The sequence below is a fragment of the Mchenga conophoros genome, linkage group LG11 (genome assembly GCF_057382185.1).
Source record: "Mchenga conophoros isolate Kocher_MC1m ecotype Shallow Benthic linkage group LG11, M_conophoros_male_GT1.1, whole genome shotgun sequence".
Lineage (NCBI taxonomy): Eukaryota > Metazoa > Chordata > Actinopteri > Cichliformes > Cichlidae > Mchenga > Mchenga conophoros.
The window spans coordinates 28,439,128-28,504,027 of record NC_140536.1 but is presented as its reverse complement, the minus strand read 5'-3'; the positions used below and the strand labels follow the sequence as shown (position 1 = coordinate 28,504,027).

At 39.6% G+C, this 64,900-nt stretch overlaps 1 pseudogene across 1 annotated transcript; it reads left to right on the top strand.

Annotated features, from left to right (window-relative positions):
• Positions 1-6,191: 6,191 nt before the first annotated feature.
• On the top strand, positions 6,192-10,833 carry LOC146564428 (uncharacterized; annotated as a pseudogene). The gene is made up of 7 exons (XR_014894430.1): positions 6,192-6,393; positions 6,637-7,226; positions 7,521-7,700; positions 8,069-8,210; positions 8,478-8,532; positions 8,692-8,845; positions 9,917-10,833. The product of XR_014894430.1 is annotated as an uncharacterized LOC146564428 (transcript).
• Positions 10,834-64,900: the final 54,067 nt, after the last annotated feature.

The window sequence follows — 64,900 nt, the reverse complement described above, 5'->3', positions numbered from 1 at the left end:
GCGTAGTGGGTTGTTACTGTGGCTCTAACTGCATTTATTCATTATAGTAACAAACTCTACCTCAAAAAAAATGTCTGCCTACTAAAATTTAATGATTAGTTAATCCCCAGATTGTGTGGTTGTTTAATTTACCCTTAAATTTCTCAAATAACTGTACCAAATGTTTATTTAGTTGTTTTTCTTTTTTGCTGAATTGTTTGTATTTAGATTAGATGAAACTTTATTAATCCTGCAGGGTTCCTGCAGGATTAATAAAGTATGGGGATACTTAATAAAGTATGGGGATTTAGAGAAGAGTAAAAAGGGACATCTGTGACTGATCATCATTGAACAGAAGTCTGAAAATGACATGAAGATGTTTCATCTGAGGACCACGTCTAGGGAGGCATCCACACTAGGACTTCAATATTTGGACTTTCTATCTGCTGTTTTAGAACTGAAGAAGTTTTTTGGATGAAATATCTTTATGAAACAAAAAGAAGTGCACTCAAGAAGTGCATAACACACGCTATCAGCTCCCCAACCAATCGGGGCAGATGGCCACCCCCGCCTGAGCCTGGTTCTGCGGCAGGTTTCTTCCTGTTAAAAGGGAGTTTTTCCTTTCCACTGTCACCAAAATGAGCTACATAAACAAAAGTCAACTGTATTAAAACTGAACATTGTCCAAACAGCTCCAATAAACACAAACTCTATTTATGTGTTGTGTTAATAGGGAAAATTCTCATTGCAATAAAAATAATTTAAACAGTCAAGCAATTATCAGACCAGACTTAAACTGGTTCAAAGTTATTATTAGCAATTTTTTCAATAGAATCATTCTAATAAAAAGGCAAAATAGTTCAAATCTTTTCACTGTTGCATATTTTATTTTAATTAATTGTATGTTTTTAAACTTGTTTACAGTTTTACTAAACCGATTCATATTCCACAAATTCAAATCAGCAAATGTCTGGCAACCACATTAAGCTAGTAGCCATATACTACTAACAAGTGAGACAGTGCAAAAAAAGTCAATGTGTACACACAGGAATTGTATATCATATTATATGATATAATACTAATTGTCTACACTATTAACAGCGTGCCATGTAGTTCCATACTTCTCCATATCAGGAACAACAAATGCATCCAGTTTAAGCATGTGATGATTCTGCTGTGTTTGTGTTAATGAAGGCAGAAGATGGTGTTTATTTGGAGCTGCTTAATTAGCAGCAACCGTAATGAAGCCACATGGGACACAGTGTTGGTATCTGGACAGCCAGGATATGATGATTATTTAGACTGGATTTGTCCAAGAAGCCGTTCTTTTGAGTCTCCATACAAGCAAATACACAATACAGAGAAGCACACGGCCTCACACACACACACACAGATACACAAGCTTTCTTCTGCTGCCAGAAAAGGTGCGTGCATGAAATCTTCTATGTGTGTTTTATGTGCGTGTTTGTTTATCCCTTTATATTCAAATGTATGTCTGTATTGTGTATGTATTTATCTGCACTGTATGTGTGTGTGCACGTGTGCGTGCATGTGTTTTTCAGCTATTTGAAGAAGAGCTACCAGGGACATTGCAGGGATTAGCCTGATTAAGACGGGTTAGTTGATTGTAGTGACAGTATAGCTAACTGTTTTATATCTGCAGGAATTTAATTTCTTTCTGACTTTCATTAGCTTGTGTGGCATTAAATATAACCCAGTTACAAAAGGAAATATAAACCGAATAAAGTAATTATGGTAATATACATTAGATTTTTTTTTTAAATAATAGCCATTGAAAAATTTATGTAAGACCTCAGTCATTTAAATTTGTCCTGGGAGGTGCAGGAAATTAATATGTAAATGGAAGAATCACACTTTATGTCAATGTGGGTGTTCAGAATAATGAGGACTCAAACTGGCATAGGTGCATGTATTATTGCAGAAGAAAAGGAAAGGAGACGAGCAACAGTGAAAATGCAGCTGTATGTTTGCAAGCCCTGTTTTATAGAGAGAAAACATGGAGATTTTCAGTGTGCATTCATGGCTTTCTTTTCTTCTTTGTGTGCTTTTGTGTTTGTAAGCCCAAATAGTTTTGTATATGCGTGCGTTGTCCCAGGGACAATGCTAGTTGTTTGTGTTTTAACGATGCTGGGCAGTAGTTGAGCAGAAACAGCAATAAGACTGACAAAAGTCATGTATTCCTCATCACTCCAGTCATTTCCTCTTTTACTCAGTTCTCTTCCCGTCTCCTCTTCATCCTCCCACTGTCCCCTTCCATTATTGCTTCTCATTTCTCTTATCTCTAACACCTCCCTTCTAAGCCTCACCGATAGAAGCGACAACAATGCTACATGCCCAGTTGTCTACAGGTCTACATCGATGCCTTATTTATAGGTTTGAAAGCATTTTCTTACCTTTTCATTTGTCTCTGTGATTTTTTTTAACCTCTAAGTCATTTACGTTGCAACCACTAATATGTAAGTATATATTAAACCGACAGTTATCCTCTTTAAGGCTCCACTTTCTTTTTCATGTCTGTTTCATTATAGTCTTAAACTACCTGCAGGATAAAACTGCATCGCATTCAAGCTCTATATTGAAAATAATAGCTTGAGTAACATGTTTTAAAGTTCCCTTCAAAGTGTTCAGGTGAACAACGGGGACTCATGAAAACAGCACCCCATCGCTATACATCTCTGTCTGCATAGGGATGATGATTCTCTGCCAGAGTTTATGAGGACAATTTCTTAAAGTGATTTACAGCCCTCTAAAGCACTGCTGTAAAAATCCACAAATCATCAGGGTTTGATTTTATTACAGTCAACGCAGTGCAAACAAAAGTTCACTTCATCACCTGAGGGTGGAGGTATTGAGCTCTACAATGCCTTCTCTCCATCTGTCTCTGCAACCTGAAGAAACTGCGCTACAAGGTTAACATCTGTAGGAGTCAGGAAGAGAGGGAAGGCGGCAGAGGAAAAGTGCAATGAGGAAAAGAGGATGGAGGATAAAAAAATTGGGGAGAATATCAGAAAAGAGCAGAGAAATAGAAAAGAAGGCGAAGATACAATGATATCGGTAGAAAATATCAGGAAAAAAAGCTGAGTAAATGCTAATTATATAGAAGAAATAAAATACATAAAAAGTATACATATGCGTTTAAAAAATATGCTGACAATGAAATGGTTGGAAAGAGCTAGAGAGTGAAAAAAGGAAGGACCAGGAAGACTGATGATGGGGATAGAAAAGAGAGCCACAGAAATAAGAGATCAATACTTTACTGCTGGGTGCTGAAACGGTGGTGGCAACTGTCTCCCTGAGTTTCCTTCTTTGCTAGACACACACACTCACACATACATTCACAGACACACACACACTGAGTTGTGTATCCATGAATTGAGAGTACCTTCCACTGGCTGACATCAGTTTCCTGGGGATTTATCCTCACCTTTACCATAACATCTTCTAATTGTAACCTTAACCTAACCTTGTAACACGTGTCTAATGATTTGCTTTCTCTCCCTGTAAGGAAGCCATCATCCCATAATGCGATTGTGTCCCCACAATATGAGTAATACCTGGACCACACACACAGATGCAGACTCAGACTCAGCTCCCACAACCCATTCCCAATAGACGTATGCTGAAGCCAACATACGCAGGCACACAGAAGCTAACTTCAAGCCTGAGTGGCAGAGTGTCTCTAACAGTTAGAATGATAGAAATGCAGGGCGTCTCCTGAATTGTAAGGAATATCTGTTAAGAGTGCTGTTTTAACTGTAGTGAACGAGCATGAAACAGTGTCCTTTACATGCAGCATATGCCAGGACTGGTCAAACGTTATTATATTATACATATATAATATACATTATACATATATTTCTTGAAAAGTGAGCAAAGTCCATGTGGTGAGGTGAAATGAGATGGGAATTTTTTTTCATAAGATAGGCCTTAAAGGAGTAAGTATACATATATATGTAAGTATACATATTCCCTCTGAATGTTCTGATTGAGAATTCAATCCTCATCCTCATCACTTCTCTCCTCTGTCAGTCTCTTTACCAGGAAATATGCTGGTGCACTGTTAAAAAAATCCGTAAATTTAGGGGTCCCTTTACCGTGGATTTGCTACGGATTCGCTCCGTTTTGCGAAATACGGAAAGTTTGCTGTTGCGCAAGGCAGAATTTTCTCCCCCAGCCAGAATATTCCGACGCCATTACTTTCAGTGCGGTCAGTGCCTACCTAAATTTCTGCAAGTCACAAGGAAAGTTGGAAACAGGTTGGTTGTGTGGAATGAGAATGAGAATGGAGTGCCACCTTGTTCCCCCTCGTACATTAAATTGGTCTCGATAGGCAGTTGGTAGTGGTGTGTATGTGAGTGGACGTTTGCTGCTAGCTGCGTTAGCATTAGCCAGCCGCCTGCGCTTCGTAAGTACGTCAAAAACCATTTTTTCCCTCCCTCTTACATGAAATTTGGTCTCGATAGTCAGTTGGTAGCCGTGTGTGTTTCATGGTAACATTTGAATGTGTGGGTTTTGCGTTATTTTGAAGCGTGGTTTGCCCAACTAAAGTTAACGTTAGCCCATAAGTTGGATGCGCGCGCTTGTGTGTGTGGGTGTGTGTATGTGTGTAAATTAGCCACATGTGTGTATTGTTATAGCTCGCTGTGTTATGTTAGCATGCAACTGAACATGGTAATAATTAAAAGGGGTGATAGTTAAGTAGAATCAGATTTCATTGCAGAAAACATTGCAGCCCAAAGAGAGTGGCCCATGCAGCCCAACGCAGATTACTTATTTGAAGGTACCTGAAAAGTGAATATGCTTCACTGTGCTGATATAAATTTATTGTTTTCATATTGATTCTGTTCTGATTCTGGCTATCCGTCAATTGGCAAATTCAATCTCTTAAAAATGTTGACTTGTAACATTTGTGGCTTTAACGCTCGGTCTTCGACTGATTACTTGAAACACTGCCGAACACACAGAAATAATAATAATGTATCTTTTTTATGTGGCCATAGGGATTGCAGAAGGAAGTTTAACACATACAGTAGCCTTGCTGTGCATATGTCACGAGCTCATGTAGACAGAAGGAGCACACAAACATGGAACCGTAATGTGTCTGTACAGTTAAGGTGCTTGTTTAATTTTTGCAGCAGTGAATATGATGATCTTAAAACTTTAAAGTGTCATTTGAGTGGTCACATAGATGAGGGTTTGACTGTAACGTGTCCCTTTGATGGATGTTCTAAGACATTCAATGTAAAGTCATCCTTTTTAACGCATATTTCCAGATACCATAAAGGGTGGGATGTTACCAAGATAGCCCCAGTTCATATATGTGAACCAACAGAACGGTCTTTCCAAGGTGAAGGATCACATGTAGAACCTGAAGAACCTGAAAGTTTTAACATTGATGCAGAACAAATTGATAATTTCTGCAGTGATCAAGTGAAAGACAACTTCACAGAGAGTCTTGCTCAGTTTTACTTGGGTTTACAGGCAAAATATTTGGTTCCAGCCTCCACAATAACAGAAATAGCAAATGAAATGAGAACTATAAGTGATATTCAACAGGAATATACTGTGGATGCACTAGCCTGTGAACTGGGGCAGTATGGTGTTCCAAGGGAGACTGTAACATCTCTTGGGAATAGTATATACGAGCAGAGCCCTGTGCACAAGGCATTACATTCTTATTTTAAAAGGTGCATTAGGGCAAGTAAGAACTTCATAAATGTAACCAAGTCTCTGGCTGAACGGCACCAGTTGCTTCAGGCTTATCAGTCTTGTGGTACCTTGTTTCGTTCCCAGGTTCATGTCTCAGACTCAACACGGTTCTATCCAGAGCTCTATGACCAGATCATAAAGACAGTGGTTGGAGAATTTGATTTGAACTCAAGTAACTCAGTTGTCACAGAGAGTGTGCAGGTTAAAGGCACTACATATGCAAATGGAATGCTGAGCTACGCAAAAGGACTACTGCAGTTAGGACAAATAGCAAGCATTTTTGTAAAAAATGAAACTACTGTCCTACTTTTGCTTCGAGGGAAAACTGCCAGCTGGATACCTGATCTTGGACTCTATGAACTTGATGAAAATGCTTCTGACCTGTTCAGTTGCCATGATTTGAACAAACTTGATGATTATCATCCACTTTATTCTTACCAGAGAGGTACTCGGTGGCTCATTCCTCTTAAACACACACCAACATGGAACTTGTGAAAAACTATGTCAAGAAAGCAATGCCATCGCTCAGTAGCGATCAGATGGATACACTCATGGCTAAACTGGAGGAATTAGGAGTTCTCTCTGTAGATGACCTGAGCCTTGTGGACCCGGAGGACATTAAAGACACTCTGCCATTCATTCAGTGCAAAAGATTCGTCAGAGCTGTCAAAGCATTGGAAGCAGGTGAGTTTTTGCCCCTCTGTTTTAATGCAAGTTTTCTGAAACTACAAAGGTTTATTCCAAAAATGTAAAAAAAAGTTGCCATCAGCTGTACATGGCAATAATTACTCTATAATTGGTTTTCATAATTAGGTCCATTTGTATTCCTGGTTGACCCAAACTGGACATTGAGGACCAATGTATTAATTGATTTGCAACAATTGTGATGTGTTTAATTTATGGAGATGTTTGTCATGTCATCCATAGATTCACAAACTCCACCGCAGTTCACCCGGCCTGGCCCCTCATCAACACCTGAACCACAGAGGTTTCAGCTGCCCTCAACACCACCTGAGACAGCCGACTCCCCATCCCAAGACACATATTCTGTACCATGTCACAAATTTCCCTCAAAAGTCATGGATGAGTTGCGTGAAAAAAAGTACATAATGGGGAAAGACAGACGAGAGATGGTTCGGATCGTCGCTGAAGATTACCTCCATAAACACCCAGGAAGACCTGGTAGACAAAAGCTGAGGGAACTCACCAGTATGATTGTAGGACAATATCCTGCCTCCTTCAAGCTGACAGAGCCGTTTGGAAACAAACCTTTTGCAAAAGATGGTTCTGAAACTCTCTTTCGTCAGCTGGAACACAGAATTGAAAATATGAAGAGGCCACAAAGCTCACTGAAGAGGCAAGCAGGGGGTGAAAATTCAACAAAGAAAAGGCCCAGGAATTCAGATCTGTATGGATGTGTGGCGTGGGATCCAATCATTGAGGGGGCCGTGTGTAGAGAAGACCTGCTGTCTAAACGAGATGAGTTGAAACGTGCCTTTCAAACCCAGGATCTTCAGGTGGGTCTGCAATCATCCATTACAGATACAGAAAGCTTTATTAATCCTCGAAGGGCAATTCGGTTCCTACAGTCCACCATCTAGACATACAACCATTCACACAGCAATAGTATATAGCAGGAGTAATGCGATAAGGTCTGGGTCCAAGTACAATTTAGGACACATTGTGAAATTGTAGATCGTCTGTAGATCACTATGCCCATAGTCAATTGAAATTGATACCCCGTTTTATTATTTTAATTGGTTAGTTTGACTAACTGTTTGACTGTTTGTCTAACTGCCTCATATCTTTAGGAGTCATCTGTTCGAAAATTGATGACTGAAACATATCCCATTCAGCGTGAAATCCTCAACGATGATGATACCACTATTGCCGTTGTAAAGGACGAGTGGCCGTTCCTGTTTGAAGTTCCTCACCTGTTTGATCATGCATCTAAACTCCTTGGCTTCTCTGTACAAAACAAGCTGGCACAGGTGTGTTGTTATTGTTATTATTATGATTGTGCTGTGCTGCTCCATATGGAGAGAATTTTGTCTTTATTAATCAATCAGAAAAAGATTTGCAACCAAAAAGAGAGTTGAGACCAAAAAAGATAAACTGGCAACCAATCAAATAGAATAACTTGGATGAACAATCAAATGGAATAGATTTGAGACCAAAAATCAGGAAGTGACAACCAAAAAAGCAGGACATTTGAGATCAAAACAGAACAGGTTGCAAATGAAAATGAAATAATTCATTTTTATTTTTATTTTTTTCAAAATTCTCTCCATAGCTCCAAACGAAAATGAGTGTTAGTCTTATGTACTTGTACAAAATTAACACCTTGAACCTTGAACAGGAACTTTCCAAAAAAGAAAAGGGGATCAATGACTTCCTTGACTCCAAAGGGATGAAGATGGGCGAAGGTCCAATACAGCTCATCTGTGGCATTTCAAAAATACTTCAAGGAAGACTCTTATAAACTCTTCCACAAAAAAGAGGTAGATGTTGTAGATTTTAAACTGTGTGCAAGATAATTATTTGCATCCAGTGGTGAACCAAGTAACCAACCACAGTAGGAAGTATAGATTCCCCTAATTGTGCTGCTGATATTCTCTATAAATTCTCTATCTATAAACTATTTACATTAATGTTTGTGCATAATGGCTACCTCTGTCTGATGAAGACACTAGCAGATAGTCAATTTGCCAGCAGGTTTGTGTGCACTGGAAACATTAATTCATGTATCATGTCTGTCACCAAAACAGATCTCTGCAGATCCTGAAGTCGAACTCCCAGTGACCCCATGCATCCTAATCAGAGGTTTGTAGTTAAATCTTTTTTTGTATCCCAGCAAGCTGTTGTTAGCTGTTGTTATAAGCTGTTGTTGTGTCATATTTATTAAAGAAATGTTTTGCTTGCCTTAAAATATAGGATTTTTTTTTTTTTGTAAATGGTACATGGTTTTTATCTGTGTTTAAGGTGACCAGCAATTCAAGATTGCTGTTGATGGGTTACTTGTCAATGACCACATCACCTCTCCCATTGTGGCCTTGAGCTACGTCTTCTCCATGTTTTATGTCTGCAACGTCCAATACCCACCGGAGATGGCTTTTACTCTCGAATTCATGCAAAGGTAAGCACTCATTGTTTGGAAATACTTTGTAAATGTGACTTTGCCGTGCCTTTCTGCACCTGACCTGCTTTTTGTCAATCTACACTAAACCCGTTTGTCTGAGATGTACAAGCTCAAAATGTGTCGTCACATGCTGTGAGCTTTTAGATCAGCTGTTATTGGCTTATGATCCCCCTGAATATGGATTTGTTCAGAGATTTTGTAGCTCCCTGTTGAAGACTATTGTTGGAATAAATGTGTCATATCTTTTTAAAGGGCAGGTAACAGGCTTTTTGCTTTAAATAGTGTCCTAAGTCAATCAATAACAAAACAAACATAACATGATTCTAGTTGGGAAATGGAGCAAAAACATATTTTTCTCAGAATGGATTGTTGACACAAAATTCGTTTGAGCTATCTCTTTAAAACCATTAGCACCTGAGACCAGGTTATGTCAGTGGTGGTCAAACCTTTTCATGTCAAAGACACACAAACTGAAATTTATTTGGCTGCAGACCTCAAACTCAAAATATGTTGTTCCAGGGACCCCCCCCCCCCCCCCCCCCCCCCCGAAGGAAAGACTAAACATATTAATTTAAAAAATACTACATAGTGGATTCATGCCCAAATGTTAATACTTGTACTGATGTGTAACGTGCACTGAATGTCACAGTTTCTCCACTCCATGTTTGAATAACCCCCAGGACAGTCCGTGTTCAAATGTGCTGTTACACCTTTTGATAGGACAATGTCAACTGTGTTTTCTATCCCCTTCTGTGTTCTGTGCATTTATAATATCCCTGCATACACATTGAGGATGCATGCTGTCATGTGTTGGTGATAAGCAGACTTCTCACCCTTGCAAACATTTCTGTATATGCGCAGTGTGAATGCATGTGTCTTGAAAAGACAAAGGAAGAGATAAGCTTAGCCACTGGCACCAGCACCACAACAACATTGGGTTCTAGACAGATGGTCAACTAGAATGATAGAGAGGTTCACACATAGGGGCATATTGAAGAAAACAAATGTAGGATTTTATTGAACTGCTCCACTCCTGTCAAGCCACACTACATGTGCAAACTTTGTCAGAGTTTTCTTTGGGGTCAATCCTGAGCGAGGCTCCAAGGCAGAGAAGAAGGGGAAGAAACGGCACTTCATTCCTCCACAGGTGTGCAAGCTGGTTTCTCAGCTGAAGGAATTTGAATGCAAGCAGAAGGAATCTGAATGGGCCATTTGAGTTGTTCTCAGAGCTCAGAAAATACCTTTTTGGACTGAATGTACACACACACACACACACACACACACACACACACACAAAGGCGAATCCAAAAACATGGGGCTTGGGAGTAGAAATACAGATTTTTACAGTATTAGGTGAGTTCAGATGTTTTAACTAGATGCCCACAACACACATGCTGCAGTTTCAAATCCCCCATGTTAAGGGGGAGGGAAGGTGGGCGATATTTGTCATTCCAGTTAAGCTTTTCCTGTCATTGTGGAGTTGGAGGTGTAAGTTTTAATTTTTTTTTAGTTTTAAGTTGTTTTAAGAGTTTTAAAAATCTCTTTATGGCATGTTGCACAGTCATCCTTCTAAGGTCATGGTTGTTATTGCTGCACTGATGTTTTATAGAAAAGTTGTATAATGTAATACTTCTAATGTTCTATTTGTTTTTTGTAGAAAGGTCAGCCACTGGTTGCAGAGCTCTGCCTGTCGGTGTGATATGTGGAGTTGGAGGTGTAGGTTTCTGCATCCTCCTGGAGGGGGCTCCTCATTTTGCACTGACAGGTGAGACAGCAACAGCAATGCTGGCAGTTTTATTGTCTTATTTTGTCATTGTATTTAACAAATTAATTTGTTATTAATGCCTGTCAGCCTGTGGATGCTAAAAAGTTGCTAGATTTGGCATCTCCCTGTTAAAGGACATGGCTGTACTTCTTTGAGAGAACAGCTGGTTTATGTATGTAAAATTTATCTGAATGTGAAGGTGATGTTCTGAATGTTTTAATGGTTGTAATGTAAATATTGCAAATCATTCACCACAAAAAGTGAAATCACTTTAAAGCACTGGCAGCTGTTAAAGGAAATAAATAATTGCTGTGATTCTACATTTGTGCTTTATTGATGGTAAACGGTATAGAGAATGGTACAGAATTAAACATTTTAGGATGACTGAAGTGTCCGTAAATGGTATGGATTGAATACTTAAATAATACGGAATATTCCATTTTAGGTTTGATGGAACTGTCCGTAAATGGTAAAGAAAAAGTCAGGTAAATCTACGGAAATATCTGTTATAGGGTTTACGGAATTGTCTGTGCAATAACGCCGAAATTTATGGAAAATACGGAATTTTCCATTTTAGGTTTGACGGAAATGTCCGTCAATGGTACAGAAAAACTCGGGTAAATCTACAGAAATATCCGTTTTAAGGTTTACGGAAGTGCCCGTACAATAACGGAAAAAGTGCTGGTAATTAATTACCAGCACTTTTTCCGTTTTATAACGGAATTTTTTTTAACAGTGTGGTAATGCCCTGGGCAAGAAATGTTTGCAATATTCTTCAAAAAGCACTTTTCTATATGTATTATCCATTTATAAGTGTTTGGGGAGAAACAGTCCAGTCTGAAACTCATAATACAATTTGTGTTGCCAAAGCTGCAAGGTCTCTACATACGATACTGTACTGTATGTCACATTTTCCTCACTGAATTCCTCCTGCATGGGTAGAGTGTCAGTGTAGAGCTTTGTGGCAGCTTATCACAGCGATCTCCACTTACCACCCACCCTTGCAGATTTTTCTTGACGTGACATTGTTGAAGCGTTTCTCCACTTCTTTAGTTTTTGTTCCTACACACAACAATATACTGTTCTTGGATTTATCAGAGGGTCAGACTCCTGTGTACATATTTGAACCATGTCTGCTTTTTTTGACACTCGAGTACCAAAGATAACTGTTCTTAATAAGTGATGCGGTACCATCTTGCAGTTCTGTCCAAAGAGGAATGTCGATGTGTTGATCCACATCTGCTGTCATTGTAGGGACTAATACACTGATCCAATTTTAAAGGTCCTGGTAGGCCCTCTGTGCTGCTGACTCCTAGCTCATCAGCAATTAGGCGAGAGAGTGTTTAAGCTGAGGGAGAGTAGAGCTACTGTGCCAAAGTTGCCAATCTCTTGACAGCGTCTGAACTATGTGTTTGTGGCCTCCTAGTTTTTAGGTAGAAGCATTTATTGCATTAACCTTTTGACTCACTCTTCTGTTTGTGACCAACTTTTTCTTTGAAGTTATAACATTGGCTTTTCTGTGTCTTTAAGCTTTTTGATAAAAAGAAAAAAAAACTTCATTCCCAATTTTGCCTCCCAGTCTACTTTTTCACACAGACACTTTTATTGTTACCTCCTCACATCCTCTGAACTTACTTGGGAATGTAACACTAATCCTATCAAAAAGTCAATCCTACCAGTTAATTGTGTCCCTTCAGTGTGGCTTTGGCGGCGTTATTGATCTTAGACCAGTTTGGAGTTAATCAGAGCCCATTATAGTATCTTAGTTCATCCAATTATTATTTCTTACGAAAAAATGTTTGCTATGAAGAGGGGTTAAAAGAGAAATTAAAATTAATTCTTCACCGTTTATAAGCACACGCTATTCTTGCTATTCCAGTGTGTGGAAAAAAAGCTCTTTAGCAAGAATTCCACAAATATTTTATATCATTAGTTTGTGGAATAACACAAGGCTGCAGTTGTTTTTCCAAGTTAGAGATGTATGGAGATGTCCACATCCTTTTCAAGTAAAAGGTGCTTAAAGCCAAGACGACACAAGAATCAAAACAACCGTATCACTGCACACTGAGAACTGAGTACCGTATTTTTCAGACCATTGTGCGCACTGAATTATTAGACGCACTGTCGATTAACTGGTCTGTTTTCATTAGGGCTGGGTATCGTCACTGATTTCTAGAATCGATTCAATTCCGATTCACAAGGTCCCGAATCGATTCGATTTAATTCGATTCGATTCGATTTGAATCTGGGAAATTTTGACAGTCAGAAATATTATAATTCAGATCAGTACATTTACATATTTTTGTATCTATTAAAAGGAAGCTGACACACGCAAGACTTTATCAAAGGTGTGAGCATCACAGCAGAGGCCTTTGTGTCAAAGTAGCTGAAGATAAAACACAGAAAAACATGAAGGTGATTTTTCCTGGCCTGGGATTTTATAAAAATAATCTGCAGTACATCAAAAACGAAAGAAAACCATTAATCAACACATGAACATTACCTCTGAAGTTACAGCGGTTTTATTAGAGACACGGCTAAGCGTTTTGCATTTTACTTACTTTTAACACCCAAAGAGCCACTTGGACCGGGTTTCCACGCAAAAGAAAACACTGGGAGCCGCAAATACTTTTTGACATCTAAAATGAAGAAAACACTGTATATATTGTTTTTTTTAATCTTTATGCTTTGTGTGAACAACTAAAGTAAGTAAGTAAAGTTTATTTATTAAGCGCTTTTCACAGACAGGCAGTCACAAAGCGCAGTATACAAAGATTAAAATAAACAATACAATCAATAGACATTATACACAATGTAAAAGATTTCACTGTGTGTTATACTTGTATAACTATGCATGTGACAAATAATAAAGAACCTAGAACCTAGAACCTAGATGTAAATAATGTAAAGAATATAAAATACGTAGATCAACAAAAGGTTTGTTTGAACAGAAAAGTTTTTAACTGCTTTTTAAAAGAATCCACAGAGCAACTAAGGTGTGTTGCTTGTGAAATCCATGAAGTGCTACAGAGAAAATTGCATTTTATTTATGTAATTAACACATTTTGAACTCTTAAAGAAATATAACAAAAGGAAAGACACCCAGCTGAACTAAAATGATCCATGTAGCAAACAAAAACTGTTGTGAGCCGCCACCCTTATATCGCCTTTGGGCTTTTGGAGCCTTGACCTGACTTTTAAAAAATAATTGGAAAAAAAACCACTATGCTGCTAAAAAAAAATATAGATATTTTGCAAAATTCTGCCTAAATATGTATTTTACCTAGTTAATGTGTGTGGCGGGGCGTGGTCTGCAGCGCCGCTGCATAATCACGCCTCGCCGCCTTAAAGTCTGTGCTCTCTCTACTGTTGTGTTGTCGGGCTGTGAGCTGAAAAGCTCAACAACTTTTAACTAACTAACAATTAGCTAACTGCAGCCATAACACTTGACAGGATTGAATAGTATCTCACTGCTGTATTTAGAGCTCATGTTATTTACTCATAATCACTACAGAAAACTGTGGCATCATGAGGTTTTTGTAGCTAAGCTAGCAAGCATTTTAATCGATAAGTGATTTGATTTGAGGAGTTTGGGTTGCTAAATGTCAGAGAAAATGTTTCTGAGTGCTTGAAGAGCCTAACAGAGTGTACATTTATTACCAGTGCTGATATATGATAAAAACTATATTTCACGTTTTAAGTAAAAAAAAAAAGGACAAAATACTAGTTGGAGATGTTGCCAGTTAATTTGTATTAGAGCACTGTACTACTACCACTACTACTGCTTCTGCTACTACCCCTGCAGTGTTATATATGTGTGACAATGGCTTCTACTTTCCTGTGTCATGTAAATCATAACAGTGGGACTGCTTTAACAACATTAGGATCCCAAAACTGAAGATAAACACATTTCAGCTGTGACTGTATTGCTGTGATTGATTGTATTACTTATTATACCTGTGATTTCCCCACCGTGTTGTGTCAGAATGTTTGCTGTGAAAAACAACTTTGTGATTCTCTTTTTGGGGCTTTTATGTTTGCTGTTGCTTTACTACTGGCCTTCATTGAAAATGTCATTGCTTCATCTGACTTTACAAACCGTGTAGTCTTTCTTCTACTTACTATAAGATACACAAGAACATGAGTGGTCAAACCACTCTATTGATTTGCTGGCAAGGGGGGCCTTGACAGTTCTTGCAGACTAGTTGATCATGGTCTCAACCAAACTGCCCCAAACTCATGCAACACAACATGAAATGTGTAAGACATGAAGTTATGTTCAGACCCTCAGAGATAGCCCTCTCTGAATCACGTATCTTGCAAACTTCAAAATTTTATTGCCTCTGAATTGGAGAAGGAGCCAGTGTTAATGGTTACAGCTGTTACAGGATTCATAACACAAAGTCTGGGAAGCACAAAACCAGTCTGTTTTGTTACAGGCTTGTACTGCTCCCCTTTGCATCCAAACCTTGATGGGCAAGGAGATATACAGCTGGTTGCTGCATACTGAAAATCAGTGATATAAAAGATTTTACCGAAGAAAAACATACAAGAAAGACACTAAGTGGTGCAAACAAGGCTTAAATGAATGCAGGATACAGTTTTATTTGTTCCCTTGATAGTTTCAAGTTAGAGTACATCACCATTTTGAGCGTTTGTCAGTTTAATCATAACAGTGAAGGAATGTAATCTGTCAAAGACAGTGTAAAAAATGTAAAAAAAAAAAAAAAAAATTATTCCCATATCTGCAATATTATCTCTCACAGCTGTCATGATAAACTTTAATAAGATGTACATCACCGCCTCCGGGCCAGTGCAAAAATGTTATGTTACATATCGCACTTGTAGTTTCTTGGGCTTGCTGAATGGTAAACCTTCACCGCTGTCTTCTTTTTAATACAGCCTTGTGTAATATCTGGTGTATCTCAGCTTATGTGAGCATCTAGGCTGAGAGCATCTGTGCATGGTTTTATATGAACCGGCATTGTTTTGGTGTTTTTGGTCAGGCAAAACAGGAAAATGAGCTGAAAAAGTAGCTTAAGGCAAAATGGGATGTTGATTCGGGGAGCCATCTGATTCAATGTTCATGTAAAAAATATTGCTTAATGTAGCTTTAATGATCTTGGCTGCAACAATAGTAGACTCCATTTTTCACTTATTTCCTGAACTGAACAAGCTGTTGAGCTCCTGCATTAATTTTCAGTATGTATTTGTTCCTCATCTCCCCACTGCACGTCTATTATTTTGCTCCCTTTTCTCTTTAAACATAACGACCCTTGAGAAAGGCTTGCTACCCTCCCCGAGACAACATTTTCTGCTGCAGCCTTATCAATTAAAAAAGACAAAATAACGTACACCACCCGCAGTTATTTGCTGTTTCGTAATTCCACGCCATTTATCAATACAAGCTTCTTGCGGGGTGCATTTACATAAACCTGTACAGCGCTGCTTTATCATTTAATTGGTCCCAAGTGAGAGAGACACCTTAACATGCAAATAATACCGAAACTGTGAATTAGAAGCAGGGAACACGGAGAAGCTATTGAATGCACAAGTGGCTGACAACTGTGGTACTCTTGCTTCAAGAGTTTTCAATTTTCTTCAAGTCAGCAGGAAGCCAGAAGTCTGCTATGTGAGAAAAGGTGTGTGTGTCTGTGTGTCCGTGTGTTTTTTTCCTCGTGGTGTTGATGATTCCTGCCAAATTCGTACAAATGTTTCATCAGCTGGAGACAGCTTGACAACAAAGAACAGAAACAACAGTCACGATGAAAAGGAGCAACATGCTAAAGTTAAATAAATACTTGGCTTTACGTTTAATTTGCAGTTAATTTGCAACTAGCTAAAACAGATAGCTCTTCTGATTGTTATATATATATATTTACAGTTACCTTCCCACCAGCCAGAGCTTCTGAATGTGATAGTGTGATGATGATACTAAAAAATAACCTCAAGTTTTCCAGAACTTGAACAGAAATAAGACACATATGCTGTCTAAAAACCTGTTGTTATATCACAGAAAGCAAACTTCACAACGTTTCATATGCAGCCTAAGGTCATGATCACCTTTTGCTACATGCTTTCACTGCAGTGCGCCTAATGACTGTATTTCCGCTCCGTGCAACCTGTGACTTGCTATCTCTGAAATGACAGTGACTGGTAGGGTCTAGGTTGGATGACTTTGTTGTTTACTCTCGAGGGAAAAGTCCATTTATCATACTGAGAGTCGAAGCTGTGAGTGGGAGTAGTTTGATGACACGAGCTGCTGCACCGTAGAGAACTGCTGCTGTATGTGTGCTGCTGACAGGATGTGCAAAATATGTCTAAAATTAACGATTTTGCTGAAATAAATTTGTGGATTTATTTTTTAAGTTGGCGGTATGTGTCACATGAATGCCAGGATGTAAGGTCTCCCAGCATGATGATCAATATTAAATGAATATTCCCTGTCCAGTTAGCTTGGTGTTTCTGGAAGTTGCTGGCTATTGCCAGGTGAAATCTGTCACCTTCAATTTGCATGAAAGTTGCACACTTTTCTGCGAACTCTTGCTAACTAGCAGTAGTGAACTTCAAAAAGTGCAATGGAGACTGTTAATGGTGGATGTTCATATTTGAAATAAAAGTTGTGCCACACCACTGCAACCAATACTTTTTTAAAAGGCACAACTGTTACTTATTTACTTCTTTGGTTGGCTTTCCTAATAGCACCCTCAAACCAAAGGTTCAGGGAAGACATGTTTTTCACTAGCGACCAGTGGTCGGAATTGCATCACTAGCTGGTCACTAGGTCTGCATGACTGAGGCTTGCTGAGCAACCTCCAGCAACCACTCGAAACCTTGCCAGGCTTTACGCATTTCTCCTAACAACCTGTGGTTACCAAGTGGTTTCAAGCCGGCCTCCAGTCCTGTGTGACTGTGTCCGGCTTTTCCTGTTGAAGTTTTATTCCTGCATTTTTTGTTTCTCAAGCATTTTTCAGACATTTAGCATAGAAAGCAAAATAAAAAGTGTCAGAGAGAGGAAACAACATTGTGCGACATTTTTCTTATTCTTCTTTGTCACATTTTGTTGCTCAGATTAGCTGTAGATATGTCAAATTGTATCCAGGAACATTTTGCGTTGTATCTCTTAATAATGCCCCTTGGAAATTGAAACTGAACGGGGAACACTGGTCTATTGATGCCTCGGTATTATTTAGCATATGTAGGATAAGGAAGGACTTTATTTATCCGAGAACTTTAGGGAAAGCCAGTTTCTGAGGTATAATGAAATACTTGTAGTTCAGGAATTAGTAATTATAGCTAATAGATTCTGCATTGGCTTTTTAGTCCTAACAAAACAAGTTAGAATACCTCAGCTGATGGCAGCTGCCTTGCAAACAGAGGCTAAACTAGGCAGCAACTTAGTTTTACAGAGTGAAAAACGCTGTGGGTTAAGAGCCTGTGAAGAGTGATTTACAATGGTAAGGGTTTAACAGTAACTCTGATTACATGTGTGGACAAGGACGTGCTGACTAAGTTCTTTGGTGCTCTGGCTGATTGGTCCCTTTGGACAAACGGATTCACTGAGTGGCCTACAGCATGCAGCGGGCAGCATGCAGGAAGTCCTCATAAAGAGAGCGGGTGTTCAATCTTCAAGCTCCCCAGACAACTGCATCCTGACTTCTGCTGAGCCTCATCTATTTCTACAGGCATTGCTTTCTCTTCCTGTCTCTTTTTGTTCTTGTTTGTTTTACTGTTTAAGCTCACTCTTCTCTCTTTTCCACCCTCTGTCTTTCTCCTCTTAAATTGTCTTTTTGTATTTCTTTCTGCCTCCATAACATTCTCTCTTCTTCTCTCTAACGCTGTCTCGGACCTCACACTGTCTTATATCTTCTTTTCCTTATCTCCCTGCAGTCTCCGTCTGCACTGCTGTCCCTTCTCTTTTCCTCACTGCTCTCTTTCTTTTCCCTAAAGCAACTCTCACAAAATTGTCTTCTGTGTGAAATGAGACAGCAGAGATTGACTAGCTGTATTAGAGTGAGAGAGAGACCCTAGAACGAGGTTGTAAAAATTAGTCCTCCATGGGGAAATACCCACAGCTGTATTAAGATCTCCCTGTCTTTTAAACGGCTCCCATTCTCCAGCTAATTGTTTTGAAGCCAGGCCTGCAGATCCCCAGCGAGATCTGGCATTACTCATTGAATTAGCCTGGAGTTACAGAAATATCTCTTTTATCAATCTTGGAGAGAGAAATATGTCCCTCCTCCCCCCTTTTCTCCCTCAATCTGTTTGTAGCGCCTCTGAATTTCTCCCTTCTTTTCCTGTCTCATGAAAGCATTTCTGCTTAATTCATTTCACTGAGCAACGGGAAAAAAGGACAATGTGACAGTGATTGTGAGGATTCACATCATGTCACATTTCTTAATCCACTGAACATTATGCATTGCTCCTAATACTGCAGGATCAAAATATGCTTACTCAGAACATATTATATCAGGAGGTAAAGACCCTAAATGGCAGATACCTTCCCTCCTTTCAGACAGTTTGTTATCTGTACCTGACAATTTATTAACGGGGGTATAGCTTCCCACTGAGGCTGGGGTTTGAAGGAGACTTTGACTGAAGTTAAAGCCCAAGCACTGCAAGCAATATACTGAAATGTGTCATTTGTAGCTGCTAATCTGAGGCCTGTACGATGCACTGCAGGTGGCAGATTTGAAGGGCCACCAGCTGCTGTATTTTAACACAATACCAGGTACCACCACAGAAAACTTTAAATAGACAGACTTTTGTAACCATTTTTGCATACTGATTTGACTGTTTTGACGTCAGTCATAAAATGTCTCGCAAACTACACATGTGATTTGTCCTTTTTCCAATGTTCAAGGACATTTCCCTGCTTTTACTTAGTTAAAACCAGGCCTCCTTGCTAGAATAGGTTGCAGCCTTTCTTGTGACGTGTGACTCATTGGGGATAGATGCAACCAGCTGTGGCCGGTATCATCCTTTGGAGAAAGTAATTTTTGAAATCATATTTTTCAAACACTAAGCTTTTTTCCTTGAGGACAGCGCAGACTGGGGACAAAGCGGCCGTGCTAGCTTAGTTTGCAGCCATCAGTTAGCATGTGACCTAGCTCAAAGAGCTGTCTGTAGTGTGTAATATAGTTATAGTTTGCCAAATAAAAAGCTACTACATTGCTTTACAGACACAACAGATGTACTTACTTTATAAAAAAAAATGACAGGACACCTGCATGGATCCTTGTAATCACAGTCTGATAACAAAATTCACAGCAGTGGACCTGTCATACTTACAGACACATAAACTGTAACAGTCTTGTAAAAGTACATTTGAGATTAGAATAAGTGTTCGTACATGACACCAAAAGTTTTCTGTTTTTACAGGTTAACATTTACACAACAGTGGCTACATGTTTATGCTGACACAGCCTACATGGTAAATGGGCCTGATTGTCATATAGCGCTTTAAACAACATGCCACAGTCAGCCATTCACACCACCACTTTCTTCTATGCTTTTAAGTACTTTCTAACTAACATTCACACAACTTGGTGTTAGTATCTTGCCCAAGGATATTTGGCATGCAGACTGGGGGAGGCAGGGGTGGAACCACTACCTTCTGGTAGTGATCAGTAGATGACCTGCTCGAGATCCTGAGCTTCAGCCACCCAAAAAAAAGAACAACTGCTTCGCGCCAGCCAGGAGTCAAACCTAGAATCTTCTGATCCGTAGTCAGACGCTTTATCCATTGCGCCACTGGCCCCATGCCTCACATCTAAACAAACATTTGTCCAGCCAACCATTACAGAATTATTTTTGTTTAGACAGCTATGATTTGCCATTTGGGGGAATACTTACTTAATTACCCCTGTGAATTTATAAGTTGGCTCACTTCACTTTCGAGAAATGAGCAGTCCAGTCTAGTACAGGTCTGTCTCACGTTTGCCACTGGACAATAAATAATACAGAGAGGGCTTGGGGGAAAGTGCTGTGGTCAGATGAAACCAAAAACAAGCTCTTTTGCAACAACTCAACCTGACATGTTTAAAGGAATTGAAATGCTGATTATGACCCAAAGATCACCATCTCAGCACAGAGGTGGAAACATTATGCTTTGGGTTGCTCAATCCTGGAGGAAGCTGAACCTTCAAGTTTCCAAGCGGCAATGAAGAAACCTAAAAAATTTAAAGAGAGCATGTCATTCACTCAATGACATGCAGATCAGTTTATAACTTTTCTGTTCTTTTCCCCCCTGAATCTCTCTCCATTAAGAAGCTACTATTAAAAAGTTAATTTCTTTGAAAGTGAGCAAACTTATTAATCCAGCAGTGGATCAAACTATTATTTACCCAATTGTACATTCCCTCCTGTCATAGGTAAAGAGAGGGTTGGCATTATTGACCAATGCTTAGCTTCCTGTTCCTTGAGTGGTTGCATAACATCTTAGAGCCAGTTGTTGTATTTTAATAAAATATGAACAATTACTCTAACTGGTATTTACTAGTCAGGGCAGCAATGTTTAATAATCGATTCAACTTACTGTGCAAGCCCCAAAGGTTTGCTAATTAAGTGGTTGCCATTCATTTGCTGCTGTAGGTGCATGTTTATTTTATTCATTTAATTATTCAAATGTGTAATTTTGAGGAGTATCAAAAAATGGTTTGTGCTCCAGGACTGCGAATAATAACAGTTTGTGGTGCACCGCAAGGAAATAAACGACTGTAGTAACAAACATTTAAAATAGGAACATATATCACTGTATCTGAAGAAGTGGTAGCAACCAGCAGGCAGACTATTGGTTGAGCAAGTGTCCATGCTATGGTGCTACTGTTAGGCTACTGAATTGGCCAAAGTTCATCCTAACCCCACACTTTGGATTTCCTGCCTCATATATGTATATGATATAAGCTATGTAGTTTTCCTATAACCATAGTAACCAGCCATTAAAACCACGACTGTCCATGATTTTAGCTACTGTGGAGTTTTTATTTATTTTCCACATAACATCTATTACTTTGACTCTGATGTATTTTCTGTTCACTCTTTAGGTGAAGGATCTTTAAAAACTTACAGCCTTTCACCACTCTGTCTTACTCCAACCAGCCATTAACAGTTAATTAGCATGCACAACATGAGCACTAATCAAGATTTCATTATGTAGGTATATTACCAAAGGTATTTCTCAACTCCAACCTATTTACACATATGCTGTTTACACCAATACAATATGTGCTTCTAATTTAAAAAAGGCTTAACAGACACTCTCTTAATGGTAATGTATGAGATCACCCTGACACAGAGAACATGGATGTCTTGAAGGACGTTTAAGTACGGAGTTTAGTACCAATGCAACCATTTAATAACAATTTGCTCAAATAGGACTTTTCTCATCTATTTTGAAAACCATTAGCCCTGGGTTTTAATGCTGTGCATGTAAAACCAAAAACCTGAGGACGGAAGACTAGTCTCATTCAACCTCACTGTAAAATTAGAATTGGGGGCCTCGTTGAAGACCCTTGTGAAAACAACCACCAACAACCTTGAATACTGGTAGTGTATGGAGAAGTCAAACAAAGATGAGTATTTACATCAGTAAGTGGCTCTGGTGCCAAGAAAACAGCAGAAATGAAGTAAATTGTTGCTTTCTGAACACAAGTCAATTTCAGCAACTTGCCAACAACCTTGACAAGTTGGTATATTTATATCGTAAGTCAAAGGCAGTGTTTACAATGTGACTCTAAGCCAAGGGGACTTTGGAGTAAAGTGTTGCCATCCGTTTATATGTAAGTCAAATTAAGCCAAGTTAGTTTGACTGATATGGATATTACTGGGCTGGATATTACCATAGAAGCAGGTTTTTCCATATTCATGCTGATTATTTTGGTCTCTTCACACAAAGCAAGATAAAATACTGCCTGCTGAACAGTTAGGAACCAATCATCAGCTTTGATGTGAAGCCTGGCAGACAGTGAGGGTGAGAGCAGCGAGAGAGGAGGAAGCACAGCGAGTTTAGGCAAAGAGTCGAGAGGAAAAAAGTGGTACACAGATGAAGGGAAATAGAAAGTCACAGAAACATGTGTGCATACTTGAGAGGGCCCCAGTCACAGAGTAAGACAGAGCATCCGTTTTGGTCAAGATGAGATGGTTGAATGTGTGTGGACGGCATCCAGGAAGTATCTGGAGTGAATTGGAAGAGCTTTCCATCCTTTGAGAGCGTCTCTTTTAATCATGGCCGTTGGGGCTGTGGGAACCGTCACCACCACAGAGAGGACACTGTTAATTAGACAGCATGTTACTGCACATCCCTGTAGAGTCAACACCCTACATGGCAAGATTATACTCGGTTTCTGTCTCACACACACAAACAAATCTAACAGCGGTGCTTGCGGTCTCCGACCTCTTTGTAGATGCATAAACATGCAAATGTACAAATTGGACAGAGCTGGTTTCGTGCACGCACACAAAGAGGGGGTTGGCTCATTTTCTCAACTGGTTTCAATGCAACAAATGTTTCCTGTTCAAGAATTTTTGGGGGTATTTTCTATTGCCACATTGCATAATATTTCATTTTGGCAAAATAAACCAGCATTTGAGACAGCAGCTATGTGACCTTATTTTAATGTCTTTTCTTGCTGTTGAAAACACACCAGCCTCTACTACACCTGCTCACACAAATGTCTAATTAGTCAGTCACATAACAGCAGCTCACTGCACCAAGTCAAGAAATGTGCTAAAGATCAAGCCAATTGTTAGAATGGTAAAGAAAAGCAATTTACGTGACTTTGAGTGTGACATGGTTGATGGCTCCAGATAAGCGAGTCTATTTCAGAAACTGCTGATCTCCTGGGAGTTTGCAACACAGCCATCTCTAGGGTTTACAGGGAATGGAAATATTACACTAATGGCAGAGGTCAGAGGAGAATGACCAGACTGCTTTGAGCTGACAGGAAGGAAGCTGACAGTAACTAAAATAACCACTTGTTACAACCAAGGTATGAAGAATCGGATCTCTGAATGCAAAAAACGTGGAACATTGTCCCAGATCATCAGCAGAAGACCACTCCTACAGTGAGATCCCTGCACTCAAATGTCCTCCGAAGTCACCAGATCTCAATCCAATAGAGCACCTTTGACACATAGTGGTATTATTTTAAAAAATCAAATCAAATCAAATTCCTAAATGCTTCTACTTGATTGGAAGCTGTAGGGAATAAACTCATATTCAGCCTTATCTAGCTAGTATTTCACTTTATTACATTGGTAATAAAGTGAAATACTGAGGTTGGAACTCTACTCATACTATTTCTGCTCTGACTTTGTATTGACATCTGGAAACTCTTAAGGGTCATACAAAGTCTTTACCCAAGGAAGTTGAAATTTGTTTCTACTGTTACTGTGTTATTGTTTTTTGGATTATTATATATTGCTTAATTTGAGCAGTCACAAACTTGCAGGGTCTCAGCTCCCTGTCAGAGCACATACCCGCTGACATACATTTCTTGAAGTCCTTTGCTCACGTGTTATATGTTATACTCAATGGAGTAGCAACAATAGACAATAGTAACAGCTGTCAGTGACTGCTCCATTCAGCATCTCTCTCTGTCCACTCTGCAGTGTAGCTTTTTGCCATCTGTGTGTGAATTATGAGGCACTTTGAATTAAAAAAAGAAAATTCTAAGAAGAAATGATCTGCAAAACAACAGGTGTCAAAAATTATGATCGTAGAAATGAAAAACATCTTTGCAGTTTGTTGAAGCTGACAAACATTATGACCTCTCCGTGGTGTTAACTGCAAAATGTGATTTATGTAAGGTGTTCATTTTCCTAAACACACAAAAAAACACATAAACGTCTGATTTTTCTTCCCCTCCTTGTTTCTTCTCTATTTCAGCAAGTTGATCTTTTCCATACTCTGCATCTGTTTTTCTCTCTCGCCTCCATCTTCTCGTGAGGTACACACATACTCCTCCTCTCTCAGCTGCTGTGATGAAGCCATCACTGTCTGTCTGCATCCTAAATCAGCTGTCTGAACACTGCTTAGCTAAGGCTCAGTGAATTACATTCATCTACTGCAGTAATTCACATCGTTACTTTTGTCTTTCTATCTCACCATCTTTCCATGTGTATGTGTGTGTGTGTTCTCTTCCATTACTTTGCCTCGAAACGTCTTTTGCAGCAGAACAGTTTATTTATAGGGCCAATTAAATCTGGAGGAGACTCAGTGGGCTTTGGTGGAAAACATCTAAAAAAGCAGAATAGTTTTACATGTCTTAATCTTGGAGGTCTGCAAGAGATATAAACTGCTTGTCATGTCGGGTAGATAGGTTGTATTTTTGATCTTGGAGAAATAAGAAAAAGAGAGAAAGAAAAATTGAAGAAGGCAAAGACAACCTGAGATGGTGATGGAGTGAATCTTTTCTTAATTTTGCAAAAGTCTGGAGTCCCTGGAGAGCAGACAGAAGGTAAATGACATCTGCTGGAAAGAAAAAAATGAGAGGAGGAGAGGAGTGAGATTATCCAGCGAAAAATAGAGAGAGACAGAAGAGAGGGCTTAAAAAAATACTAAGTACACAGCTCGACTGCTCTCACACAGCCAAAATCTCCTTTTATCTTAATGTGTCTTAAATCTTTGCAGCAGAGGACATGATGTCAGTTCAGGTTAGACGTTCAAGAAGCATCTTTTCTATCCTATGAATCTGAGAAGACTGACACCTGTTTGCCAAGCATACAGTACTAACGCACAAATCAAGATGATGAGCATCTCAGGCAATAAAAGGAAGCTCAGGCTTTTCAGAGAATTATCACTGACTGCGCCTTTATGAACCTGAAACAGCTGTTCATGCTGTGCATTACCATAAAGGCCACATCAGCAAAAACAAGCTTTTCTCCTCTTAGATTAACCAACCACTCAAGTAACAAAGTATTGGACAAGAAAAACTGCAAAAAGTGCTTAAAACATTTTTAGTGAAAGGTAATAAATGTTCTGATTCAGCATCGTCGAAAAAAATCAAAATAACAACAGAAAATCCAGAAATGCCAACACTTCAGCCAGGTTTAATTCATGGTGCAGATTTTTGTGATGTGGTCAGTCCGGGTGCTTTTGTTATACCTGCAACCATGGCACCATGTACTGCTACACCTTTAAATCTTATAAGTCTATGTTAGCCAGGTGAAGCGCATCGTCATCACGATCCTTGTCATTAATAATTGAGAGGTTCTTCCAACAACTGCTCACACATACGTCTCTGTTTTCAGAATGAAGGGCAATGATGGAAGCCTACTAAAAACATTATAGTAATTGCTTACTTTAGAGTAAACCACATAATAGTAGCTTTATACCAATGTATTATGAAAAAGTTTTTCAATATTAATTCTATGGACAGATCTATATGATTATCTTTGGGGTGCTTAAGTCCACACAAGAAGTGGAACAAGTGAAATAATCCCTCACAAGGTAAAGTGTGCTGGTCTAGACTTAAACTTTTCTCACCTTCATGTGATTGAAGTTCTAGTGACAGTACAAGTTACTTGACATGGTAATTAATACATTAGAGGGTTGCCTGGGCAACCTGACCAACCATCAGTGACAAAACGATGCGTTAGGACAGCCCTTCAGGTAGGCCTGATTTAGTTAACGTCTTTCTTTCAAAATTCTTTGCAAAATGTTTTAAATTGTAATTCTTTGTGTTGTCTACCAACCCAACTTGCTGCCACCATGTCCCTGACACATTAACTGCTAGTCTGTCAATGTGTACGTTTCATAAATAGTAAAGAAGTATCATGTTTTTTGGAGCCAATTATGAAATACCACCGATGGACAGCAAACTGTGGTGCAGTGCTACACATGCTACTGCTACACAGCATCATTTACTTATCTGCTGTTGTGAAGTTTTACAAAGTTTAGAGTATTTTGATTACATTGTCTTCGTAATTTCCTATAATCTGTTTACAAAGACATTTATTACAAAGACACTTATCTCTAGTTTTATTTATGGTTTCTTAATTATAATTTGCTAAAGTTAAGATGTGCATCCTATTGTTTGCAGAGTTCACACTTTACCAAAAGAAATAACAGCAACTTGTCTTATTAGACATTTTGTCCTGTTTTGCAGAATAATACAGATTTTTCCATTAGAACCCCTTTTTCTTTTAAAAAGGTGCGGTAGTCATCCTTAAACAGTTTAGTTTTTCTTGTATTGTCTTGATGCAGGTTTTTCTTGTAGTCTTTAGCCAGGGAATATTATTGTTGGAATACCGACCCCCGTCATCAACGAGTGCCCAGTGGAGAGAGTGGACAGCTTCAAATACCTCGGAGTTCACATCACGCAGGACCTGTCATGGTCCTGTCACATCAACACCGTGGTGAAAAAGGCCCGACAGCGTCTCTACCACCTCAGACGCTTGAGAGACTTCCAACTGCCCTCCAAGGTGCTCAGGAACTTTTACTCGTGCACCATAGAGAGCATCCTGGCGGGAAACATCTTAACCTGGTTCGGGAACAGCACCATGCAGGACAGACGAGCTCTACAGAGGGTTGTGCGGTCAGCTGAGCGCACCATCCGCTCCGAGCTCCCTGACCTGCACTCAATCTACAGCAGGCGGTGCTGGACCAAGGCCAGGAAGATCGTGAAGGACCTCAGCCATCCCAACAACAGACTGTTCTCTCTGCTGAGGTCAGGAAAGCGATTCCGCTCCCTGAAGACCAACACAGAGAGACTGAGGAGGAGCTTCTTCCCGCAGGCGATACGGTCTCTCAATCACACCACCACACAGTACTGACCCACACATACAGTTCTTACACACACACTGGACTTTCTGGACTTTGGTTTTGCACAACACTGGTCACTATATTCTTCATTTCCGGTTAATACTTGTACAGCTGCTGTTATTGTGTATATATTTATTTACATTTATATTTCTTCATACATTCTTATATAGTTCTATATTGTGTATTTTGTATTTTGTTGTACAGTTATTTTATTTTCAACTTTAATTTATATATTTATCTTTATCTTATTCTTCCCAGTTAAATTTACCCTTCATTCTAATTTGTGTTGTACAGTTATTTCATTTTTAACCTTAATTTATATTTTATTCCTTCTTAGTTAAATTTACCCTTTTTAATTTTTCATATTTATTTCCTATCTTATTCATAGCCTTTTCCTTTTCTTTAGGTCACGAGCAGTTGTCCAAGCATTTCACTGCATATCGTACTGTGTATGACTGTGTACGTGACAAATAAAATTTGAATTTGAATTTGATTTGAATTTAAATGTCCAATTTCTACTTCTATTCCCACCGTGCACAACCTGGAATAGTCTTTCAGGTTGTGCTTGCCATCAGTACATCAGTGTTGTTTAGGGACAGAGCTGAAGAGAAACTATTGCCCTCAAAGCCAACAGCAGCTCCAGAGCCAGACCCTGACAACATGACTGATGCTAGCTGGCAGCTGGCTACACACTCCTACTGTTAGAGAGACATGAAGATAGAGAGAGACAGCAGGAAGAGATGAATGATTTGGGTCAGTGTCAGAACAGGATTGATTTGGATCAGAACCAAAACCACTGATGGCTTATTGAGACAGAGAGATTGATGGAGCGACAGAGAAAGAATGAGTAATGGATTTTAGATACAGAATGTCAAGCTGCCAGTTGGCTTCTATTGGGTGAAGGAGGTCATTGGAGGGGGAGAGGGAATGTATAGCATGATACACATACACATCCTTCCTCTATCCTTGGATGCTAGTCATATTTAGACCTGATGCTATTTAAGCACCACAATATACTGCATAATTAATTCGCTTTTATTGCTTGCCATGATTAGGATATTGCATTGTGTGCACAATAGAGAATGGCAGAAAGGTTTTGCGAGATGGTATGTAAGAACATATTATCACGTGCACTCCAACTGCTGGTCCTACACATACATGGTAGGTGTCTCATCCCACTGATCCACAGGGTATCCCTGCTATTGTTTGACTATTGTCTATTCTGCATTGTTCTCTGTAGTGGCCAAATGCCCAGGGCCACTGAACACAACACTGGACACAATGGACAGACACAGAGAGGAGCTGGGTCTTGGCAAAAAGGAGCTGCCCACAGTCTCACAAACACACACACACATAAACACATGGTATGCAAATGCACATGTACGCCTGCAAGTACTGTGCATGAGCACGCTTTCATGGGTACAAACACACACATACATACACACTCACAGATGCTCCAAGGCACAAAGCTGGCATAACAATGCCAAGGCAGAGAGGGCCAGACTCATATACAAGCCCCTATAGGGTTTGAGGGAATACACACACACACACACACACACACACACACACACACACACACACACACACACACACACACATCCCAGAGGCAGAGGGGGACAGTGCAGTCAGAGGATCACTATATAAAAGACAGACACAAGAGAGAGAATGACAAAAAAAAGATTTTGATGTGGGAAAAAAGAGGAAGAATGATATCAGCTCCATTGAGAGCAAGCAGCGATGTCTGATGGGACAGTATTCTTCCAATATGTTGACTACTGTTGCTCAGAAAGTGTCAGGACAGAAAATACTGGTGTCAAGTGAATTAAGTCATGAAAGAAAGGAAAGTTGTACCCTCGTGGGACATGTCTGAGTGTCCTGTCTGATAGGAAGCTGTAAAAGAAGGCAAGCTGTACAAAAAACATTTCTTAGTGCTACCAGTTTCTGACACTGGAGGTGTGCCTGAATGCCCGCCTCCATTTTTTGCAGGAGAATCAACAGTGGCACCCACAGTTGTGTCCATTCAGGTGCTGTAAGAGCTTATTGCATATATCAAAGTCAAATTACATTTTAAAGATAAACAACTGCCCTCCCTCGCATAGATGAGCTAGACATGAATAAATGTGAAAGGCAGGTGAATGAGTAATACTGGCCAACAGCCTCAGCAGGTGATCTCACTATGTAAAATAACCTTTGTCACGACAGCTGGCGTATACAAACATGTCTGACACTGGTTGGTCTGTTGGTCTGGCATAATTCAAGGTGGCACCAACCCCCTTTTTTAAAACATTATTATAACAGGGAGAAAATGTAAAGAGACATGTATGCTACAGTGACAACTGGTGAGATCTTGTCTGTCCTTTGAGGCTTAAAAATGTGCAGAGATCAGCGTGTACAGCTCTGTGACTGTGTCCCTACACATCTCTGATGAGTGGAAATACAAGAGATATCACTTAATAAACCTCTTTTTTTGCGTTCTTGAAGAATACCATACGTCTCTGCTCACGTCCAAAATGAGTAATGAATAATTAAAGTAAATGCAAGGCTGAACTGAACAGTGTGACTGATGTGTAATTGCATGGCATCTGTAACACAAAGTGTGCGACTTGCGCTTGTTTTTGTGCGACAGAGGAAGTACTCACATGTGTAGTCAGGTGTGCACTCATCAAGGAAACTGGCAGTGCTAAGATAGATGCTCACACAAGGGAAACACAGAGAGATGCATTAAAGATGTGTTGTGGATATGCAACAAATGTGAAACGCCAATTTTCACCAGGCTGGATCGCTGTTCCCCATCATCAATCATCAGAAAGGACACCGGGAAATTTATTAGCCGAGATACAGACTGAGGCATTAAAGTAAGAGTCTGAACAGAAAGCAAAGCTTTTGGCTTCACTTTATCATGTATTTGTAACCGTATGATTTATTTCCTAAAACAAGGTGTCATTGAGGGTTTTACTTTATATTCTGTCATATGCTGTATACACTGTTTGTTGTGTGTCAGGGAAACCCTGAGAGGCAAAAAGCTGAGACAACAGACAACTCTAAGTGCCAGGCCCAGATTTATTTCTTTTACCTTGGCTCTGTATGATATCTGATGATGCGAGAGCTGACATCATTTCTTATATATACCAAACATGGTTATGTCATAAGGTCCACCCACCTGCTGGTCCTTGTGTTTATTTGGGGCAGTCAGTCTAAAGGATGTTGGCTTAATGGGAGTCACAAGGACCTAAAACAGCTTTTTTCCAGTGTTACAAAGTACAAAGTAACCAAGTACTGTTATCACATTTTTTGTTGTCACAGTTATGTTATTATTTTGGTCAGATAGAAAAAGAAATACGCTGCCTGTTTTTTCTTGTGTGTGCTAAATCAGCTGACTTCATTTGAGGGAGGAGGAAATTCTTGCAGCAGACTACAACTCTTGAGGAATGGACACATAAGCATTGCTGTTAATTTTATTTTATTGCATTATAGTGCTAACAGAACATCGGCTCTTTGCAGACATCTGCACAGACAGCATGCTAACACAAAACTAGAGAAGAACCCAGTGAAGCTGAGTGTATGCCGACCCCAGCATAACAGCCAGACCCTGATCTTTTTCAACAAGCAGTGATGAGTAGTCAGGGTTGTAGCATTGTCGACTCCATTGCATGTTTCTACAGTGGAATCACTGCGGTGATCACTCTGAAGTCTCTTCCTGCTGGTTCTTTTTTCTTTGTGATGTTAGCTTTGTGTTTAAACTTTAACACTAAAAGAAAGTGTGTGTGTGTGTGTGTGTGTGTGTGTGTGTGTGTGTGTGTGTGTGTGTGTGTGTGTGTGTGTGTGTGTGTGTGTGTGTCCCTATGTAGGATAAGGATTCATGTTGGTATGTGGGACTGTAACCAGACAATTCATTTATATGACAGTTCGTTTCAGGCTTATGTAACAAGTATTGCAATGGTAATCTAAACAGTATTGTAATTAACTACTCTCTCCAGGAAGTAATTACATAACATAATAAATCACTTAAAGAAAAGAAGAACAACGTAATGTGTAATACATTACTTTTATTGAGTAAAGACCCCAACACTGCTTAGACCTAGGATGAACTGAAGGGCTGCACTAACACCAGTATAATATAAATAAGCGTTATTTTATGCTCAGGCAAAGGGACTCTGGTGAAGTCTAGAAATGGAAATATGAAGTTGTAAGTGGAAGAGGCTGCCTTTATACTATTGAGTAAGGTTTGCAGTGAAACCTTTTAATGGTTCACTGGATGAATGGTGATTGTGTTAAGGAGTGCCCAAGCTAAGTTCGTAAAGTTATTATTACATACCTGTCGGTCCATTTTCTTCCACTTATTTTTACGGTTTATGAAGAGCTTGGACCCAAAATGCAGACCCCGAGACCTGAACCATTATTTAGGTCAGGAAGCAAATCCAGGTAGCTGAAAAAACGCAGGGCTCAAGAGTAATCCAAACCTGAAAACAAGTCGCAGGTGAACAGAATCGATTAACAAAGCAAAATTGAAGATAATGCACTTGAAATGAGAGACTATCAAAATAAAGCAGGAAGCCTAAATACTGAGATGGAGATTAAGACACACACTTGACAGACCAAAGTAAAGATAAGGAAAAATTGGACTAAACATGGGAGACCTAACAGAAACACAGACTAGCCATGAAGAATATAGGAGGAAAAGAAAATCAGCAGGAGAATGAAAACTACTGAAAACAGAAAATATCAAACTGAAGACTAAAAACACTGGGTACAAAACCCAGGATCATGACACGTATCCAATTCAGGGTTGTGGGGGGGATGAAAGCCTATCCCAGCTTTCATAGGGGGAGAGGTAGGTACACCCTGGACAGGTTTCCAATTGTTTGCATGGTAAAGTAAACTGTATTAAAATAAATAGACAATTTAACAAATCTCTGAAGCCTCAAATTCAGAGTAATGGTAAATGGACTGATTCTTATATAGGGCTTTTCTACTCTCTCAGAACACTCAAAGCACTGTATACAACGTGCCTCATTCATACAAGCACTTCCTTCTATACTTAAGTGCAATCTAAGCATTCACACACATTCACATTCCGATGGACGCATCGGAGAACAGCTTGGGGTTAGTATCTTGCCCAAGGATACTTAGCATGCAGACTGGGGAAGCCAAGGATCGAACCACCAACCTTCTAGTCAGTAGCTGATCTGCTCTACCACCTGAGCTACAGCCACCTCGAAGTCAAATCTAATATTTAGGGGAGAGCTCTGTTCAAGTGTTATAATATTTATTTAATTATTTAGATACACATTTTGAGTAGCTTCAGAAAGTGGTTTGAGTTCCAGGGCTAAAAATGAATGTTTTCAGTAGCATAATTAACAGTGTGCTACAGTACAGAGAATATCCCTCTTGATGTCGTCCTACAGTTTGCACACTCCCCTGCCTGACATTCATTATTACTATCTAATAACTGCGGGAACCAGCCATGCAAACGATAATGTGCCTACGAGGATAACCACTTCCTGTGGTTATTTATTTATTTTTTTCCTGCTACGAAGCAAACTCTCAAAGCTGCCTCGACTATTTTCAGACTAACGTCTAGTCGACCCAATGCACTCCCGTATTTTTCCAAATAAGGATTAGAACGGCTTCAAATATAAACCCAGGGATGTTGAATAGAGAAACTAAAGCGCAATTCACCTCCAACATTTGATGCTGGCCTTCACCAGACCACCGGCCATCTGTGTGCTTATGAACATTTCTTGCTCCCAGTCCATCATCTATCTGCTCAGAGAAGCTGAGAATTTGAGAGACTTTTCCCAAAGATAAAACTAACATACTGAAAGACAACAAGCTTGAGGCCAGGGCTTCAAAAGATAGTGTCAGAGAAGAAATGTGTGTGCGAGTGTCAGTACCTTATGTATTTGTTTAAACCACCAGACAACACAGTAAAAAAGGACACAAAAAGACATACTTTCTGTCACTTAAAGGAAATGTGCATGCATTTGTGCAATTCCTTTTAGGGTAGCATCTCTCAGTGGAATAGTGAAACATCATTAGTATATTCTCATGTTTTATTATTCATTTTTTTTCTTTGCATATGAAACACAAACTTGTCTGCATTTTTTCCAAAGAGTCCAGAGTGAACGTCTGCGTGATCGTCTTTTGTTGCGTCTTTTTCTACCTGTCTGCATTGCTGCTCGCTGGTCTTTCTGCCTCTGAATCTGTCCGTCTGTCTCTCTCCTCCTCTTTTTTCCTCTGCCTGTCTGCCTGTTAGCGACAGCAGCTGTGCAGGGATACATCTAGCAGGAAATTCTCTCTCTTGAATAGCTGTCTTCGTGCCTGACAGCAGAGAAGCTGAGAGCTGAAGAATCAGGAAGCAGCTTTTATCTTGTCTGTCTCCTGCCTTTTGCTCCCAACTCCCAACTCTGCTTCTGAGAGAAGAAGGGGGTGTGGGGGGTACAGAGCGATAAAAGCAGGACAGAGTGGGGAAATGATATTACACAGTCAGAAATGAAGGAAAGAGAAAGCGAGACAGAAAGCTGATGCTGGAGTCTCTCTAAGAAAATGCTCTTTCTTCCTCCCTCTGTCTTTCTCTCACTCTCTGTTTTTCTGGCTGTTTTGATGTATTCAGACAAACCCACAGTGCTTCGATGGTGAAACAGACGTGCAGACACAACACAACAGATGAAGAGTGTCAGCTGGTGGTTAGAGGCTCGCACATGCTGCTTGTGTCTTTCTTTCTTCTTTCTTCTTCTTACACTCTCCCTCCTTGCCGACTTCGCCATTGGAGCGAACAAGGATCAATCATCTCCGAAACACTTGATTGGCAATGGCAAATTAACACATGTGTACACTGGACTCTTTAACGCAGAGCATCTCCAGACCTTATTCAGGCTGTAAAGAAATCTCTTCTCAAGTGGTCTTACAACACTTGACTTATTATTTAATCATGCTGTAGTAGTGTGGCGCGGAAACACATTAAGTCGAGCTTCTGTTGTATTGCAAATGGTTGCATGAGTGCATTTATCCTGGACAGTCATAGTTTATAGCGGGACATTACTTATTCAATGCATTTACAGTGGGCACGATGCTCGGGAGACCACATAAGCTGTTTTTCAAAACAGGATGTTTTGCCATTTTGAAAATTTGAATAATCACTCAATTCGACAGCGATTAACAGCTACAGTGTTGGCCAAAGATGACATTTGGTCATTGGCACAAGTCTCACAAAATGTCATTGCAGCTTGACTGAAAGCATGGCTCCATGTAGCCCCATATTAGATTTAGGCAGTATTTGTAGTACGGTTCTAGTAGGCCTTATTCACTGAAAGGGAAATTCACTTCATGGATGTCTAGATAACAAATCTGCAGCGTCTGCTTGATGCTCGATTATGTCAGAATTGAAAATCTTTGAAAAATGTTTTCCACACTGGCAACATGCATCTAATAAAGTGGCCACTGAGTGTAGTTGAAGTGCATGGATCCATGATTTTCTATTGGAAAAAAACCCCAAACATTCTCCTCTGTCGCTCTCTGACTTTGTCAAATATTCTATATTTTTGCTTGTTTAAAACAAATAGAATAGAATAGAATAATCCTTTAATTGTCCCACAAGGGGAAATTTGGTTGTAACAGCAGCCAAAAAGACACATATACAAACAAACAGTACACAGGACATGGAAAAGAAACATACATAATTTTTCTTACATATTTACATTAAGGACAGTGGTTACTATATACAGAGAGTACTGTACAGTTATTAAATTAAATAAAAATCAAACCTGCCGTCTTCTGTTTGGCATCAGATTTAAACAATTAACACTTTGTATGATTCCATTCACAAATGTTTACTGTGTACTACAAGATGCTGCTTGTTGTGGGTATTTGTTGCTACATTTATGGGCTGTTCAGAATGACATATACTGTAGTTATGTAGAGCAAAGTGGCTTCATAATGCCAAGCTCAGATTTAGAGCCTCTGTAATCTACAGTCAGCACCTCTGTCAGACACTTAATGGTTTTACTACACTCTGGTATAGCTGCAAATGGCTGCATTATTATATTCGCTACACACACACACACACACACACACACAGATATGCACATATGCAAGAACACACTCACACATGCACAGACTCAATAATGACCTTGACTAAGTAGCTCTCCAAATTCTAAGTGACTTTTAGAGCTCTTTGCTTCACTGCGTTTGCCTCTGCCACATTCTCTCTCCACACAATATCTCCCCGTACAATATCTTTCACAGTGGCTTGTGTGTGTTGTTTTATGCAAACACAAGTTTTATTCAAGCATTGCTTGGACAAAACAGAAAGCAGGTGAGATCTCATGGTGTATCCTCTAAAGAAGCTGCTCACAGGCAAAAATGTTTGACTCACTAACAATAAATTTGAAAAATAGCAGATTTTTTTAAATTTGCTTGATAACTGAAAGGCTGCTGGCTTCATTCTTCAATCCCCTATGGGGTTTGGGTTAGCCAGGGCTTCCAGCAGAAAACTGTGCTAAATCAAAGACGTGGAGCTAAACACTGTAGCAACCCCGTGCAACAAGGGATCAGCTGAAAATAGCTTTTATTTAATCATTAGAAATTAAAAGGTGCTGAGCCATGTAAAAAAAATAATAGAATACGCACAGTATGCATGCAGAAAGAGCTGGGCTATATAGACACTCCTGTAACACTGCTTCTAGTTTTAAGTGTTAAATCTGTGAGAGAAAAAAAACTGTGAACATGAGTCTGAAATATGTTTTTTGCCTCTATAATTTCCATCCTTTTGCTATACCCAGGTCACCAAAAATAGTATAAATATTTGCCAAGTAGCTCAGTGCTTAACTGCAAAAGAATAAACAATACACAATAAAGTAAAAACAATTTATTGTTCTTATGTGATAAGATTTTCTGAGCTCAACCTGTAATTAAGTTGCATTTGAAAATAGAACTTTGAAAATAGGTGTTTTTTTCAGCAACTTTTAGCATGTAAGGTGTTGTATCAACAATGCAGATATATCTGACCTGTGATTGGTCAGGCTCTATTTTGTGGATTATGACATACACACCTTATGGACCAAAATACAGGGACATCTACATAATACACCAATGACCTTAACCATGGAAAACCGTGCCATGAAGCTCCTGGCAGACAGTATTTGTGCTAAAGTGAATGAGGTTTGGAACTCTGCAGTTATGGAGTCAGTAGAGCGCTGGCGACGTTTATGCATACTTCAGGACTCGATGACCCTGATCAGTACCTTTTTTCCTAAGCACTTCCACTTTGCAGTTATTAATGCCACTTAAGGTGATCATGGAACATCAAGGAGGGGGAGAAATGTCACAAATCAACTTGTGACATTGTATTAAATTGCAATGCTTGAATCTTTAGAATGACCCATTCTTTCACAAATGTTTCCAAAGACACACTGCATGATGAGGTGATCGATTTTTTTTAAACCTGTGGGACTGAAAGCACCCAAATTAAAAGATTAAGAGGCGTGGCTCAATTTTCTTGTCCATATAGTGTCTTTGCTACAAGAGTAAAAGCACAAAAGTGTAGGGTTGTGTTTTGAGGCAGGGGCACATGTGTCGGTGTGTCCATCTGTGCATGCGCATGTGTGCATCAGCATGTACTCTTTGTGCATCTGTTCATTTACTGTGCCTCCCTATGTCATTGTATGGGTGTGTGATTATGTCTTTAGCATGTATGTATGTGTATGTGTGTGAGTGTGTGTGTAGGTGTTTGTGTACATGCGTGCCTACATCAGGGTCACCGGTAATTTGAAGTGTGAACGCTTGGGTTCTCCGCAGCTTGATGATTTCCTCTGTCAGCAAACTGTGAGCTGGAAAATAGACTCATATTATGATGAGATTAATTTTAACGGTCAAGGATTCCAGATCTTTCCAACAAAGTCACTGAAGATTAGGGGGTTCAATGCTGCTTTTCTCTGTTCTCTGCTGTGCTAAATTTCCTTGTCCTCGCTTCTCCTCATCTCTCCTCTCCTCAGATTAACTTCAGGAGACAAATAACCCCCCCTAAAAAAAGTGCAGGCCAGCTTTATTAAGTGTCAGCACCAGTTCAGAACCTTCTTTTGGCATTAGATGAAAGAGGGGTATTTAAATGAATTATACACACTGATTTTTGAAGGTTTGTGGCAGGCAATTTACTGTAAATCATCATAAAATGTCAAAAAAAAAGAAGCATGTCTTATTTTGCACCTGATGTGGTTGTGATAGTTGTTGCTATTTTATTTGGCATGCCAGTGGGAGATGTTAGCAGAATGCATGTGTAATTACTGTGGGTAGATGGCTCATTGTGAGCACAGTGCCAGTGTTGGCTCTGTTCAGTAGCTTCTCACAGTAAATGTTTAGAGCTGAGGCCCATATATTTCTGGTTCTCAATCTGCTATTTTAATGTAACTTAAAATTCTAGTAGAAATGAATGTGTAGTGCAAAAACAAGGGGATAATAGTTGCCCAATACCACAGCTGAATCTTACAATTTGTAATTTGTGTGTGTTGGACAGATGTTGTTCAGCTTGTTGTCAAGTATAAATAAAAACAGAATAAAAAGATTTGCAAATCTTATAAACCAACATTTTATTTACAGTACAATGCAGAAAACAGCTCCAACGTTTGACATTTTGCTGTTTCATGAAAAATGTTGCTTCATTTTGAATTTGATGACAGCATCACATCTCAAAACAGTTGGGATGGGAGCAACTAGGTTGCAAAGACTGGAAAAGTAAGTGGTGCTTGAAAGAAACAGCTGGAGGAACATTTTGCTACTTGATTGGATTGGAAACAGGTCAGTAACATGATTTAATATAAAAAGAGCATCTTAGAGAGGCAGAGTTTCTCAGAAGTAGAGATGAAAAGAGGTTCACCAATCTGCACAAGACTGCGTCTACAAATTGCAGATTTCAGAATAATGTTCCTCAATGTAAAACATCTACAGTACACACTATCATCAAAAGATTCAGAGAATCTGGAGAAACCTCTGTGCACAAGGGAAAAGGCCAAAATTCAATATTGCAATAATCAGTATTCTGGCCCTCAGGCTGCACCGCATTAAAACCGGCATGATTCTGTCCTCACAATCATTTCATGGGCTCAACACAGTTCACCGTGACCTCACCATGAGTTTACAATGAGTAGGTTAAAGCTATATCATGCTAAGAGGAAGCCATAAGTAAACATTTATTTATTTAGACAGGTTTTAGAGCAGCATATGCTTGTAGCCAAATAATATGTTTTTCAGGTAAACCATATACTGCATCTATTACAACAACATGGCTTCATAGTAGAAGAGTCAGGGTGCTAAAACTGATCCGGCCAGCCCAGGGTTTTTTTTTACCAACTGAAAACATTCAGAGTATCATGAAAAAAAAAATGCCAAAGAAGAACCAGAACTGTTGAGCCGCTATCCTGTAACAGACAAGAACAGGACAGCATTCCTCACCGAAAAGACCAACAGCTGGTCTTCTCAGTTTCCAGATGTTTGCAGACTGCTGTTCAAAATGACCTTATTGCTTCTCTTTAAACATGGGACATGTTTTCTATTTCTACTGCAAGTAAAATATGGCTTTATAAGATTTGCAAATCATTGCAATTTGTGAAATTTACAGTTTATAAATTATGCCAACTTTTTAGAATTGGACATTGTGGAGATCAGGGAAATCATTTTACTGCTATTGGTAATAATAATCATCATTACCATTGCACTAATAATATAATCTACAGTATTGATATTGCATTCAGATGTTTAAACAGTGTGTGTGTTTCAGAAAGCCACAGGCTAACAGGAAATTGCAGGTTTGCAGAGTGTGCCTTTTGCAGAACCAAAACCGAAAGCAGTCTAAGTGCAGGTTATTCTGAGGATGAGGATGTACAGGGAGTGCAGAATTATTAGGCAAGTTGTATTTTTGAGGAATAATTTTATTATTGAACAACAATCATGTTCTCAATGAACCAAAAAAACTCATTAATATCAAAGCTGAATGTTTTTGGAAGTAGTTTTTAGTTTGTTTTTAGTTTTAGCTATTTTAGGGGGATATCTGTGTGTGCAGGTGACTATTACTGTGCATAATTATTAGGCAACTTAACAAAAAACAAATATATACCCATTTCAATTATTCATTTTTACCAGTGAAACCAGTATAACATCTCCACATTCACAAATATACATTTCTGACATTCAAAAACAAAACAAAAACAAATCAGTGACCAATATAGCCACCTTTCTTTGCAAGGACACTCAAAAGCCTGCCATCCATGGATTCTGTCAGTGTTTTGATCTGTTCACCATCAACATTGCGTGCAGCAGCAACCACAGCCTCCCAGACACTGTTCAGAGAGGTGTACTGTTTTCCCTCCTTGTAAATCTCACATTTGATGATGGACCACAGGTTCTCAATGGGGTTCAGATCAGGTGAACAAGGTGGCCATGTCATTAGTTTTTCTTCTTTTATGCCCTTTCTTGCCAGCCACGCTGTGGAGTACTTGGACGCGTGTGATGGAGCATTGTCCTGCATGAAAATCATGTTTTTCTTGAAGGATGCAGACTTCTTCCTGTACCACTGCTTGAAGAAGGTGTCTTCCAGGAACTGGCAGTAGGACTGGGAGTTGAGCTTGACTCCATCCTCAACCCGAAAGGCCCCACAAGCTCATCTTTGATGATACCAGCCCAAACCAGTACTCCACCTCCACCTTGCTGGCGTCTGAGTCGGACTGGAGCTCTCTGCCCTTTACCAATCCAGCCACGGGCCCATCCATCTGGCCCATCAAGACTCACTCTCATTTCATCAGTCCATAAAACCTTAGAAAAATCAGTCTCAAGATATTTCTTGGCCCAGTCTTGACGTTTCAGCTTGTGTGTCTTGTTCAGTGGTGGTCGTCTTTCAGCCTTTCTTACCTTGGCCATGTCTCTGAGTATTGCACACCTTGTGCTTTTGGGCACTCCAGTGATGTTGCAGCTCTGAAATATGGCCAAACTGGTGGCAAGTGGCATGTTGGCAGCTGCACGCTTGACTTTTCTCAGTTCATGGGCAGTTATTTTGCGCCTTGGTTTTTCCACACGCTTCTTGCGACCCCGTTGACTATTTTGAATGAAACTCTTGATTGTTCGATGATCACGCTTCAGAAGCTTTGCAATTTTGAGACTGCTGCATCCCTCTGCAAGATATCTCACTATTTTTGACTTTTCTGAGCCTGTCAAGTCCTTCTTTTGACCCATTTTGCCAAAGGAAAGGACGTTGCCTAATAATTATGCACACCTGATATAGGGTGTTGATGTCATTAGACCACACCCCTTCTCATTACAGAGATGCACATCACCTAATATGCTTAATTGGTAGTAGGCTTTCGAGCCTATACAGCTTGGAGTAAGACAACATGCATGAAGAGGATGATGTGGACAAAATACTCATTTGCCTAATAATTCTGCACTCCCTGTATGGATGAGCCTCTGTTCTGATGAAAAGGTTGACAGGAAACATCTGCCATGAAGATAGAGACAATGTTCCTTTTCAAACTGTGTTAAAAGTCATTGTGGTTTTGAATTGACGTATGCATATATTGTATCTGATGACGCATGAGGGGGCGTCATTAAATTCAAACCCTGATGTTATAAAAAATCTGTTTACGCTTTGATTGGTCGGAGATCAGCCCTGTCTGCCCCCACGCGTGTATTTCATTAAAATCAATTGTTTGACCAAGCTCTTGTTGGACCATGGTTATTTGTACTCTCCTTCCTCAATAATTGAACCTTAACAACATGTACATAGACTCGAAGTTTATGGAAACAGAATGGACTGCCATTTAAATTGTGCTTTTCTAGTCTTGCTTACCACTCAAAGTGCTTTAGACTGCGGTCACATTTTATCATACCTTTATATATGAATAAAACACTGTATACCTTAAGCCCTTTATCTACCTTTATACAGTGGTAAAGCCACCTTAGCTATCAGATTTATCCAGAGAGCAGCTGCCCCTAACCTCCAAGACCCCTCTCCATCAATTCTAATGGAAGACTGCACCCTAATATCAGAACATATTGATTTTCCTTGCCTGGTAAATCTGGTCCTAAATGTTTAATGTTTCATGCTGACAGAGTGGTGTATTCTAACTGGTACAAAGAAGCTCCTTTCATCCTTTCAGCTCTGCAACATTAACAAAGTAGCTCATGACTTTTGTGGTGTGTTTATCATCGTTTACAGTAAATTTCAATTATGTGTGAGAAAAAAGCTTTCTGACAGTTATTCCATAAGAATCCAAAACTGCAACTGATTTTAACGATCTCTCTTTATGCTGGTCATCTGAGGGCTCAGAGAGCTGGCTCTTGATTTTGCAACGTCTAAGCCTGGAGGTGGGTCAGGTCCAGAGTGCTACCAGGAGCACGCTTTAATATTCAAAACATTGTGCGGCATGATTATTCCCTAATGTGGACTTTTATGAAGTTCCTGAGGCATCTGTAAGAGACGATTCAGCAGAAATAACCTGAACTGTGGCACGTACTGGTGAGCCAGTGTGTGCTGGCACACAGTGCGCTGAAAATGCAGGAGTGTTTTTGGCCACACCTCCCTGCAAGTTCCTCCATTTTCTGAAAGTGTTGCTCTTTTGACACACTGATGATCCTTTGCAGGGGGACATATGCAGGGACAGAACAGGACTTCCATTGAACAATTTAATAATATTTTGGAAGTTATCTAGAGAAGACAAGACGATGACCATGAAGAGTAGATTCAAACTAGATATGATCCTTGATTTAATGGGCCAGTGACCACACCTTGTGTAGCTGAAATATAATGTAGCGAGATACAGGTAACTGCTTTAAAATGGCATCATATTCTGTTTTTTGTTTAAATGGGATTTCTTTGTAATATCAACTTTACATGTGCTGCTTTTGTATTGAACCATGTCCACCAGAAGTGGACATATTGCACATGTGGGGGTTCCCAGCCAGAGCTGCATGGACCCCACACTGGTAAGACGCACTACATGTAAATTCTAATTCTTATTATTTTTGGAAATGTATTTTTGTATGAATATGAGGTTGTTAACTGTGATTTCAATAAAGACAGATCACTAGAAGGAACCGAACGTAACTTATTAATGTACAGAATTTGATTTAAGGTATTTGGCAGTTTGACCTCGATGGCCCAGCACAGCAGAATGGAGTCCCAGGGGTGATAGGGACTGTGGCAGGACTCCCCTGGAGTCTACATGCTGGTGGTGGAGATAAAGATGGAGGCTTGAATGGAGCCTGAGTGATGAGAGGCAGCGATGGGGAGGAGGTGGGTTGTACGTTGCACGAAGGCAACTGCAAGGAAGAATGACAGATTCACAGTGAGATTTAAAGTATGGGGCATAAAGGTTGGTTGGCCTGAAGAAGGCTGGCAGAAAGCTGATTGGACTAAACCCGTGATGTCACAAATAGCTTGACAGCGTGGGAAAGTGGAAGTGATGTAAAGATTAGATTAGCCACCAACACCTGGGAAGCAGACAGATGAGTGACTACAGACTCCCTTGTTGAACTTGTACATAAGCTTCATTTATCTTAGTTGGGATTTAAATATTTTAAGTAATTATCAGATTCATTTGTTTTTTGTGTCTGCCTTTAATCATACTTGTTGTCTTTTTAACCTGCTTTTGAATTTGATTTTGAAACGGTATTTATAGGGAACCACACCAAAGCTTTGATCATTTTTATGTTTTTTATATTGTTGCATGGACCCCACACTGGGATGGGAAGAGAGGCCTACTGCCGCGCATCCACCGATTTTGCTCCTGCATTTTTGTCTTTTGGAAAATAAACCCATCTTTGCAATACCAACCAGTTGGTATCTAGAAGTGGTTTTAATATACTGAAATGGAGAAATTAATCCAGACTCTGATTGGTCATTAAATATAGTTTTAACTCTATAATCTAAAGGAGAAATACTTTGTTTTTAGCAATCTTAGTGATAGTAATTTGACCGCAATCTGTGTGGGACTGAGAAGTTTAGGTCATTCAACTCAAACACCTTTAATTGTGGAACCTAACATATCTGCTCGTACAACTAAAGCTCTGAATTTTTTTTATCATCTGCTCTAACAAACAGGATATATCCAAGTAACTTATTGGGATATGGATAGAGCTAGCATGTTCATCCTATTGTGAGAGAAGAGGGGGGGGGGGGGGGGGGGTTGGTATTTGTCTTCCCTTTGCTGATATTCTGGATAAAGCAGATTAAAGACATCTCAGAAAATCTGAGAGAACAATCTGTCAAGATTTAACAAAAAACACCATCGCCGAAAAGGAGAACTTCAAACAGAATCAAAACTGTAGACGGTGGTGGAGAGATGCAAACACACCACCCCAGGCTGTGCCTGTCTCTCTACCTGCTTGTCTCTCTCTCTCCCTCTCTCTCTGTCTTCTGACTGTCTGTCAATCTGTCCACCTTTCACTCTACCTGCTTTACAGGAGCATCCGCCCTGCATCACCAATGCTGCAGCAACTGCAGTCAGTTTTCATGTTGTTCATCCTGCAAATTGGAGATCAGCTGTCACACTGGCATTAAAAACTTGTTTCTCATTCAGATACTCCAACACAACAATTCCCATATCGCAGCAGCATGCAACACAAATAAAAATATCTTTAAACAGTTGTTTGACATTGGATCACATATAAGGTTTGATTATCATCAGTGTATCTGCTAAGTGTGTGTGTGTGTGTGTGTGTGTGTGTGTGTGTGTGCGTGCATATGTGTGTTTGTGTAACTGACAGTTAGCTGGCGGACAAGCTGTCACAGCTCTCTGCTCTGCCATTCCCTATGGACTGATTATTATAGAGCTGTTATGTCTCTCTCACTCTCACTCTCACTCTGTGTCTCTCTCTCAAACACACACACACACACACACACACACACACACACACACACGCACATCATTGTGAATGTGATACTGAGTGCTGTGTAATACTGTACATCACACTCTGAGCTCTCATCACAGCCATTTTAATTAGAACTGTGGAGAAATGTGTGTTTGTGTGTGTGTTTATGTGGCCTACTCAAACTTGTACTAATCAAGTTTGTTGCTGACAATAGGGAAGACAACTTTTATATGGGCATCTGAGCAGTGCTGATTTTCTAACACTGGAAAATAACTCAAAATGTTAGAAATATTCCAGTGTTAGAAAATCAGCACTGCTCAGTGTTAGCCATTGTTAATCTTCAAAACTGACTAGGTTACTTTTAAACATATAACACTGTCAAAAGTGTTAATTTAACACTCAACAGTGTTGTATTTAACACTCAGAGGTGTGGACCCATATAGACACTCTCCAGTGTTAATTTAACACTGGAGATTTTGCTGTGTGCTTGTACAAAGTCTACATTTTGGCCTTATACTACATTTCTAACAAGTTTAGAGCAGAGCCCCATTCTGGAGTATAAGGCCAGACACTTCGTAAACTATCAACAAACAGCAAAAAGCATTATTTTTTTAACAGATGATAATGGTTCTATTGCTTACTCAGGGGATCCTTTTACAAGAACCTAATGACAAAGTATTGTTTTTTTTGTCACTGCCTATTGACACTTGACATCAAACATACCCATAATTAATTTTATAACCTGCAGCTATTGTTGCTATGCTGTGACACTGCTAAAACATTTTGTTGGAGGGAGTTGAGCGAGAATAGTAACTAAGCACTGAATCTTGATTGGTTGTATCCCCGGGCAGTTCACCTCTGAAATTTCAGCTTTTTAGAGGTGCCCACGGTGAGTAGCTGTGAATTAATGTGAATAGGCCTCCTGCAGTATATGCAAAGGATATAGTGCTAACAAGCTGCAGGAACAGAACCAGCCTGAGTTTTAGACTTGCTTTAAGTAAATGTTAAATGCGTTAAATAATTTACAGTCACCAAATGATGATGGCTATAAAATTAAGATTAACAAATGAAATATAGCTATAGGTAGCATAGCTAACGTCAAACTCTCACCGGCCTCTGATAAATGTCAAGTTTACTAGAACTGAGTTGGACCTGATTTTGCCTTGAGAACTGCATTAACTCTTCATGGCATAGGTTCAACAAGGTGAAAACATTCCTCAGAGAGTTGGGTCCAGCTTGACATGATAGCTTCACACAGTTGCTGCAGATTTGTACAGATCTGTACACCCATCTTGCAAATCTCTCATTTCACAACATCCCAAATGTGCTCAATTGGACTGAGATCTGGAGGCTAGTTTGAGACTATTTAAATTTTGTGACATGGTGTGTTATTTTGTTGAAACGATCAGGCGATGGGTCATAAACATTTATGATTAGTATAGCTATAAGTATGAGTATGATTTAAATGATAGTTGGTGCTATCATGAAAGTGCCAAGAACATATCCCCTACACCGTTACACCAGCAGCAGCCTGACTGTTTAAACAAGGCAGGATGGATCCATGCTTTCATGTTGTTTACCCCAAATTCTGACTCTGCCATGTGAATGCCACATCAGAAACTGAGACCCATCAGACCAGGCAGCATTTTCCAGTCTTCTCTCGTGCAATTTTGGTGAGCTCATCTGAATTGTAGCATCAGTTTCCTGTTCTTAGCTGACAGGAGTGGAATCTGGTGTGATTTTCTGCTGCTGTTGCCCCTCTGTTTTAAAGTTTAACATTCACAGTTTAGCATTCAGAAATACTTTCTTGAATACTGCAGTTGTAATAAGTGGTTATTTGAGTTACTGTCAGCTTCCTAGCAGCTCAAAGCAGTCTCACCGTTCTATTTGAGGCTCTATATAAATAAAACTGCATTGAAAAGGGAAAAGAAATGGGCAGTCGGTGTGTTATACCATAAATGCCAACATATTCTTGGTCTTAAGAGAAATACTTAGAAGCACAAACTAATTGGCCAAGTAAATTTTGGCTACCTAACTGCACTACACTCCCAGCAGTGACCAGTTAAAAAGTTACTCCATTGAAACTGTACAGTTTGAGAATATTGTCCAACACTTTGTCAGTGCAAAATGTTAAGTGTAGCAGAAATACATTCGAAGTAAAATCAGCTGTAGCTGTTTTTGATAGCAGGTACCAACAGGTGTTGTACTCAGCAAATCGGCAAAAGTTGTCATTTTTAAAACATCCCAGGGTCCTCGGTTAACTGTAAAAATATGCAGATATGAAACATATTAATAGAATCCTGTTTCTTGGCTGCGTGTACTGGTTCTTTTCCCTACTAAGCTGCTTTGCGTAAGTTTTTGTTTAATCTTTGAATTTCTTAAATTCACTATTTATTTTTTGTTTAGTAGAGTATTTCTCGGATCCTCTATGAATGTTTGCCTTTCAACATTAAAAACCAAAAAGCTAAGCAAATGAGGATTAGGAGAAATCAACCGAGCTATAACCTGAAGTTTTCTTACAGATCACTTATACAAATAATTTTGTTTCACATAGTTTATGATAAAATAGTACCTTTTACCTTTTCTTTGCAAAACATCTCTTGGCAGGGGTAATGTTTGAAATGTAGTGTAACAGATTTCTATTTAGACACCTTACATCTTTCGCTGCCTCGTTCAGTCTCCAGCATCAGAAGCCAGAGCACAGCCTTGCATGTTGCGCTATGTGTCTGTAATTCCCACTGACAACTGTGTTAATGGATGACAATAGCAGAGAGCAGAGTGCCATATGTCTGAGCCTGGGGCAGCACGGAGAATGGCAGGGCATACAAAGACGAACAGGGGGGACCAAAAAAGAGGGGCTTAGATGGGAGCTAGAGGAGGATTGAGGGGTTCACAGGAGAAAAGGATGTGAAATGGGGAATCCCATGAAAAAGGGAAAAAGAGGAGAAAAAAGTGGAAGGAGTAAATGCAAAAATGGAAGGGAAGCAATCAGACAGGATGCATAGAAGAAGAGGCTGTAGTAAGTAAAGACAGAAGATTCAGATAAAGAACAACTGATGAGGAGGAATTTAAACAAAGAGAGAGGAAGAAATTACAGTACTTCAGGAACAGGAAGAATGGAAAAACTTACCCTGTCCTGTTTTCATGTGTTTCACATTCTTATCCTTACTATTTCCCCCGTGTCCTCTTAATCTGATTCTTAATATCAATGATCAAACTGGGAATTAGTTCAGTTCTGGCTGCAGGATTAAGACCTACCATAGAACCAAGTCCGCCAGAGTTATCCTTATATTTTTACATGCTGTAGTGCCATTTTTGAGAGAATTTCAAGTTGCTATACATCAATACAACCGTTATAGTATGCATTAAGTCCATAATAACTACATAAATTGCAAAAAAGTGCAATAAACTACAAAAAATTTAAAATCATTTTTGTTTTGTTTTTTTACTAGTTAGAGAGATTTAAGAGGTTTATCCCTCAAAACTGTAAATACAAAAAAGTTGCACAAAATAGTTTCTAACAACAGGAAATTTATTTTGAGTGTCTTCATAGTTTTATTTTTGAGATACAACAATTTTTATCTCCTGCTGGAAAAACGAAAATAAATGGCCTGTAATTGTATAGCGCTTTACCAGTCCCTAAGGACCCCAAGGCGCTTTACACATCCACCCATTCACACACAGGTGATGGCAAGCTACATTGTAGCCACAGCCACCCTTGGACACACTGACAGAGGCGAGGCTGCCAGACACTGGTGCCACCGGGCCCTCTGACCACCACCAGTAGGCAACAGGTGAAGTGTCTTGCCCAAGGACACAACGAGCGAGACTATCCAAGCCGGGGCTCAAACCGGCAACCTTCCGATTACAAGGCGAACTCCCAACTTTTGAGCCACGATCGCCCCATAAATATTATAATGCAAATTTGCAAAAAAAAACCCAGCATGTGCATCAAAATAAACTATGTCCAGCAGTGCAATTTGAGTTCTAAGCATCCTAGAAACTATTCAGAAAAGCATGAAGTCAAACATGACTTCTAAAAACACCAGTATAGGCTTTCAAGGCCCCGAAGGTAAAAAACTACATTTTCCGCGAAAATGATGCCACTTCCAGTTTCGGGCAGGTAATGGCGGACATGCGATAGTTTGCGCTGACGTCTATTCCAACTTAAGAAGTGTTATGAACAGCTGATCAGATCGGCAAAGCGTGTTTTTGTTGCTGCAAGTGCTTTTTATGCTGTTTCTCCAAAGCTATTAGTGGAAGGAAACTGTGACCTAGGACAAGCTGATGGCATAAGATGTAAGTACAACTCCTCCGGTTTCATGTGCAAACAAAAGTATTGTGCTAGCTTACGTGGTTCCGGTTCTACAGGGATTTTAAAATAATTGCAAAAGGGAGTGTACCCGCTCAGACCGGTTTTAAATCATCATCATCATCATCATCAACTTTATTTATAAAGCACTTTAAAACAACCACAGCTGACACAAAGTGCTGTACATTGGAACTGTAAAATAAAATTACATGAGATATAAATAAAAAACAAATAAAAGAAGAGTGAAATCATTAATTAAATAACTACTGCATTAAAAAAGAAACTAAGTCTCACTGAGGTTAAAAGCCAAGGAATAAAAGTGGTTAAGGAGTTGATTGTTGAAGCTAATACTACTATTGTATCATTGAAGCTTCCAGACTTGAGTGCTGTTGTAGTGTTGTCATTCATGGATTCCAGTGTGAAACATTGTTACTTGTGAACATGTCCCCTTTAGATGAACAAGTGTTTCATAATAGTTTGCAGAAGGTTTGTTGGACATTCTAACTTTTGCAGTTTGTGTCATTTATTTAATAAAATAAAATGTCTTTCTCATTTTTATTCAGTTATACTTTAATGGACATTCCCTTTCAGTGGTTGCTTTCACTGTAACACATTTACCTATGAAATTATAGCAACATCCTGGCAGATAATTTTCTAGAATACATTTGCAACAACAGGTTCGTACTGTGAAGCAGTTGTGCCACCATACTGCTCTCACAGTGTTCCTACTATATTCTCATTACTGTGATGTATTAAGTAGCATGTTTAAAATAACCATCACAGCACTCCTGCTGGTGCTGATCTGATCAAAACTAAACAACCACCTACTCAGTTTTCTAAAGAAATTTTAGACCAACTTTTTATACATTTTTTAATTTATGCAGTTTACATTTGTTTTTTATGTTGACTGCCTGCTAAATGATATAGTGGGATCTGATAAAATGTGATTTGACATAGATGAGTTACAGGTAGACAGAGCAAGGCTTAAAGTTAAAGTTATTACATCTTAAATGGCAACAGTTTGCAATTTTTTTACACAAAAAAATATAGTATTTAAAGAGCGTCAAAGTACTTTATACATGACTGCATGTAATATTAAATCACGTGGTGGCATTACAAATTATAGTATCACACTAGTCTAAAATAGATTTAGATTTGAATATGTTCTTTTTCTGAATAACTGTCGATTGCAGTTTTAGTGGTGTCAGTTTGTGATGACTTCTGAGAAGAAGCTGAGTTGCCAGAGCTCCACTTGTAGTGTTCGTGAAATCTAAACTTTCTCTCTCCGTTCCATCCCTTTTCATGTCTCTCCTTTCATCTTCCCATCCTTTCCTCTTTCAACTTCCTGTGTTAGTTTAGTCCTGCAGCATCCAATTGCACACAAACTCACATATTCACATACACTTGTCTCTATCTCCTCACATACAGCTCCAAATTATGGAGTTAACCGATCCATTAACAGGAAGGAGAGAGAGAGCCAGCATGTCAAATATCAGACAGGACAGCTTGAGAGAAGTGGAGAGGACAAAAGAGGAGAGGAGGGGACCTCTTATTGAAATGGAAATAGAACAGGCCAATTAAAGCATTTCACTGGGAGCTTGTTTGCATCTCCAGCTCAGCACTCACAGATTATATATACAGCACATTATGGAGTAATGAATATGAATAAATTGAACTCCTCAATTATCATGCCACCACTGGGTCTCAATTAATACAATGTACTTCTTAGTCATAATCTAAATAAATGTATTTTTCACTCACCATATAAAAGCATTCACCTTTAAATCCCATCTCATTGAGACTAAAAGCTGATACAGCACAGGCCTTGTTTATCCATTTAACCATATTTAAGTACACTACATAGGCCAGCTAATGATAATATATACTAAAAGACTTATTATTTAAAATCCACGTGGAAGCAAAGATACATGGAAGCCATAATATGAATTAATTCAAATGCATGAGGTTATTTATAATGCGCTCTATGTGAATATACCTTTGGAGTCATTACTTACTGGTAATGAGTCTTAATCCTCAGTTATTTTAGACATCGGAAGTTAAACTGCTGCTTAACCATTGCAAACACTGGAAATACTTTTCTGGCTGAAGCAGAAAACCCAACCTTTTTTTTTTTAAATCCATCTTAAATCCATGTGGAATATTTGGACTCCACTATTCTCGCCGATCTATTCAGAGTTAAAAATCTCTCTGTTACTGTGGGTCACTGTAACAGAGAGCTCTGTAGCAGGTATTTCAGGTTTTTGCTAGGACAAAACACAGAATCCAAGTGCCTTCTCCACTGCTAAACAATGATGCTCCACTTTCCTGTCCACACTCAAACATGAAGTTAAGATTATGATCCTCAGCTCTGCTACCTGAGCGCTTGCTGAGCAAGCCTGGTCCAGCCTTTAATTCACTGCAGCATACCTCCACTGCTGGGATAGCAAATAGTGCCGTTGCCCTTTTCACCTCAGCCTTTATTTTAGACATTAAAGGTCAGGAAATATCTGAAGACCTAATTTACAGTCAGAAAAAGTATCCGTCTTACTTACACTATCAAAAATAAATAAATAAATGCACATGGATAAATTTACACATGACATTTGTAAAGTTCTCAGCAAACAGTGTATCTCTTTCTCCTCTCCCTCAAATGCGCTCTGTGAGCCTGCCACTGCCCTTTGGAGTGATGAAACTATGAGTTTCATGACTGCAAACAAGCTTGAAACTTGTGCAAAAGCATCCAGAATCACTGAACTCTGCTGCCCAGTAGAATCAGCCAGAAGCTCAGCCTTTGAATCGGGTGGTTATATTGCCTTCGCTGCAACAAAAATAAAAGGAATCTTGGGACTTGTTGCATTGAAGGCACATTCCAACACTTTGCTAATCAGAGTTTAAGACAGCCAGTGCTTTCTAGTTTGTTTTTGCAGACTGAGACAAATGAGCCAGACCTTGAAAACTATCTGGCAGTGACCAGCAAGGGAAATTAACTTTGAGGGTTTTTACAGAAGATATTTCCTCCGAATGAAGAAACTGCACCTTAAAAAAAAGCACTATAAATATCTGCATTTTCAAGTGGCACAAGTTAAAACTGCTTGTATATGTGATAGACGATGTGGTGGCTCAGTGCTTAACCGCTTAACAGAAATGTCTGGGCTCTTTCACCGAGGAAGTTTCAGATTTTTCTCTGTGACACTTTGTTGTGATCCAGCTTTTACTTGGAGGATTTGCAATGTCACATTTACTATAGATTCAAGGGTGTCTGTTTGTGTACTATAATACTGTGATAAACTGGCAAGCAGTCTAGTGTGGACCAAGCTTTTTAATAGATCCAAGCCTCTGGAACCCAACAAATATGCTATGCTATGTAATAGATGCACGTATAGAAATGCTCCCTCAAACACATATTGCATATGGTTTCTTGCTTGGATAACTGTGCTTGTAGTTCATCTTTTTTTTCAGTGATAAATTTTTGTGTCATGCTACCGCTGCTTTTTCAAATTTGCCCTAACGCAATAGTATCTTAGAAAGGTTATGATCTTGTTTCAATAAATTCTTAATAGACTTGTAACTGAACAAACACGAAGAGAGCACATAGCAGGGTTTGTTTAGGTCCTGATGCTAACAAAGATCCCAACAAACACCAGTTTGAAATAGATAAACAAAGCTTTCTGGCACTTGTAGAAGTGATAATTGAAATTGTTAACATTCGTTATGACAACTCTTAATTGGGGCTCAAATGAACAGTGATAATGCGTGAAATGGCATATAAACTGAGCCGCTCTTACAGACTCTAATGCAGCCTTGAGTTTCTGTTAGTGCTGAGACCTCTGCTCTCTGTCTCCCACTTTGACAGCCTCTTAGATGAATGCTCCCTGCTTTGTGGAGCTGACTTTGTTGTTTTCCCAGGCAGCCATGTGCAACTAGGCTAATGAGTACATTTAGCTGGAAAATGCTGAGGTAACAATTTCATCAGTTGGTGTGTGTGCGTGAATGAGTGTGTGCACAAAGGAATGGATGTGCGTGCATGTGTGAGTGTGTGTGCGCGCGCGCATATCATCTGTTTATTAAGGTCACAGCGAGAGGCTGAAGTTTGATATGAAAAAACTAATTAGAGACTTATCCTGCTCTTTGCATCACACCTTTCCACTCACAACAACCTCGTCTTCCATGCATCCGTGTCTCTCTGACTCATTTGTGCTATATGTCTGTATCTGTCTCACCTCCCCACTGTCACTTTGCAGCTCCCTCTCACCTTCTTAAACTGTCTAATGTAATCCCTCCATAACATCCTTTCTTTCATGCCTCAGTTCATTTAACCGTTCATGTGAGATTTTATTTATCGTCTTCTTAACAGATATAGTGCAGTTCTGAAGGATAAGGGGGATCCAAAAAGATGCTAAATAAGTGGTCACTGAGTGTATAAAGATAAATAGATAATGTTGGATGCCTCAAATGATTTAAGGGGCTTATTTGTTGTTGTTTATGTTGTTGTCTGACAATCCATCCACGATTCTCAGTAGTTTGAGTTCAGCTTTTTGCAAACCAAAGTTCTGCAACTATTCTTGTTCCACAGCGAGAACAAAAAAAGTTTATTTGCAGCAGTGTTGAGTAGTTACACCCTGAAGATTTAATTCCCTCCCTGTAGTAATATATTGCTTTCAAGTCTTATACAGATTATATTTTGGGGCATTTTGTATGCAGTAGCTTGAGTTAGGCAGCTCTTTTTTAAAAAAATGACTAAACCTAAAGAAATAAAATGTAAGTATAGCAGTGACTTTGTCTCCCCCTCCCCCAGTGAGCTTTTTTTGTCCTCCATAAGTCTCCTTAAATTTAAACCATAAATTAACGATTTTGAATAGAAGAAGTCTTTGCAGGCTAACTTGATGTCCAGATGTTAACTTATTTAACAGAAGAGTTTTGCTGTATATCGAGGCTGAGTATCATTAGGCATTTAACGGACCCTGCTGAGAGAGAGAGAGAAAAAACTTAATTGAAACGTTGCTGGTTTCTTTCATTAGACTCAAAGGGTAAAGGTAAATAGTTTAATGGTTTAATAGTAAATAGTTATAAATAGTTTGTTCTGATTGTTCTGTGAGTGTAGTAGTGGTAGACGGGAAAAATAGGAACTTAGATGACTTTTCTGTCATATTCTGCTTCAGAGTTATGCTAATCCCTCTGTTTTTATATAAATAATGATAAATAATTGATGACAAAAATATGAATGAGGGTGAAATATATAAAAAATTAGAGTAGGAGGTTGGAGAACAACTATAAAAGAGGAAAAAATAGATTGTTATTTCTTGTTTAGCATAAATGAGACCAGTTCTGTACTTTTCCTCGTCCTAGTAAGTCTGCATGTCTGTTCTGCTGATGCCTGTCCTCTGAGCATCTGTTCTGTACTGCAGTAATGTTGCTTCTCCATTTGTGCTACACTTTCACAAACTACAACTTTTCGCAGGGTCACTGAATGCAAGGATATAAGTTACACTACCAAGCACAGCTTTTTGTTTCTCATCATTTATAATTAGCATGTCCTGTAGTATGTGTTAAAACAATTTACTGTGCATATTAATTTCATATTCCTGAGCGTCGGTAGTTTTAAACTTATCCACTATAATATTATTCCTAATACAAATGTAGATCAGTTGTTTTGCAAATGGTAGCATCTTGTCTCACAAGGATTTGTGTAGGCAGTCGCCATCAACAGGGGTCACTGCATTTGATAGGAAGAAAGCTGAGCAATTACATGGCAGTTTGTGCTCAGCAAACCATGAAAATGCCATATCATATCATGCAAACAGAAGGAACAGATGCTGTTTTACCCCAGAAGAACCACTTCTTTGAGACGTATGATTGAGTGTTACTTTGCATCACTGACCCCTTGTACACAAAAAATGTTGTAACAATTGAAACAGAGGTTTAAGTGTGATTTTTCAGGTGATGGGACCCCAGCTTCTGATGTAGCTGTGCAAAGACTCCATTAGAAATAAATCAGATAGTATTTTTTGTTGTAAGTTCCAACAGATTCTCTTTAAAGATGGGCTGTGGTCTGCTGACCTGGTCTTTGTGGATTTACAGCTAACTTAAAGTTACACTTAAGCCCATAATGGCTGCTTTCTAACTTCCAGCCACTATAAAAGTGAAATTTAGCAAGTGTTACTCAAGAATACCATCAGCTGAAAATAAAATTGATGACTTCAAGTACTTAGCTACCATATTGAAATTAATTTGAGCAGTTATGTGTTGTGAAATTGGACATTGAACACTGGAGGTGTACGGTACATATTGTACTCAGAAAGAAATGAACACAAATAGACTCCAACTTTTTATCATCATCATCCATTGAAAACTGTTTCTAGTACTCAACTGAAGTATGTGCATCAACCAACTAAACTAAAAGAACATGCTCCTGGATTGTTGTCTCGATGTGGCATTATTAATCAAAAGCTGCCAAAAATAAAGGGACTAAAAGACTAAACACTGCATATACAATGGTTGTCATCACTGCTGATTCAGCAATAATTTGTATAATTTTTCAAACCCCTTGACGTGAATATTTTTATCTTTTCTGCCTGCGTTCACGTTCATTCTTGCTTTGTTCCAGTATGAGGCAGATTTGGGGTGAAAAGCTTGTTCGTCATTTATTTGGTCTAAAAATTAAAAGACAGCGTAGCTGCTGTATACGGTTTGAAAAGACATCAATCAGTTAAATAAGGATTCTCACATCCACTGCAACCCACATCATTTTTGCGTTGTTAGTTTTGTCAGCCATTCCCCATCTCCAGTCTTTCCTTTCCATCTTGTCCCACCCTCTATTTTCTACACTATTCCTCTTTCGTCTCATTTCTACTGCTCTAATCGGATACTTGTATCTCTCTTGTGTGCATTTGAGGAGGAGGGAGGGCCAGCTATAGTAATAAGACCATTAATCATTGTGAATAATTCACAGAAAAATCAGCCAACCTTGTTGAATTTGACAACTGCTACATTGGCTCTATATGCTGGAACATAATATATGGTCAGATAAGAAGCTTTGCGTGTGACCCATGAGGTATTTTTCCAGGATTCTGTTCATTTTTATTGGCCTTTGCCTGAATGTATTAGGTTTCTCATTCAAATATATGCATTTGTCACTGCTTTTTCCCACAAAGTGTTAATATTCTGTACACGCTGAATATTAATCAGAGCAACATGGCTCCTAGCTAGTTAGTTCCCTCCTTAGCAAACATATCATATGCAACCATAGGGTGGATGCAGCAATTTATGTAGGATCTCAGAAAGTGGGAACCTTTTTATATATGTATATATATATTTTTTTTGCTTAAAGTCAACCTTAATCAGGCCTGTGAAGGAGATGCTTTGTTGTTCATATAGCATCTTTCTTCATATGGAAACTGATACATAAGAGAAAAAACTGTTTAAATTTTTAGGCTGTTAGCAGCTGCTTTGGTAAATTCATGAACGATCTTCAAGAATTTACCAACTGTATTAAGGTCCCAGTCACATAGGCCTAGAAAAAAGTTGGCAACTGCTTAGTAACCACAGGTTGCAAGGGAAAAATGTGTATTCCCCAACTCGTTGGCAAGTGGTTGCCGGGGGTTTCTTGCTGGTACCAGGTGAAATTGGTCACAAAGAGTTATACTTTGCTATATTAGGAATACCCGTCTTTTTTGCCGAGGTTGGCTGTAATTTGTGTAAAAGATACCATCTTTCCTGCAAACATTCACTAATTACTCGCTAAGCAGTAGTAGAGCAGGAGCAAAGCTGAAACAGAACCTTCAGTGTAAAAGTTGCACAATTTGAAACATGTTACTTTCACAAATAATGGACAAATTTTAGTCTGAAGCTGAATTTTCTACATTTACATCATACATATTCAGTTTTTCAAATTTCACTTTCTTGAGTTAGCTAGTGATCGTTTGGAGACAAGTTGGTACCTCCCATGCAATCTACGAGAGACCTTAGCAATCTGCCAGCAACCAAAGGAATCAAAAGGACATTACTTGTGCAGCACCCTCTTTGGGAGTGATTTTGCCTACAGCCATGGTCAGGGAATAAACATTTTTCCCTAGCAACTGGAGGATGCCAGGCATTCCCAAAGGCCTAAGAAAATCCCTAAAAGAAACAAAACGCTGCTTGTGCTGTATAATTTCTTCAGTCTATAGCTCTTAAAGCTTAATGGCTAGTTTTGTGCTATGCTCTTCATCAAACATTCATAAAAGGCCACGTCCACCCTCCCCCAATATTTATCAGTCATTAACAAAGTGGCTGTGGGCCCTCCCCAGAGTTTGACAGCACTGTGTTAGACTAACAGGTAGTGATTAGAGATTAACAGAATAGTATCATTACCCTATACAATCATTAAGGTCATCATAAAGGCTGTTTTTCCTGGTTTTGATTTATAGAGGAGTGTAACTGCCCTCCAGATGACGGTCGGTATTGGCAAACTTGCTATTGATTTACATAATCGTAGCAGAGCCCACCCACTGCAGCCCTCAGAGGTAGTTGAGCAGATGCTCCTCATCCACATTAAATGTGTTTAATGAAAGCAAATAATGTTTTTTAGACATCCAAACCGTGGTGTTGGTTTAAAACTTTGTGTGTGTGTGAGGAGAAATGAAAAGCAAATGTAGAGACCATACTAACTTTTCTTCTGGTTTAAGCCATGAATGGAATCACAGATTGTTTCAGAGGGCTTTTTTTCTGGTCAGTACCCACATGAATGCAGTTTTAATGAGTTTGGCTTCTAGACAGAGATGTTTCAAACCCCCTGATGTAGGGGATTAATAACCTTAGAGAGAGGAGCTGCAATAATAAGAATAGAATATTTCTGGAAAGTAAGTGTGTGTGTGTGTGTGTGTGTGTGTGTGTGTGTGTGTGTGTGTGGCAGCAGGTTTAAGTACTAAGAGCATATAGCTGTTTATTGTTTTTTATGTGTGTGTGTGTGTGTGTGTGTGTGTGTGTGTGTGTGTGTGTGTGTGTGTGTGTGTGTGTGTGTCTGCTATGCACTTCTGATAATATTATTGTTGCTCGGGAAAGGGCAATGTCACGCATGTATACAGACACACACACACACACACACACAGCTCAGTAATGTTACACATGAAGGGTGTCAGTAATAGGATTCTGGTCAGGCCAGTGTGACCACGCTGTACTGAACTAAGGTCATTGATACCGTATCAGGAGCTGGGAGAGAGTGAATTTGGGCAGAGGAGGGGGCAAAACTGAAAGGGTGAGAGAGGAAAACAAAGGACCACACTGGCAGGAAAAGACTGAGATTGACGAAAAGAAAGAAAGGCTGGCCGTTTTGATGAAACTGTCATTTAACTGTGAGCTTTTCCAGGGGACTCTATATTTTTTTTTAACAGAAAAAACACTGCGCCTCTCAGCTATCACCTATTACACACAATTTCTTTTGCCTCTCTTTTTATTCTCTCGTCTTTTTTCTATTCTGTCTTCTCAACTCCTCTTCTTTCGTCCCCATGCTCCCCCTACACTGTTTTCTCACACTGCTGCTTCTGTCTCTCCTCATCTTCCAACCTCTCCTCTTCTCTTCTCTTCTCTTCTCTTCTCTTCTCTTCTCTTCTCTTCTCTTCTCTTCTCTCCTCTCCTCTCCTCTCCTCTCCTCTCCTCTCCTCTTCTCTTCTCTTCTCTTCTCTTCTCACTCCTCTCCTCTTCTCTCCCCTCACACCTCCTTAGCCAGGTCTATTTTCTGCCTGTCAGGCAGTTTGCAGACAAGGACTGTTTTCTACCCTGGTGAGACTCTTTTCACCGTGTGTGCATGTGTCTGTGTACACATATTGTACAAGTGGCCTTTTGATTTATGTTTACATTTGTGTCCGACTGTGCACGTATGTGTTTGAGAGACGAAAACTGACCATATTTTGTGAGCGACCATTTGCTTCCTGTGCTGTATACCTACATTTGTGTGTGTGTGTGTGTGTGTGTGTGTGTTCTCCTGTTGTGACAGTGTTGAAATCCAAGCTGACATCCCCTTCTCCCTGCAGTAGCATATGCCCCTCAGCAAGACCACTGGGAGACTACAGAGAGAGAGAAAGAGGGAGGGGGATAGAGAAGCAAGGGGTGAGAGTTAGGGAGGGCAAAAATAGAGAGAGCAGGGCAGATGATGGGTAATGAGTTGCAAGGGAGGGAGGAGGATGGATGGAAAATGAGATGGGATGGAAGGAAAGTGAAAGGGGAAATAGCCAAAGAGGAAGAGAGAGGAATAGGAAGAGAGCCACTGACTGAGACCAAGACAGAGGGAGAGAAAGCACCCCCACTGCGTTCCTTTTCAGTCCTGCTAGCGTTGGCATGTGTTAAATGTAAAGCTGCTGGCTGACTCACCATGCTACCAGCTGATATTCAGCACTCTCTACTGCTCTTGTCTGACAGAGAGACAGAGGGAGAGAGAAAGGCTAGCAGCTTAGATTCAACACTGTCTAGTTCGACAGCGGGGAACAAAACTGAGGCAGAGGCCACCAGCAAATTACCGAAACTATGTCCTTTGCTTAGCCATCTGAAAAGTTTGGTTTTTTAAAAAGATATTGTCCAGTTCATGAACACTGTTGAAATGCTGCAATCCTCTGAATTGAAAGGACTAAATTACTTGTGTCACTGACCAGATCAGTAGCTTTATGCCAGCAAGTCCTCTAAACTAAGAAGCTTTTATTACAGCCTTGGGAAGGATGGCTCCTCTTCTCAGAGCCATTGAAAGCTTTTTCAATAAGGAGAAATCATTTGAAAGATGCAACTGTGATTTTCTGAAATAAGGAATTTTAATTATACACTATCTGGCCATTAGACATGGATGAAACTATACATCAGAGGAGATTCTAACAGTGGTAGGAAGTAGGACAGGACCCCCCAGAGTCTAGACACTGGTGGTGCCAGAGAGGAAGCAGGTGGAGACTTGGATGAGGATCTTTATCTAGCCAGGATTAGGTGGAGATGGTGGGGAGGTGGGTCGCATGAATGGGAGTCCAAAAGGCAGAGTGACAAAAGAACACTGAGATTTAAAGAAAACAGAATAGAGGCTCACTGGTTTGTGGAGGGTGGGCAAAAAAGGACTGGGCCAGACTGATGATGACAGAAATGAGTCTGACAGTGTGGGAAAGCGGAAGTGAGGTGCAGTATAGAATTACAGGCAGATGAATGAACACAGATCCTCCTTATTGAACTTACATGTAACATTTATTTAGAATCACTTAATTTGAATTTTAAAAAAACTTAAACTAAGGGAAAATGTGTGTTTGGGGTGTGAAAAACCTTAAGGTAATATTATTAATATGTGTTTCTCCCAGATTCTTATTCTGTATTGGCTCCTTGCTAAATTTAACATTTAATTTAAAATCCTTTTCACATTTCTGAATGTTTATGACCCATCATAGTGTTAAATTATCCCAGCAGAGCACTTCACTCTCAGACTGCAGGCTTATTTGTGGGCGCTAGAGTACAATAGGAGGCAGAGACTTCAGCTATGAGGTTCCTCTCCTGTGGAACAAGCTAGAAGTTTGGATTTTGATTTCAAGCTTAGACTTAAAACTATAAACTGTTTGATAAAGCTGTTATTAAGCTTGGGTTAGGTGATCCTGAGTCATCACTTAGCTATGTTGCTAGCCTCAGGCTGATGCACTGAGCATTTCTTTTCTACTCCCCTTGTTTTCATTCCTCATGTTTTTATATAACACTGTTGCATATCATACATCAACCGTTGTCTCCACTCTCCTGTAGTTTGTGTTCTGTCATTTTGTCTGTGGTATCGTTACACTCCTCTTCTCTGTTGTATCTTTTGGTCATGTGTTTCAGGACTACATAACAGTGATCACGCTGTCCTTTAAATCTCAGCAGTAGGACACACTGTCAGCCTGCAGTGTGTCCTACATAATGGTGCTGTTGGGTTAGTTCAATAATATAAGATGTAGCATTTCAGATTAAAATGAGCTTTTGAGAGTGATTCCCCCTCTCACTGCAGAATTTTTTGTCTCTGGCTCTTCTTTCTGTTTTTTTGTTTTTTTTTGTTTGTTTGTTTGTTTTATTAGATGAAATTTTATTATCATACAAATAAGCTCTACCTTTGCTCAAAAGTCCAGTAAGTACATTCTGCTGAATTTTGTCTTTTTAACACAACATACATTATTGAATGAATGTTCAGCCAGTGGTCATTACACTTTATGTGTCCCATTATGTGGTTGTGTTAGGCCTCAGTAACACAGGCCTAGAGACCTGTCAGCACCTCCTGTGGGAACCTCTGGTTACCAGGTGAACAATTGTATTGCCCAATCACTGGAGAGCAGTTGATGGAGGTTTATGGATGGATGGTTAATAATGATAATAGCGCTTTTCTAGACACCCAAAGCGCTTTACAATTCCACTATTCATTCACACACTGGTGGAGGCAAACCACAGTTGTAGCCACAGCTATCCTGGGGCAGACTGACAGAAGTGAAGCTTCCATATCGCACCATCAGCCCCTCTGGCCAACACCAGTAGGCGGTAGGGTAGGTGAAGTGTCTTGCCCAAGTACACAATGACCAAGACAGACAAAGCTGGGAATCAAACCGGCAACCTTCCGCTTACAAGATGAGCTTCCCAACCCCCAGAACCACGGTCGCCCCTAAATGAGCGGTTAATGAGTGGAACTGGTTGAAGACAATTCCTCTATTTTGGTGGCTAGCAGGCTGCTGTAGTCACCCATGGATAGCATGCTAACTAACCCCTGAGCAATAGTGAAACTTGAAAAAGTTGTGACTAACAACTTAAGTCAAAGCCTTTCAAAAGGTGCAACTCTTATACAACATCTCGGAGAATGGTTGGCAAGTGTTTGCAGGAAATTCGGTGTATTCCAAACTACGGTTGACTGCGGCAAGTGACCAAAGCAATTGCTTTTCACTGCTGCACCATATACCTCTTTGAATGAATTTTGCCTGGTAACAGCAATCAATCCTCCAACCAATCAGAAAAACACATTTTCCCCAGCATCTGGCGCTCACTAGGGGGTCACTTACCAGTTTCTGGTATGCATGACTGGGGTGTTAGAAATTCATATAACAGTTACTACCAGCAACCTCTAGCAATCCTCGAGGTCAGGAAATATTTATTTTTCCAAAGTGACCAGTGGTTGCCAGCCAGTTGCCAAACTGTCTCTAAGCCTGTGTGACTGGGACCTAAATATTTTGAAAGAGCCATCCCACAATTGAAAATTGTATTTTATTTGATTGTGTACAAGTCTTTGACTGTCTTGTAGAGTAAAAAATCTAAAATGTCTCTTGGGCATGTTTGAAGGATCATAATAAAGCTGTGTGAAAGGAGAAAGGAAGAGAAAAAAAGGTATGTGCGTGGGGATGTGGGGGCTGGGTTTATAGTCACTTTGCATGAAACTCAGATTAATATCGTTGGTTCAGTTCCCACTGGAGACATCCTTGTGAAAGAAGAACAGGATGCTTTTCTGGTATGTTAAGGCTATTTTTATGAAAATCATTTACAATATACAGTACTACATCAGGAAAGGAGACTTATGGGGGAGATGAGTTACTTATCAATCACGTATCACAGTTTTTAAGACATCATATATCAGTGCTTTTCATATTTTTATATACAGCTGTGACTGAGTGTGTGTTTGCTTTTTCAGTCTCCACACTGATGTTGGCCTGACAGAAGCCAAGGGCTTTGTTTAAGGGCATCTCTACATTAGGTAATTTCGCTTTGGCCAATGATTTTTATTACAAGCTCGTCATCTAGATAGTGCAAACCCCAAATTCATTTTTTTAGAAAATGTTTCTGCACCAAGAAAGCTTGCAGGATTTAAAATGTATTCTATTTCTTTATCCAGCAACAGTGGGATTTTTATATCAGCAATAGACAGAATTTAGAAATTTTAGAGGATTTTTTTTTCTGCAGGCAAAACCATTTTAATAAAGTACAATTTAATGTTGCAGTGAAATGTCTTTGGTGGAGGTGAAGAAAAGGAGGTTTGAAGGAGAGAAAGATTCTGAGGGGGCTGGTTTACAGTGTACATAATTATATAGTGTGCATATGTGCATGAAGGTGATCCAGTCATGTTGTAATGTATTCTGTGGCCTTGGACAGGTTACATGAATAGTACGGAAACTGAATTTGATTTTAATTGGATTAGAAACATCCCCCAATAATAATAACAACTGTAAGTGTATCAGCAACTTAAAAATCCAAAAATATGTGGTTCTTAAACCTCTGTCTTCTCTCACCTCCTCCTCTCGTCCGCCTGTTCCGTTTTAGTTGTTTCAGCACATCAACACACTTTTCACTACAGTACCTGCTGATCGGGAGCCTTGATGACCGTACTGAAATCTAAAATGATTTCCTTTGCAATTTTTTCTCCAACATCAGTAAAATGCCATAATGATAGTGTATGCAGTTTTCTGGGGCTGATTGTGTAGGCAAGCTAACAAAATTACTCTGCTGTGCCTATACCGTGATTGATGATGAAACGGTACAGCTGCAGAAGACAATATGAGAGTGATACCATGGGAACAGACATTAAAATGATGATATTGTATCTTGAGAAGAATTTTTAAAGATGTAATTTTACTCAAATAATTAAAAAAAACAACAACTTCCCATTCAGATACTATTTGATACTAAAAAATTAAATCTGATTAAATACGCATTTGCAATGGTATCAGTACCAATAATGTCATCTTTGCATCCTCTGGATGAACTTCACACAGCTTCACCACTGTAGGCAGCGAGCCAGAAAGCCCCTCCCTTCACTAGCAGCTGAACACATGAAGAGTAGCACAACGAACTTGGGGAAACATTTTAAAAGCTGACAGCCCATAAGTATTGAACATCTATCATAAATGTCATGGTTAGCTGTTTAACTATTAGCAGTTACTCACATTAGCTACTTGTTAATTTTACATTAAGATAGCAGCTGGCACTTATGGCTGCAAAAACACTGGATTTCCAATACTGAAACGGTAACACCGATGTAAGAGCTACACAGCAAAGGTTAACAGTCCCGCGTGTCTGTAACATTAACCAGCAGTCTTAATCTAACAGGATAACACACTTATTTGTGGCTAAAGAGCGTTGAGCTTCTCTTAACCTCCCAGACTGAAGCAGAGGACAAACAGAAACAGCAGCAGCCTATTTTGACAACTATATGAAAATAAGTGAGTGACGATAAGTGACCAGAGGCTCAGGAAATAAACAGAGTACATATTTGCACAGACAATATTATCCTAACCTTTACTTAGAAAACATTTATGTCTCCTAGTTTTTCTCAAAAGTAGTTTCACGCTTCATATTTTCCAGGGTATTGGTATTAAGTTTGAAAACCACAAACTTGGGATCGCCTTTGCCATGATTGTCATGACTGAATACTGGGCTTTCTCAAAGGATCGGCTGCTATTTATAGATTTATATATATAAACACCCAGCACGCCCCTGCGGGTGGTTTATCCTTCAAGCTCGGGTCCTCTACCAGAGGCCTGGGAGCTTGAGGGTCCTGCGCAGTATCTTAGCTGTTCCCAGGACTGCGCTCTTCTGGACAGAGATCTCTGATGTTATTCCCGGGATCTGCTGGAGCTACTCGCCTAGCTTGGGAGTCACCGCACCTAGTGCTCCGATTACCACGGGGACCACCGTTACCTTCACCCTCCACATCCTCTCGAGCTCTTCTCTGAGCCCTTGGTATTTCTCCAGCTTCTCGTATTCCTTCTTCCTGATATTGCTGTCATTCGGAACCGCTACATCGATCACTACGGCCGTCTTCTTCTGTTTGTCTACCACCATTATGTCCGGTTGGTTAGCCACCACCATTTTGTCCGTCTGTATCTGGAAGTCCCACAGGATCTTAGCTCGGTCATTCTCCACCACCCTTGGGGGCATCTCCCATTTTGACCTCGGGACTTCCAGGTTATACTCGGCACAGATGTTCCTGTACACTATGCCGGCCACTTGGTTATGGCGTTCCATGTATGCCTTGCCTGCTAGCATCTTGCACCCTGCTGTTATGTGCTGGATTGTCTCTGGGGCATCTTTACACAGCCTGCACCTGGGGTCTTGCCTGGTGTGATAGACCCCAGCCTCTATATACTCAGAGCTTGTTCTTGTGCTGCCATGATTAGTGCCTCTGTGCTGTCTTTCAGTCCAGCTTTGTCCAGCCACTGGTAGGATTTCTGGATATCAGCCACCTCCTCTATCTGCCGGTGGTACATACCATGCAGGGGCCTGTCCTTCCATGATGGTTCCTCATCTCCCTCCTCTTTCTTGGGTTTCTGCTGCCTGAGGTATTCACTGAGCACTCGGTCAGTTGGGGCCATCTTCCCAATGTATTCTTGGATGTTCGTTGTCTCATCCTGGACTGTGGTGCTG